At 45.3% G+C, this 69,537-nt stretch overlaps 6 protein-coding genes and 2 long non-coding RNA genes across 15 annotated transcripts; 3 read left to right on the top strand and 5 right to left on the bottom strand.

Annotated features, from left to right (window-relative positions):
• The first annotated feature begins 963 nt into the window (after positions 1-963).
• Positions 964-2,824, top strand: LOC112887355 (ethylene-responsive transcription factor ERF118-like). The gene has a single exon (XM_025953500.1). The coding sequence runs from the start codon at positions 1,324-1,326 to the stop codon at positions 2,512-2,514; it is 1,191 nt and encodes a 396-aa protein (XP_025809285.1). The 5' UTR covers positions 964-1,323; the 3' UTR covers positions 2,515-2,824.
• A 162-nt stretch (positions 2,825-2,986) lies between these two features.
• LOC112887354 (GDP-Man:Man(3)GlcNAc(2)-PP-Dol alpha-1,2-mannosyltransferase) lies at positions 2,987-6,843 on the bottom strand. Its single transcript, XM_025953499.1, has 7 exons — positions 6,506-6,843; positions 5,309-5,595; positions 4,715-4,901; positions 4,487-4,555; positions 4,201-4,394; positions 4,003-4,112; positions 2,987-3,479 (listed from the first exon to the last, which is right to left on the bottom strand). The coding sequence occupies exons 1-7, from the start codon at positions 6,794-6,796 to the stop codon at positions 3,235-3,237; spliced, it is 1,383 nt and encodes a 460-aa protein (XP_025809284.1). The 5' UTR covers positions 6,797-6,843; the 3' UTR covers positions 2,987-3,234.
• Positions 6,844-7,840: 997 nt separating this feature from the next.
• LOC112883993 (aspartic proteinase nepenthesin-1-like) lies at positions 7,841-9,648 on the bottom strand. The gene has a single exon (XM_025949273.1). It carries the CDS (start codon positions 9,421-9,423, stop codon positions 8,071-8,073), a length of 1,353 nt encoding a protein of 450 aa, XP_025805058.1. The 5' UTR covers positions 9,424-9,648; the 3' UTR covers positions 7,841-8,070.
• Positions 9,649-11,079: 1,431 nt separating this feature from the next.
• Positions 11,080-15,595, bottom strand: LOC112883795 (BTB/POZ domain-containing protein NPY4-like). Of its 3 annotated transcripts, none has more exons than XM_025949021.1 (5): positions 15,428-15,595; positions 14,411-14,750; positions 13,380-13,449; positions 11,923-13,116; positions 11,080-11,830 (listed from the first exon to the last, which is right to left on the bottom strand). In XM_025949021.1, exons 2-5 carry the CDS (start codon positions 14,470-14,472, stop codon positions 11,261-11,263), a joined length of 1,896 nt encoding a protein of 631 aa, XP_025804806.1. In that variant the 5' UTR covers positions 14,473-14,750; positions 15,428-15,595; the 3' UTR covers positions 11,080-11,260. The 3 variants fall into 3 exon arrangements, with proteins under 3 accessions (XP_025804806.1, XP_025804808.1, XP_025804807.1); XM_025949023.1 differs by having other exon boundaries at positions 15,354-15,432; XM_025949022.1 differs by lacking the exon at positions 15,428-15,595 and having other exon boundaries at positions 14,411-14,924.
• A 5,505-nt stretch (positions 15,596-21,100) lies between these two features.
• LOC112886486 (zinc finger protein 1-like) lies at positions 21,101-22,318 on the bottom strand. Its single transcript, XM_025952396.1, has one exon. The coding sequence runs from the start codon at positions 22,159-22,161 to the stop codon at positions 21,382-21,384; it is 780 nt and encodes a 259-aa protein (XP_025808181.1). The 5' UTR covers positions 22,162-22,318; the 3' UTR covers positions 21,101-21,381.
• A 5,746-nt stretch (positions 22,319-28,064) lies between these two features.
• LOC112885835 (nucleobase-ascorbate transporter 3-like) lies at positions 28,065-34,021 on the top strand. 5 transcript variants are annotated; one of them, XM_025951502.1, is made up of 16 exons: positions 28,065-28,549; positions 28,674-29,066; positions 29,220-29,425; positions 30,378-30,475; positions 30,584-30,760; positions 30,940-31,040; positions 31,134-31,209; positions 31,302-31,361; positions 31,480-31,676; positions 31,772-31,868; positions 31,967-32,053; positions 32,388-32,446; positions 32,815-32,906; positions 32,985-33,062; positions 33,164-33,324; positions 33,523-34,021. In XM_025951502.1, exons 3-16 carry the CDS (start codon positions 29,263-29,265, stop codon positions 33,748-33,750), a joined length of 1,674 nt encoding a protein of 557 aa, XP_025807287.1. In that variant the 5' UTR covers positions 28,065-28,549; positions 28,674-29,066; positions 29,220-29,262; the 3' UTR covers positions 33,751-34,021. The 5 variants fall into 5 exon arrangements, with proteins under 5 accessions (XP_025807287.1, XP_025807290.1, XP_025807288.1 ...); XM_025951505.1 differs by having other exon boundaries at positions 29,223-29,425; XM_025951503.1 differs by having other exon boundaries at positions 28,711-29,066.
• A 4,977-nt stretch (positions 34,022-38,998) lies between these two features.
• LOC112883901 lies at positions 38,999-40,107 on the top strand. Its single transcript, XR_003226992.1, has 3 exons — positions 38,999-39,672; positions 39,770-39,967; positions 40,054-40,107. It is a non-coding gene; the product is annotated as an uncharacterized LOC112883901 (long non-coding RNA).
• Positions 40,108-51,742: 11,635 nt separating this feature from the next.
• Positions 51,743-53,582, bottom strand: LOC112887181. 2 transcript variants are annotated; one of them, XR_003227511.1, is made up of 5 exons: positions 53,109-53,582; positions 52,799-53,019; positions 52,419-52,481; positions 52,222-52,339; positions 51,743-52,005 (listed from the first exon to the last, which is right to left on the bottom strand). It is a non-coding gene; the product is annotated as an uncharacterized LOC112887181 (long non-coding RNA). The 2 variants fall into 2 exon arrangements; XR_003227510.1 differs by having other exon boundaries at positions 52,792-53,019; positions 53,109-53,581.
• Positions 53,583-69,537: the final 15,955 nt, after the last annotated feature.

Here is a 69,537-nt window from a genome sequence, read left to right on the forward strand (position 1 = left end):
CACAAGTTATAATAAGCGTAAACCATATTTCCATCAACCTAAAAGCTTTCATCATTAGCACGTAAGACATGAGCTAATCACCAAAAGGTGATACATGGACATCAAGGGCTAAGTCAAATGCAGAAGAGTATGCAAGCTGCAGGAGTCCCTTTCAACGCCTTTTCCGTTCTTTGTCCCACATCTTGGTACTATAACAGAAAATAATGACATCGAATTCGTACGTTGAAAACCATCACCTCAGCTTTAATTTGCTTATGACCATAAGATGATTCCCACAAGGAACAGGTTGGGTGGTTACTTGTGAACTTCCCTCTGAAATGGTTACTACAATACTAACCGCTGGGGCATGCATCGGTTTTGTGAACCCTAACATGATTGCACTAGCTAATATAATGGCCCTTGTCTTAGAAACTTGATGTGTGAATAACTGAATATATAGCTCGCATGTGACATACGTTTATATGGAAACATCTGGTTGTTTATTAATTAACTGTTGTTTTTGAACATCTGATTGCAATAGGAAACAGAGTCTGAGAAAGAAAAAACTATTTTTTCTTGCTTTGCTATTATCTCCCATGATGTTTTAAATATAAGATGTATGGGGCCACTCTTGTTCTGATCTGATTACATGGTAGCTATTTCTAGCGAAAGACCACAAAACAGTGATCCAAAAAGTCATGACCTTTGTTTCATGTTTTGGCGATACAATCCTATTGGCACCTGAGGATCAGATCCTCCTTATCATCAACATTTTCTTTTGAAAACCTTCTTATCTTCTAGATGAAGATCTCAATTACATATCCTACCTCCGCGAGAACCGCAAATGTTACATAGTAAGTATAAATGCCCGGTTTTTTACACTACTAGAGTCTCGTTCATGTCATATCCACCTGTCAATGACTAAGCCAACACAACCAAAAACCCTCCTCCTTACCTAAGCAAAGATCACTCCCCTAGTAAAAGATAGAATAATTAAACAACAACAATAACAAATCATCAATGGAGTAGCAAATTACCCAATCCCTCTCACTAGATCTCCTCGTCTCCCTCCATAATCCATGTGTTAAGCACCAAGACTACACAATGCTAATCCATCATCAGCAACAAGGACAACAACAATCAAACAACATAGATTACACACATACACACAACAAATAGTTAATGCACAAATTAATGAGCTGCCATGAACAATCAACGCAAGCAACAAAAAGGCCTCATCTTCACTTGTCTCCACTCCCTCCTCTTCTCCCTTATAAATTGTAGTGCTCTTGCTCGTCATCGATCGATCTCCGCACTCCAAGCTGAGCTCGATCGACTGCTTCCATGGCGAGGAAACGCAAGGCCTCCGACTCCGTCGACATCGAAGTGGGCAACGACGTGCTCAACTCGCCACCGCTGTTACCGTCGACGGACGCGTGCGCATGGGTGTCGGTGGCGGTGGCGGCGGCGGCACAGCAGCGGGGGAGGAAGCGGTTCGTCGGCGTGCGGCAGCGGCCGTCGGGGCGGTGGGTGGCGGAGATCAAGGACACCATCCAGAAGATCCGGGTGTGGCTCGGCACCTTCGACACCGCCGAGGAGGCCGCCCGCGCCTACGACGAGGCGGCGTGCCTCCTCCGCGGCTCCAACACGCGCACCAACTTCTGGCCGCGCCCTTCGCCGGCTGCGGTCGCCGCCGCCGCCGCGCATCCAGTGCAACCGCCGCCGCCGCTGCCGGCAGTGGCGTCGTCTCCGGCGCCGGCTCTGCCGCCCAAGGTCACCAACCTCCTACTGCTGCGGCTCAGGGCCCGCAACCAGCAGCTCTTCAACGCCACCGCGGCGCAGCAGGAGGCCGCGCTGCTGCAGGGCCCGCTGTGCGAGGGGAAGTACGGCGGCGGCGACGGCGAGGAGTGCGCCTTCCAGGTCGACGACTTCTTGAGCTACGACTGTGGCAGCAGCGACGGCAACAGCTCGCAGGAGATGGAGGACGAGGAGGAGGAGGAGGAGGAGGAGGAGGAGGAGGAAGAACTGGACTTCCAGTTCATGGACCAGCACGCCGCATCGCCGACCGCGGGGTGCGAGGGCGGGCTCTGCTCGCCGTTCGACGTGGTGGCGGCGGAGCTCGGCGGTGCGGTGGAGGCCGACGACGGCGAGCCGGAGTCGGCCGTGCAGGAGCTGATGAGGAGGCGGATGGACTACGAGAGGAAAATCTCGGCGTCGCTTTACGCGCTCAGCGGCGTCTCGGAGTGCCTCAGGATGCGCCACGGTGACGACGCCGCCGCCGGCGTGCGAGATCAGCTCACCGGACTGAGGGAGGCGTGCCGGAAGAAGCAGCGAGATGAAGTCCAACAGCAGCATCAGGAGCAAGCGCCATCGCCGGAATCAGCAGAGGATGGCAATGGCAAGGCAGCACAAGAGGAGTGTTCTGCCGGCAGTGGTGCCCCGGAGGCCGCAAGCTCGTCGTCTGAGGCCAGCGACGGCGATGGCGACAGCGATGTGTTGCTGTGGAGCTCCCTGGACTTGGCTCCCATCTGCTGAACTGCATGGTTTTATCAGATCAGAGATTGTGTGGTATTTTTGTTACATGCATGGCTGATCACTAAGATCAGAAAGCCCTGGTGATAACTTGCTTACCCATTTGTTTTATTCAACAAATAAGTTCATCAGTTCAGTTGTGTGAGAGGAAAAAAAACTAAATGGGAGCAAAGAAAGAGCTATACTGGAGATGTAAAATTCTTAGTATTCATGGAACATCTTAGTGAAGATCATTGACAAATGGAACCACTGAAATTCTTCAAGTGGTCGAGGACCCACCAGCCAGTGGTGCAATTTCACAAGAATTTGCTCAGTTCAATGTTCATGTACAAGAATTTTCCCACCATTTAGTATCACAAATATGGACTTATCATTTGAAGGAACAAACTCAACAAGCAACAGAAGTGGTGCTAGAAAGATTCAGAAGAGTGGCCATGGCCACTTGGCAACTGATATGCTGCTAATCATACAAGTATAGCACCAAACAAAGTTAAACGATATCATTTCTGTGATCTGTTTTCTGTGCAGTAGTGGTACACAAAGCAATGTACAGTAGAAGTATAGTACCAAACAAAGCTAACGAAGCACATACACCAGCTGTCTGGAAAAAGCTCAAAACAAAATTCTGCCGGTGCAGTATGCAAGCAACATCCAGCTTTCCTCTTCATTCTATCATGTGAAACTTGTTAGCGCTTTCAGATTGTTAGAGTTAACAGCAGCTCGTCAAGCTTCCCTCGGTAACAAAATTGGCTGGACAGCCTCAGTGAAATCTTCATGGAACCTCTGCCCTGAAAATCTTTGGGCACGCTTCCGTGATGCAGCTGCCATTTCTTGCCTCTCTTGTTGTGACATGCTCAAGACCTTGATAATTGCATCAGCAAATTCTTCTTTCTTGGAGGCTAAAAATCCTGTTTGATGGCCGTCCTCATCTAGCACAATGTCCATCATTGGTCCTGCAGATTTATGTGCTGCAGAAAGTACAGGGGGTGTCATGTTTCCAAGATGTGCCTATCAATGATATGACTCATCCACCAATCCTCTAACTTGGTGACATCAGAAAACCTGTCTAACCACTCATGCTGGTGTTTGGTTCATGACTTTAAAAATATATATATTACCCTCAGTACTTAGGGTGTGTTCGTTTGGCATTAGACCCCTCTAAAATCTTTAGAGTGCTCCCCCCCTCTAAAATCTTTAGAGGAATCGCAGTCTTATTAGAGGCTGAATTAGAGGGCTGTTCGGTGCCGGACCTCTAAAGTTTAGATGTTTCGGATTTTAGAGGGGTGAAACGAACACACCCTTAGCCTGAAAAAGCAATAACGAGTGTACTCGAATGTGGATATGATGTTCAGAGAAAAACGGCAATTTTTTCAAATAGTTAAAACTTACAAATCCCTTTGAATTAGGAACGCATCCTACCGACACTATTCTTGGGAGAATGAAGTGGAGGACATCAATGAAGATCAATAGTATACTCAGCCAGTTACTTACCAATTGGAATAGCTCCAGCTGCCATATACTCGACAACCACTATTCCAAAATGCTCATCTGTCATTGAATGAAGCCCAGCAATGGCACCTCCAAGAAGCTGTACCAACTCCCTGTAAATACATGGACACGCATATTAATTTTCCATTTAGCAAAGAACATGCATAGTGCTAAAATTTTTGTACAAGGTTGAACACATACATGTAAGAGATATCCTTGTGGAATTCGACAAGCTCATCTATGTGTAGCTCAAAGGCTCTGTCCTTAAGCTTTTGTAGTCTTTCCAGATCCTCTTTATTCCGGCAACTACCGACAAATTGAAGCTTTGGCTTAGGAAAGTGAGGATCAAGCCTTGTAAGAGCAAGTGCAAATGCCTCCAGCTGAAGACCATGGGCCTGGTGGAGCAGCAAAGTGCATGTTACTCTGAACTGGGTGGATGGTAGATACGGCTGTATAAGAAACATGACATAATATTAAATTGACACACCTTTTCTGGGCGGAACTGTGCAACTGATATAAGAACAGGAGGTGTTGTTGACCTTTCCAGGGGAAGCATCTGTTTTATTCACCAAATATTTCTATGAACAGAACTGTCTCCATTTAATTACATAATAGGTTGGCATGGAAATAATACTATACATAAAAAAATAATTGATTGGTTGATTGGGATTGATACGAAAATATAGCAACATAGATGGCTGGATTCTAGACATGCCTGCAGAGCAGAAGTATCACATGGAGGGTACACCCTCTTAGTACGCTCTGGGATCTTCCAAATATTAACAATATGAGATTTCGTCCACGAGGAATTAACCATGACAAGATGTGCACATGAACCCACCAGACCATATAACCAACTGAACATGGTATAGTAGAGGATTTTGCATCGTGACAGCCAAATGCTACGGTCAAAAGAGTATACAGTTAGCTTTCATGGTTTATATCATTGAAGATCTGATATGCAGCTATGGCAGGCAACTGCAAGACACATTTAGATTGCCAAAACTAAACTAAGTTGGTCCATTTTAGTTAACTAGTACACAACAAGTAGCCAAAAATTTCTTAATCATTTTTGCACCATTGCATTAATCCATATAACTAGCATAACTCAAGTAGGAAGAAACATGTATATCAGTAAAGAGAACAGGACAGATGACAAGATTCAGGAGAATAGGCACGGATAGCTACAAATATTTGACCATTAAAACATGTACTGTAAGATTTTGATTTCCCAGATACAACAATGTGCCATGGTCTGCTGAGTAACATATATTGGTACACCAATAAGAAGAACTGAAATTATGCATACCTTCCAGCTATACGAGAATTGTTGTTGTACATAGAACTGCGCTGCTTAACACGCCCAACCATATCAGAACTGATTGTAGGGTAATGAGTGTAGGAGATGACTTTGCAGCCAAATAGTCGAGCCAATGGGTATGTAAAAGCATAGCCACTTGTATCAAAGTAGAATTGGGGGGTAAAGTTGGTTAGAGCCTCCCATGCTAGATAAACTGAGCCAAGACTTTGTCCAATCATTGTAAAATGGGGATATGTGCTTGCTTCGATCCACTTTCTTTTATTCAAATGAACAACCTGAAAATGCAATTGAAGCAATTTAGTGATAGTGCCAGTATGTCACATCTGCCAAAAAATATTCACTAATTTTGAAAACGAAATAGGAAGGCACCACAGCATACACTCATATGTAGAACAAAAGGCATCATATGTTTCCCTCATTCCAGGAGTTAATAAAGCCATATACTACATTCTATTTATGCTAAAATGGCATTTGAAGATGTTTAAATCTCTGCATGCTGTAAGGCAATGCATCCAATGTGAAACTCAAGTTATAATTCAAAATTCAAGATACAGTAGCCTTCTTTTAACTAGATTTGGCATCATTGTTGTTTCGTCTCACTATGATTCTAGTTTTATCAACAGTGTGTTCAGACTAGGGACGTAACCACATTTTTTTTCATGAGCAGTCTCCACCAAAACCAATGCCTACCAAGATCTAATTTTATGTTTGACATACCAAAGCTAGCAGCAGCAGCAAGACAGGGAGCTGCGTAATCAACTCCAGTGACCCAAAACTTGAGTTCACGCCACATAGTTTCGCAAGCAAGGTTACCAACTCAAACTACAGAAGTCTATTTAAGGTTGTGCAGCAGCAATAGTAAGATTCATGCAGAGCCCTCATGCAAGAAAAATTCATACAAGACAATCCCAGTATCATTCAGAGTCAGTAACTAAGCAGGTCCTACTCAACCAACTTCTAAAGCGGCGCCATGCACAACTGAAACAGACGTAATCTCCAGATCATATTTAACAAGAAATGACCAATCAGACGCACCAACATCAGTCATTGAAACTAAAACGAAGTAATTCTAATTTAAACTAAGCCAAAGTAAATCTTCAGGACAAAAAGCAGCTCGGACCGCCAAGATCCATTTTTTTCACTGCGAAGAACAAACCCCGATCGACCGGGCCGCAGTGTTGTTACCTGTGGCGGGCCGAGGAGGCGGACGCCGAACCGGTCTAGCGCGCGTTCGGCGAGGCCCTCGGGCGAGGCGTCCGCGTCGCCGGTGAAGACGGCGCAGGGGAGGCCCGGGCGGAGCTCCTGCACGGCGCGCACCGCGCACCAGAGCACGCGCTCCCCGCCGCCGCCGTCGTTGGTGTACGGGTGGAAGAACCCCGCGGCCGGCGTGGGCCGGCGGAGGATGCGGAGGAGGCGCCTGAGCGCGGCGGCGAGGAGGGCGGAGAGGACGGCGACGAGGCCGGCCAGGATCGCCATGGACGCGGCACGATGCGAGTTTCCGTGGGCTCAACCGCTCAAGCACGGTGGCTGGCTCTGGGTTTTGGGTTGGCTTCTGTTGGGCTAACAGCCCATGGGCTGGATTGGAATTCAGTCTGTCGTTAAAAGAATCGTCGTTTTGGCGATGATTATTTATCTCTTATTTTATTAGCTTGTGAATGAATATTTGGTGGCATTTCCGAAATGAGGTCGGTTTTTTATGCGGGTTAATGATGAAATTGATTGCTTTGTTTCTATGGCACAAATAAATACCTGTCCACAAATTGATTTTTCTAGGACTCTCTTTGGTTCCGATTTTAAGTCATTTATGACCTTGACGTAGTTTCCATCACGATACTTTTGATTGATTTTTCATGCAATTATGTCATACTAAAAAATATCCTTAGAGTATTTGTTAGTGTATAATTCATTTTGTGTTCAAAATTTGCACAGGTATTAAAATGCTACTCCAACCGCAAAAAAAAATATAAGATGCTTTGTCCTAATTGTAGATTCTATCAAGAATTTATAACATCAAATTAGTTTTATTAAGTTCTTTATAAATATATCTTCATAGTGTATTTATTTTGTACTATATATGCTGATATATTTTATATCTAAACTAGTGAAGTTTTAACTTCACACAAAACTAAAATATTTTAGAGAGGTAGAATGGTTGAACTCATCTAAAAGGTCTTCTACGTGAAATTAGAGACTCTATACATATGACCACAAAACCATTTGAGTACGTATAAGAATTAATTAAACGGTTAAAATCACAATGGATTAAAGAACCTATAAATACTTTAATGATCCAGATATATCTGCTTTTACTCAATCTCTTGTTTTGCTTTCTTTTTTACACACCTCCTAGATTCTACTACTTAAAATTAGGTAATATTTTCAAGATGACACTAGAAAAAACGCAAGTAATATTGAGCACTACCGGATGGAATAGGACCTATTGGAGAAACAATTCCACCCGACCTGTACCCTTCGCGAAGGGGTTTTCATGGTCTATTTCGCAACAAAGAGGCTTCATCGAAAAAAAGCCATCAAGGTTGAAAGGTTAAAGGAACCCACTGTAATCTTCACACCGCAGTTCTGTAAAGACCATTATGCCCCTGGAATATTCTTAGCATACATACTGTTCATCATCTCCCTATATGTAAAACCAACTTTTGAGGAGTAAAGATAGTGATCGCTTGATCTTATTTCACAGACGACGCGTTTATATATCTAGAAATATCATCGTCACTTGATGATGATCAGAGTCAGAGCGTGCTGCAGTCGGCGGTCTGGAAGGAGAACCGCCCCCCGGCGACGTCGAAGAGGAGGTGCATGTTCTGTTGCTGGAAGTTGCCGATGATGCTCTGCTCGTACCCTTCGAGGATCGCCATGCACGCCGTCGACTTGTCCACCGGCGCCCAGTAGTTCCCCGGCGGGAGGGCCATGTCCGCGCCACCGCCGAAGTGGAGCACCAGCGTCGGCACCACCCTGTCGACGTCGCCCCGCGTCACGCACAGCGCCAGGCCGCTGTCCGCCGGCGGCGCCACGAGGCTGCCGTTCAGCTGGCCCGCCAGCTCGTCGCGCAGCGGCTCGTACGCGGCCTCGGCGAGCGATGTGAACGGGCTGCCGGAGTCGATGATGACGCCGCCCGCCCAGTACCCCTTGTCGACCTGCCGGAGGTCGAACGCCGAGCTCGGGATGGGCAGCTTGGTGTCCCCGACGGTGATGCCCTCCAGAGGGAGGTAGTAGAACGTGCTGAAGGGGAAGTCCTTGGGGCTCTCCACGAACGGCATGGACGTCACGGGCCCGCCGCCGCCCAGGCTCGCCGCGGCGCCGACGAGCAGGTGGCTCGACGCGCCGTCGTTGTGGAAGTAGGGCGTGAGGCAGTAGGAGAACCTGGTGGCGCCCGTCTGGGAGACGAGCGAGAGGCGGCCGCGGCCGAGGCCGATGAGCCCCGACGCGCCGTGGAGTGCCCCCGGCGTGACGCGCGTGAAGCTCACGCACCCGAAGGCGAGCGCCGCGCTGCCGGACTGGAACGCGAAGGCGTCGGTGCCGAGGAACCCGATGACGCTGCCGGCGCCGTAGCTGGCCACGAACGTGCAGCCGCCGTCCAGGGCACAGAGGTGCCGGTAGTTCGCCGCGCACGCCCTGTCCCGGCACGGCACGGGCGCGAAGCTGCCGGAGGCCGACGCGTTGAAGTAGGGCAGGTCCTGCCGCGCGCAGACCTTCCGGAGGCACGCCGTGGACTGCGTCCAGATGAGGTCGCTGCCGGTGTCGATGAGCGCCTCCGCGCGCTGCGGCGGGTCGCCGACCAGGTACTCCGCGATGTACTGCCGGGTCGCCCAGTGCACCAGCGCGCTCACGCCGCCACCGCCGCTGGTGGCGCGCATGGAGGCCAGGCGCTGCCGGCTGGCGGCGACGGCTCGCCGCACGCGCTCCTCCGCGGTGTAGCTCCCCTTGGCGTCGACGTGGGTGAGCTTCATGCGGATCCCTGTCTCGGCGCCAGTGCCGCCGCTGCCGCTGCAGGTTATTAGGACATTGCTGAGGCAGAAGAGCACGAGTGATACCAATGCCGTTGGCGCCATTTTCGATTTGAGCTTTGTTCTCGGAGACCTCATTGTTGCAGTTTTTGTTGCAGCTTATCTGTGCTCTGGCCTTTGTATGCATGCATGCATGCCGTGCAGCTTATCTCCAGCTTGTGGGTGAGCAACGGGTGGCCATGTCGAAACGGCTGACTACGGGTTGACTCGCAAGTCACTATTAAAACATAAACTGCCAGAGTTTGAAGACTACTGGATGCTGCTGCCAAGGCGCAAGTGCACAAGCAACACGTCAAGATCTGTCCCTTTCTTGATTGATTCTATTTTCTTGTCCAACTTGGAGCAAGATAGCTTACTTACAGTCTGTTTCTCTTCTTCCTCATCTCTTCTCTAACTCAGCATAAATCACCTATATTTTGTTCTTATCGTTGGACTAGACTGTGACGTGGAACAATTGATATTTTTGTCGCCTTTATTTAAAATTTAGAGTAAAACAAACAGACTGACAATTACTTATATTTGACTGAGTTCTTTTACAAGCTTGGTTTAAAACAAACCGAAACATCTTGTGTTTTGGAACGGACGGAGTATGGATTTGCACTTAAATCTAATGTGTCTGCAAGGCTAGTTAGACGTCACGGTCATGATCGAAAGTTACAGTGACGTCGAAAGTCTACTTGACGAGTCAACCAGCCGTCCAACAAAGGTTTTTGCCCTCACCGCTAAGAAAGGATGGTTCCAACAAAAGTGACAAGTCAGTAGTGAAGGGATTGTCAGCTTTCCTTAAAGGATGGCTCCGAGGATATGGAACACTGCCTTTTTTTTTAATTTGGAGTTTGCACTAGTTTTATGGACAAACTTCAGTAACTGAACCCAGGCATATGCCGGGCAAAAAACAGAGTTCAGGAGAGAAAAAAAATCAAAGGCTAAGATCTTGTTTAAAATTAAGTTAAGTGCACTGCCGGTTCCTAAACATCTTCAAAGAGTTTCAAAGAGTGTCGCTTAGGTTCCTAAACTACTAAGTTGCACATACGAGTCCCTAAACATACTGAATTGTTTATTTGAGGTCCAACACCCCTGCTTAGTGTTGATCCGGTAATCTAATTGGCATTTAGCCGGCATCCATGTCATCCAATTTTTCAATGTCATCATTCTTAACTACTCTTCCAGTACTATCTCTCTCACGGCGAGAGGTCAAGTCATCCATGGAGGGCAGAGAGCAGCAACTGGATGGCACAACTAAAGGTACATATGTGTGACACCATATGGAGAAGAATATGATGATATTTCAACATTGAGTGGCATAATTGACGGGGCCTGGAGACCTTAACATTTACAAAGTAAATCATAGAACAGAGATCCTCTGCAGTACTGCTCTCTGCAGTTGAGCCGCTGACGTATGGACCCGGGCTTGCACGCCCGTGACTCAAGTGCATTACTGCAGAGGATCTGGTTCCAAATCATATATTCATATGCACATTGCCATCAATGGATACATCGCTTACAACTAAGAGAATAGCATCATTAGTCTCTGAAATACATCCATAAAAATGTGAATGCCCATGCTGAATCAAGGACTCCAATCCGAATGCACAGATTTTACCGCAACAAATCTAATCGACTAGTAAGTGTGCAGGCTCCAGGTATTTGGACCCAGCCAGAGTTTCAGACGTATAATGTGAAAGAGACTATCCCAACAAGATGTTTTTTTAAAAAAAAAAGAAATTGAAATCATATTCCAACCTTTCGTACTGCTACGAAATCTTACACAAGGTATATCTCTAAGTCCCAATATTACACCTTTTCTGCGATTATAATGGACAATATATTACACTAAAGTATTTCAGTCAGCAAATCCAATCCAAATGTTTTATGTATCAAAACCATCACTCCAGAAAAAAAAAATATACAGCCACTACGACACGGAGTGCCTCGTGATCCGTGACGGCGTTGACTTGGTCTCCTCCTGGTTGAGGGATCCGGCGGGGCTCTCCGACGTGTCGTCCGACCCGCTGTTCTCCCCGTTGCTGGCCTTGCCGGACCACAGCTTCCCCAGCACCCTCTTTGCCGGCGCCGGCACAACCGCGCCGCCCTTCGCTTTCTTCTTGCCGCCGGCGCCGTCACCTCTCTTGCTGGCCGCCAGGCTCACTGACCGGAGAGAGCTGGCGTCACCGCCAGACGTGGACGCCGGCGCGCCCACGACGCCGGCCCACTGCTCGTCCTCGGTCGCCGTTGTGGTCGCGGATCTTGAGCTGCCGCACGAGGTGCCGTCCTCCCTGGGCAGGAGGAACGAGTGCGCGGCGGACGGAACAGCGGCAGAGGCCGACGACTGCCGGACCTGCTCGAAGAAGAGGACCTGCACCACCACGCGCAGGGGGAGGCGCTCGTTCTGCACGGCGTGCGCGCTCGCATCGGCGGACAGCTTCCGGCAGTCCATCAGCGCGCATATCTGCTTCTTCTCGCTCTTCGACAGCGTTGGATGCTCCTGCGTTTGCAGACCATGCAGCATCTGAACATTTTCCCTAATGAAAATGCAGAAAGATACGATGCAGAATTGCAGAGCAGCATTATGCATACCTTGAGGTAAACATCAATGGCACGGTAGAGCGCGTCGTGCACCGGTCGAGATGCAGGAGGCAATGATTCAGCGAGCGCAATGAACTTCTCCAGAGGAAGGCCGGGGTCCTTGGCGATCTCAGAGAGATATGCATCGATCAGCTTTGTGACAGCGCCCAGCTTTGAAGAGATGGAGATAGAATTGATCAGGTTGTCAGCTACATCCATGGTGTCATCATCTTCCTGCAACTTTGGCTCACTCCCATCTTTGTGATGCAGCATGAACTCCTCCAGTATTGATGTGACCATGTCAACATTGTACATTGCATCATCACTTGAGTCTGCAGGTAGCAAAAGGTCTGAGACCGAAGCTCTGTCCAGCTGCGTGCCAATTCTCTTGATCAAGTCTTCGCGGTAATTCTCACCGGACCCCAGCAGGCATGAAGCTCTCAGCAGCTTCAGGAGGAGACCACAAGAGACTGAACCTTTCTCAGCTGGCAACAGGGAGATGGTGGTTTCAAGAGCTGCACAATGCTTTGTGCAGTCAAGCCCATTGTTGACGGCATTGTCAAGGGAACTGAACAGCCGCCGGCACGCGTAAGCTCTCAGAGCTTCACCGATCACATCGCTGCTTGTCCTCCCCTTGGCCTTGATGGCCAAGATGACTTTCTTGTACAAGCACACCTCAAGGTCACAGAGGTCCTCCACCCACCAGTCTCTAGGCACTGTCTGCTGCTTCCTAACACCGTTCCAGTGCGAATCGAGACCGCTCTCTGATGGAAGCTTCTTCCTGTTGTAGGTGTATGACCAATCAACCTCTGATGGATCCATGGAAGCCTTGGAGGCGATGGAATCGACACAATGGTTGATCACCTTCAGGTTCTCAGTCCATTGCTGAAGTGACTTTGTCGACTGCAGCACAATGATCGAGTCCTTCCAGGTCCGGAATATGCTTGCGGACAAGAACACATCAATCTTGTAGATGAGGTTTCCCTTGTCAATCGTCTCGAACATCTCAAGATACTCAGCTGCACAACGCGCTGCGAGGACATTGTAGGCGTTCAGCGTGACAATCATTCCGTAGCAGAACTTGGCGCAAATTTCAAATGCCGCAGGTCCACCGGGGATATCAGAGATATCTACTTCATCATTGCTTTCCTCATTTGTTGAGGCTACCAATGTTTGTAAGCGGGAACTCTTCGACAAAAGAGGGAACTGTGTATTTAAAACGAGGCATCTTATCAATCACAAGTTCACAGTTATGAAGTTAAGTTGTTTTGATTTAATTAATGGCAAACAGAATATTGGATATAGATCAACCATCACTGATATTAATAAAGCATGTGTCAAGAGTAACTACAAATAAATATTTTCTTTCAACAGAATGCAAAGATAAGACATCAGAGACTGAAGGTTTGAATCTTAGTTTTGTTGTTTTAAGAGGCTTCAAGTAGAAGATTGAGCTTGTAGCCTTGTACCTTGTGAAGATAGAACTTGACATCCCCAACAGTGATAACAATATCCGTTGCCAGCTCAGTTGTAACAAACCTGAAAAGCATTAGGATTACACCAAATTAGTAAACTGAGGAAAGTCAGAATATAAGTTAAAAGAGCATTCATGATGAATGCACAAGGTAAAGATAGAATGGTAGATGAAATGAAATTCCAGCCACTAAATGGCTACGTGTAAGAAAAGAAGCGGTCATTTTAGCCTGAACAAAGTACCAAGAGCACAGCAATAAAGTGAGGAAAGCAATTCCTGAAAGCAGCCCCAGGCACGACAGGTATACCATACCTAATCAAACCGCTAAGTGGACCAAGGAAAATGATTTGACAACAAATCGGTAACGCAAAAGGTTAGTGAAATTATAGAACATCGTTTTCCAAATGGACCACACGGCTATCAATCAACACCCTGTGATCTGATAGATGTAACACTAAAAAGCAGCCTACGAGGAAAGGTGAACCAGGAGATTGGCACATGCTCGCGAGTATATATAGAAAGCTGAAGAACAGATGCCATTGCTAAACAATCAGAGATGATGCCTCCTGTAAAGGAGATCAGTGTAGATGGAGCCTTTTAAGTGCCATCATGAGACCCACTGCTTGACAGCACAAGTACTCACTTTCAGAGAGATACTCTTTCCGGTGCCAATCATAGCCGGGTGGAAAAATAATGCAAAAGTTCAGTGCAAATGTTTTAGAGCCAACTCAGTTACTGTAATAGATGTATCATCTCTAGGATAGAGAAGTAAAATTGTTCAAACAGCTTTATTAACTGACATTTGCAGTACTCCCAGACTGCAAACATGAGCTTCATATACTTGCATGAACAGCTTTAGTAATGGACAATCATACTGAGATAACTCGCAAACAATCATTTCTCTCACAAAAACAAGAATTCAGGTGAATCAAGCTAACAATTGGAGGAATTAAAAATCCAGAACTAAAGCCATTTGCGTCTTTATATTATGGAAACTGAAGCAAGAGCAGATAAGGACCACTTCACCTGATGCTGTTCCCATCTGTCTGAAAGACATCCGGCTTCGATCCAAGCTTCATGTACTTCATCTTGACACACCAAGAGTAACCTGAATCACCTCTCTATGTTTGAGATTCCACCCTTCCCCTTCTCCTCCACTTTCTCCTCACCAGCCACCACCAAATCAGAACCAAGAATCACCAATGGCCCATCAGCTTCAGAGATCCATCTAGGCGTTGGTGTCCCCTTGCTCTGTAGCCAAGAAACCCAAGTAACCTCTCTCTAGATCGGCGAAGTATTCAGCAAATCTCGCCAGGCTCCGGGTCCAAGAAAGCACGCGATGCCCGCCCGAGGAATCCAAGGGCTCCTGCAAGTTGGATTGGATCGGGAAGACGTAGTCAGAGAAACCGGCACCGGCAAAGCACAAGGGCGGCGGCATCCTGGGGTGAGGGGACAGCGGGAATGGAATAATCGCCGAGGCAATGGGGGATGGGCTGCAGGGCGCACGACGGCGTGGGAGCAGGCGCTAGTGAGGCTGGAATTGGAATCTTATTCAGGTTGCAGTGGAGAAAATAAAAACCGCCTGGCTGGGAAGTAAAGGACTGGAAAAACAGTTTTTTTTTAGGAAGAAAAATTGCAAACAGTTAAGTTGCTTCTTTTGAACCGATAAGCAAGTGAGAAGAAAAATTTGTATTCTGAGCCTTTGTGCAGAGGGAAACGAACAGGGCTACTCAAATTTGAGAAAAGGAACAGAAGTATGAATTTTTGTAGAAACAAAATGCATGAGAAACGAGATCAGGCTGACAACAACGTTTGGATTCAAGAAAACAGGTAATGGCTGTAAAACCCTGTGAATCCAAGAAAACTTTGGCTTTAAAAATACACACTGCTACTCAAGACAAGTTAGGAAAGAGTGACTGAACAGAGAAAGCACTCCAAGAGAAGAGCAGCTGCAGCTCTATGCTATTACCAGGCTGATCGCTTCAAGAAGACCGCACAGGCTTCATGGGGAGAAATGAGAGGAGCGCAGGCAGGAATGCTTACCAGCTCCTCGGCCTCTAAGTTGAGGAAGGATCGATGTGGAAGGAGGAGGAAGCAATAGAGCAGAGAACTGACTGACTGACTGGGTATGATTTGCTTTGCTGCTACTCCAATGCAAAGGAGTGATCATGGAGTTAGTTTAGTTTAAAAGCTGCAGGGGTGGGGTGGGGATCCCTAGGGGCCAGTCCATGTACTCTATTGCCCTCTCTTTCTCCCATATTATTCTTTTTTCTATGCTTTTCTCTATTTCTCTCTCTTCATTTTGCTATAACTTGTTCGTTGTTTTTGGATTTGTTTGGAGGCATAATAAATTACCATAAACTAAAGCAACCAATTTTTGTGCCCAGGCTATTCTCTGAAGAAAGAGAGAGGGATATTGAGTTGAGCCGGGTCCAGAAACGTTGAAAAAATTGCACACGGATTGCATCAATGATTTTGGGAGACAAGCCCATGCTGCGACAGAAGAATGCAAATTTGGTGTCGGGTATGTTCATGATATCTCACATTCGAGTGACAGGGAAGGTTAGGATTAGGAACTGTCACTCGTCATGTATAGTACTGTACTGAACCAGTAATTGAATCAAATTACATGAGATGATGAGCAGAGTACTGAACCACCAGCCCATGCAATGTCGCAGATGAGCAGAGCAATTGGGTCGAGAGCTTTCGCTTGATGCCTGGCGTTGCTATCTATCAGTGCAGAATAATTGAAACAAGGAAACATCCAGTTTCAGAAAAGAAATAAAAACTGGAGTGACGTTGAAGGATAGAATCAATCAGTCAATCACCTGATGTAGTGTAGTGCTAAAGAAACCTCTGCTGCAAGATCATGTTGGATCACCTCATTACTCCCCTCTGCTTTTGACCAAGCTACTATATACCTGTTTGTTTACATCTTCAGTAGCTGGTTCAAGTCATCACCAAGACCGTTTGACAATCAACCTTTCTCTAAAGTTTTTTTTCCCTCTTATCCGCTCAATGTCGGCATCTAGGTTTGACTAGGAAATTAAATTTCTTTTTTTCCCCTGTAACTGATAAGCTCTTGCAAAATCATACCGTTTCCCTAGCTTCTTCTTTGGAGAAGCAGTAGCAGAAGTTGTGCAAAGCAAGGTCACCGTCTTCTTGTGATAAAATAGGAAGCTCTTCTACCCGTCTTTTAAAAAAAAGAACAAGTGAAATGGCGCTTAGTTAGTAAGATGTCACCATATCCATCGCCTCCTAACGTTTTCCAATCAAGGTTTTGAAACCTTTTCTTAAGCATATTATTATTGCACTTTGTGATCTAATACTCAGGCTATCTCACTTCACCTTTCTTGCATTGGTCCCCTCCCCTGAATCTATTCTGCTTTGCTTGGTCCCCATCCAAACAATGCAGTAGTAGCAAATAAACCATGCATGGCTACACTAGAAAAATACTGTATGGTTTTGTTTTTAGAAAAAGGGAAAAGATATAATAGACAGTTGAGGTGGCAGCAGTGGAATTAAACAAACATCAAGTACAAGGCTTCCCTCTTTACATGCACTACTGTAGTACTGTATGTCCTGCATTGCAGCAACTTTCAATCTGTCACACCATGAACCTCGAGTTCTTTAGAGCTTGACACATGGTGCTGACTCCCCCCACCTTGTGATGAGGAACCTCTCCATTGTTTTTGTGGGCACCGGGCAACGCCGTGTACTACGACTAGGCCATATGATGATGCATCCCTCTGCATTTCTTTACACTTGTTCTGTGTCGCAAGATTTGGAGATCACTAGTTCAGTTCGTCAGCATCGACTGCCCCAGGTGCATGCAGGTGTAGGTGGTCTAGGATTCTTGCACCTGCGCTTTGATAGGCTCACAAGTCCCCAATGGCCAATATTTTGTCTGCATAGATGACAGATCTGTAGATCCATCAGCAAGCATATTTTGCAGGATTGGCCGGCCGGCTGGCATCGCCAGTCGCCACGGACCGTATATACAGGTGGTGGCTGTAGCCGTCCGACCGACCAAAGCCATGGATTCGCAATCTCGCATCCTCTGACAGAATCGATGCAAGTTCAGCAAACCCTATCGAGATTTCCTGTATCCTGCAGAAATCTGATCCGAACTCACAGGAGGTTGGGCACTGATCTGAATTCTGAACTCACTGATGGTACAGTGCTGCTGCTCAGAGGAGGTGAGGCGAGGTGTGGTGTGGTGTGGTGTGTGTGTGTCCCATGTTGAGCACGACAGGCATCCCCCACCCACTTTGCCGTGTGTCCAACCCAACCACGGCTCGGCACTCAGCAGCTCAATCAGTCAGGCCCTGTCCTCAAAAAGAAAGACTGATCTGACTCGTGATCGATCCGGATAGCCTAACCATGCATTCCACAGTCATGTCAAGCGACAACGTCGAGTCAAGTGAGACTTGGATCCCTCTACCGGTCGTCTCGTGTGATCTGGGAGGGACGACGACGAGACTCTGGGCTGGGCAACTCCTAGCAAACCCTAGCGTTTGTCGCCGTAGACGGAATGGAATTGCGTGATCGATCTCTGCAACTTCACCCATTGTCACACGGAACAATCATTGGGCTACGTACGTTGAGATCGATCGATCTCCACGGCCGATCCAGAGTACTTGCTGGTACATGTCAGTCTCTGTCACGGGAATGATTGAGGTGTGTGTGAAGATGCTGGATATCGTCCACGTCCACATGGGCTCGATCTCATCGAGAGAGATTCAGAGTTTCAGACACCAGGGATGCATGATAGATCGTCGTCGTCCATCACGGCCATCAGATCTTCCTTATCTCCATCCCAAGATTACATGTGTGATCGAATGGTGCTTCGTTAGATCTCGTTTCGAGTGTGGACAAGTGAACAACCACGAGCCCAGGACTGTGCATGCATGTTCGTGGATGGATCATTGGATGGTTGGACAGGTTCAGTGGGAACAGTGCCAGGACTGGATTCTGCTGCAGCTAGCTTGGAACTTATGCATGGATCATTGGTGGTAGTCCAGAACTCTATGTGTGGCGCCTGCAGCTGCATTCGTCCTGATGCTACCCCCGCAGACATGGAGGTCCAACACATGACACATGCATATCCAGCACCTTTTGGCTGCTGATTGTAGGTTCTGGAGGACACTGACCACATCTCAACTCAACTCGGCCAACAATTCCTTTTCTTTATCTAGTCTAAAATGTAATCTTGAGCATGCCACATCACACTTTGGATTAAACAAAACCTGTTATATCAAAAGGACACCAGCGCCACGTACCTGAGCTCATGATTAAACAGAAGGACTGTTTAATTGATTTTTTTCTACAACATAAAAGATAAAAACAATAATTATTTTAATTTATAGGAGTATTAGGAGCATGCATTCCATTATAATAAGATGGGCGCAAAGCGAACCTATCTAGAGCCATTTCTACTGAGACCGGTCCCAATGTAGGTTAATTTCATTTTTATGAAATGAGATGCCAAGATGTGTTTTAACCAATTAATTACTGCTCAATTATGTTCTTGACGTCAAGTATCGTAGGCGTTAATTCCGCGCCACGTAGGAGATCTTGCTGAGAATTGCATGCACACATATCTTGGGCCAATTTTGACACCATTATTCTTTAATGCTTGTAAGAGTTGTGTCGTTCTCTCTTTATACAGTAGATTGAGATTAGCGTGTAACAGCACACATAACACTTGTAACAAGAGTCGTCCATTGATTTTTTTTTTACCTCACACGCTAGAACACTACTCCTGTGAATTTTGATGGAATGAACCGCCATTATTAAACTAAGCACACAGCATAACACTCCTGTAGTGGAATTGCTGTGGGCCGAGTGGGGGGTCTGGGCCGTAGACGGCGATAGGTTGCAACGTTGAGCCCAGCATGACAGCATGGGCCGGTTTCGCTCACCCCTCAGATTAATTACCTGTAAACCCGTGGAATTATCACAGGCAGGATTACAAGGCAATGTCCAGCTATGAACCCAGGGCCGATTTCCCTTGTACTGCAGTCCGGGAATGTTGAAAAGAATTTGTATGTATCAGCTTGACGTAAATTTGGCACGGACCAATTGCTAATTTAATTGCATTAATTATAGCTAATTGATAGTTAGAATTCATTAGCCTTGATTAGTTCAGAAATTAGTTCATGTTTAGCCTACTACCAAACATTGGACTAAACTTCAGTCCTAGTCCATCCAAACGGGGCCTTATTGACTACTAATAATAATTATATCGTCCCCAATTTCAAATACAAGTAGTTAGTCACACACGCCGACCGATATAGAATCCCTTTATCAATACTAATCTTGCAGTGATATATAATTACTGACTAGTAATAAAACATGCTAACTGTCACTAACCGATCACTTATGATCATTGTTGGCATATGCTAAGGTGGATGTCGTGAGAATTTCCGTGAACGTACAAAGCCCGCGGTATGTGCCATGACTTGTCAGCCAAGCGTTCGCCAGCATGTCCCTGCTAGGTAGGACCGCGTAGGAGTAGGCTGCTACCTGCAACCTGTGCGCGTGCTGCCGTGCTGGAACTGTTTCCGCCGCACCGGCCTGCTCAGACGACGACCGTCAGAGCTTTGACTTTCACGAACCCTACTACAGAAGTAGAATAGCTACAGCGACATCTTAAGATGAAATTTTGAAACTCAAGGTAAAGATTAGCAACGTACAACAGCACCAACTCGAAGAGAATGTTCTACACTGCTACAGTAAGTAGTAGCAGTACTGTATAATTTTCTTTCTTTACTGCGATGGATAATATATGTTGACGTAGTCCTCGATCTCCATCAACAATTCCACCAGAGTTGCGTACAGGCAGATGAGATCACGCCTAACCGGCCGGTCAGTACGGCGGTTAGTTGATCAGGAGGACTGATAGATCGCTGCTTGCACACTCTCACCAATCAGGCAACCAATGCAAGCACTGGCCAAGAAGACGCATCTGCTGATGGATCGGATGCCGTCTCATACGACTGCCGTGTGCATACCAGCTGCACTTTCAGTTTGGCCTTTTCGTCCGGCAACCAGCTAGCCACAAGCAGCGACTTCTCGAATCCGGAACATAGCAAATAATAGTCAAACAAAGATCACCATGGGCTAGTAGCTAGCGTTCCTCTCTCGTCGCCTTTGAATTTCCTTGCAAGCTACTACCATCTCTCTGCTGCCATCGGGAAGACTGGAACGATGGTTGATCCATGCATCACTCTTTGGAACAGTACTACTCGTGCCACGGTATCGATCATGATCAGTATTGTAGAAAGGAAATGTACGCGCTGCCACACGGTAGCTACACGCACACGTGCTTGCTGCTGCTTTGACGGACGGAGCCTAAGCTTAGTTTGCGACTCGGGTTTGCCCAGGTGGGCACACAAGCTAGCCAAGTGCATTTTACAAATCTCGTGATTGGTTGGTTGCCAGGCTCACACGGCAAGCAACTGCCTTATCTCACTGCGTGGATCACATGCTTTGTACTAGTAGCTGGTATACTTGCTTCCCTGTAATCTCTAGTAGAGTACTGAATCAGAAAAAAGAAATAAAGAAACTTGTTTTTATTTCATTCGTAGTTTAAATCGCCTTCGGCTAAGACGTTTAGTGGCAGGCTAACCTGCCATTACGGTGTTTAGCGGGCTAAATACCATAACGTCTGCCATTCGCAGCAGCTATAGCCGTGTATTTTTAAAACCTTGATTTCATTGCACACATACTTTTATTTTATTACATTTATATATATATACATATATACTATGCACTGTACAGTATGCACCAATTCAACCAATGAAAGAATTGATCCTTGGCTATCTAAGCAGCCCCTGTTACCTAAGTGAACAATGAAGCTAAGACTATATGTGTAATGAATATGTACACAAATGAAACCAATTCACCAATGACCACCAACAACCAAGCTAGGTACAAAGTTTAACTGAGCTAGCTAACTAATCACCAAATGATCGAGTCGATCGATCGACTAATTACGCGGGGATCATGAACCGGGGCTTCTTGAAGGCGAGCGGGCTGAGCACCTCCTCCTCCTCCGGCACCGCCCCGCACCGCTCCGGGACATCCGGCAGCGCCGGCAGGTTCAGGTCGAAGCCGCCGACCGCCGTTGACGACGTGACGCGGCTGCTGCGCGCTGGCGCGGCGGCGCTGCCGATGGTGCCGTCGTAGTGGCAGCGCTTGTGGCCGCCCAGCGCCTGCCCCGTCGGGAACGCCTTCCCGCACACGTTGCACTCGTGCGCCGCGGCCGCGGGCTTGCCGCCTTCGCCGGCGGATCCCGCGGGCGACGACGACGGTGCCGGCGCCGCGTGCTGCTGCTGCTGCTGCTCCGCGCCGGCCGCCGTCGAAGCAGTAGCGACCGGAGCCGGCGGCTTGGTGCGGTGGCTGGCCTTGTGGCCGCCGAGCGCCTGGTAGGACGCGAACGCCTTGCCGCAGACGGAGCACGCGTGCGGCTCCTGCTGATGCGGCGGCGCGGGGGCAGCGACGTCGCGGCGGCCGCGCGCCAGCATGACGAGGCAGAGCGCCAGGTACTCCTCCTCCGTGGGCTCCCTGGGCAGCTGCTCGCGGCGGCGCCTGGAGCGCTTCCGCTTCGCCCACCCTTCGGCGCGCTGCTGCTGATCCGTCACCGCCTTCGCCTCCTGGCCCTCTACCTCCTCCTCGTCGCCGCCGCTGCTCGTCGCCGGCGCCGCCGCAGCTGCGAACACCACCTCCGGCGACGGCGTCGCCGCCGCGTCAAGAACCGCCTCCACTGCCATCGATCGATCTGTCGGTCGACCCCAAGCTGATGATGCTACCACGCAGCTGGTTTCTCCTCGAACACTTGAGCAAGTAACAAGGTAGCTTAGCCACCAAGGCACAAAGGGAAGAAGGAAAGCAGTTGCTTGTGGAAGTGATAGTGAGTGGAAGAGTAGGGCAAGGGAGTGGCGGCTTTATACGAGCCAGCACGCAGGGGATGTGTCACGGATGAGGAAGTGTCCCGGGGTCAAACACTCCAGCAGACGGTGACGCGTCCAACTCGGTTTCTCAGGCCTCGGATCACGACGCGTGCGAGGAAGGATTACCGGCGGAGATGAGAGAATTCAGAAACGACTAGAGTTGAGTAGCTGGTAGCTACGACAGAAGAGAGGAGGAGTGATGGGGTTGGTTAACTCTAGCTGGCAGGCGGACCGGAAACTTGGCCTCGACGGCTTGCCGCTCTGGGCATCAGGAGGAGGATGCATTGCAGTGCAGCGCGGGGTAAGGAAGGGAAGGTTGCTGGAAGCTACTGGTGGGGAGGACGAGGACCGGACCTGGTCTGGAGTCCACGAGATGGGAAAGATTGAAAGAAAATTCGGCGTGGAACGGCGCGGGAGAGACAGGCGGCGGCGGGCGCCAACTGCCCAACCGCCGGCCAGACGGATATGCATGTACTGATCTACGTGTACTACTCTAGTAGACATATGCAAATATCGTGTCGACGCGCGAGGTGCAACGTCAGCGCCCCCGTGGCGAAGCATTGGCACACGGACACAGGGGCCGGGCTGATGGAAACCGGTGGACGAGCATGGTGGCGCACCGGCAACGCTTGGACACTCTGGACGCGGTGGCTGCTAGGTGCCTTTTTGCCAGTTGTGGTTGCCGGACCGGTGCCACGGCCGGGCCCGCGGCATCGGCATCTGGTGCTGCTGGAAGAAGACACGGCGACGGCGGCAGAGCAGACGGCCGGTGTGGCGCCGCCCACCGCTCAGGTGCATGTGGACGCCGTTGCCGCCACGTGGGCGTAGCCGGTAGGGCGGGACGCGCGGCCGCCCAAACGCAGGCGCTCGCGTCACCGCGGCGCCCGCCTTGTCTCCGCTCCACCCCGTCCACCTTGCGAGAGGCGAGGCGGCTGCTTCTAGAAAATCGAAAGCGTGTTCTCCAGTTTTCATATGCTACTTAGCGCCTGTTTGGATCCACCCTCAAATGGCAAAACGATCAATGGTAAAATTTTTGCTCCTGTCACATCAGATGTTTGGACGCTAATTAGAAGTATTAAATATAGTTTAATTAAAAAACTAATTACATAGTATGAGGATTAAATGACGAGACGAATCTATTAAGCCTAATTAATCCATAATTAGCATAATTATGGTAGCATTTGCCCTTTGGGATGTTTGGATCCAAAAGTGTAAAAAAAAATGTAAAAGAGCAAAAATTTTGCACTTTCTCTTTCTCTTTCTCTTTCCCATTCATCCGAACAGACCCTTACTTTTCGTTCCATTTTGAAAAACGACTTGCATTTGAAAAACTCCGTCCTTGTTGTTAACTAGCTAGTGGTGCTGGCAACCAGCATGCAGCGTGCTCGTTATCACCAAACTGAAGCAGGCTCCCGTAATCCACTGCATCATCTATGTGTGTGTTGTGTAGAAGAAGCTTACCTTGGAGGCCTGGCAGGCACCACACAGTACGCATGCATGAACTCCGGCGTCGACTACGTACAGTTCTGCCAGCAGCTTCCCCTCCAGCCGACGTGGCCACCACCTGCCGGCATCAAGCTCTACGTGGTCAACTCTCAGTTACGATTTCACGGCCCGTTGACGGCTGGTTTTGGACCGTGGCGCTCATTCAGATATGTTGCGGCGAGCGAGTGTGAAAACAGAAACAGGTGGGTGGGAATGCACGGAGACGGAGAGGATGCGCGGACGAAGCCATGATCCGCGTGTGCTCTGCTCATCTGTTGTTGGAGCTAGCTGCGTTTTTTTTTGAAAGACCAGATTCCCGGCGTTAATTAATAAGGAGCAGCAGCAGTTACAGGCACCAGAAGCACCAAAGTTTTACCTGAGCCGATAAAAAAATCAAAGAATAAAAACGTACAGAGATTACTCGCTAGATGGTCTATCAACTAGAACGGCCAGGTGTTTAGCACCAGCCGAGATCCCAAAGTCTTGAAAAATCCTTGATTTTTTCAACAATCCTGTTTCATTGAAAACTCTTCGGTTTCTTTCACACCAAAGTGACCAGCACACGAGAATCGCTAGGGAGCGAGCGCCTTTTGGCTTCCTGTGTTGTGGAGTTCCCAGGTAGCTCAAAAAACCAACTGGTCAGATCACCAGGCGGCTTCCAGTTCGCCGGATTCATGGTAGGGCACTGGCTCCAGGTGCTGATGGAGGTCCAAATGGTGCAGGGAGCTAGCCGCGTTGACGTTCCGTTCGTACTGAGGCAGCTGGGATCGGCGTCCGGCTACTTTTCAGTGTGGATTAGCATTTAAGAAGAAGCTTCGTTGGTGATGCTGCGTCCAGCTAAGATTAGCGTCCCTGATTGATTAATTTGTACTACTAATCTGACATCTAATCACAGGCAGCCACAGGGACGGCGACCGCAGGCGGCAAGGCGGCACAAGAGAGTAGAGTGAGTGGTGCTGGGCTCGAACCTACCGAGCAGGCGGGCCGGCCCAGGTTGGAGGTTACAGTGGGCCGGCCTGGTTCCCGGGTGGGCCGTCGTCTGTGAATTCGCATACGCTCAGCAGCAGCAACAAGCGGGAGATGGGCACAAAAGTCCGAGTGTTGATGGACTGGTTGCAACTTGCAAGCCCAAGCACCAAAATGTAATCAATCCTTCCCCTCAAGACAGCAAATGTCGTGTGCCTGCCTAATCCCAATATCCCATCGCATCAGTAACAAAGGCGATCAACAATAACCCTACTTTCTCCCCTCATTCTCATCGAAAACTTTTACGACGCACAATACAACCATATACTACTATCTAAAAAGAACTCGTATGTAAACATCGGGGACGACGAGCGTCAACTTTGTGGCGGATAAGATCATCCAAGCGCGATTAGTCAGTCATCACCGGGAGATCCTTCGTAATCCCGCCACTAATCATGCATCCTAGTACACCCTCATCGACCAAACAACGCGGGACACCGCGGCGTCGAGAGACGAGAGCATGCTCTTGACCTTTTGAGGTTCCACTGTTCCAGCCTTCTTTCTGACTTTACTCGCGGTCACGGAGTCAACCGGCGCTGCTGCATACGTGCACTGGCTGTGTGTGTCCTGCAGATCGCAGGGGAAACGCGGTTTTAGTTCTCCGGTTCCGGTCAGTGTTGCAATTTGCAAAGAGACAGAAAAAAAAAGAGTCAAAGCACCTGCTGTCACGGCAGCAGTAATACGACATGTGGTCTTTGCGACTGCGACGGCTACGGTTTGGTGAGTTCTTGTACGGTAAAGCGGACGACGGGGAGGATTCGGTTTGATTGTCGTGCTACGATACTACTCCCTCCTTTACAAGTATTGATTGTTTTAAATTTTTCTAAATATATAATAAAAATTATAATATTTATATATACATCGTATGTCTAAGTATATAATAAAATTTATATGAATCTAAAAAAAATTCAAAACAACCTATATTTTGGAACGGATGGAGTAACATGTATATCCAGATTTGTAAATTGCGTTTTATAGCTCTGTCTCTGGTATATCAAGCGGCCAGGGTTCTTCATGTTTTATGAAGATCTTAGGTAAACCAGGGATCAATACTTTTTATTTACCAAAACAGCCTCTGTTGATTTTTTTTTAAGTTTGGATAAACGTGTAAGAATACAAGGCTTTAGGTCCAAAGAGACATCCCACAAGAACATTGCAAGTAGATACTGGGATGACGAGGATGACGTTGGTGACGACCATGACTGCAGCATACCGACTAGGTGTGAACTTGCTGACTATGGTTGGGGAGGTGAAAGAAAAGAACCCAACACTATAATGACATGAGAGGTCAACCTCTCCTTGTTGCGGCAGAAATAGGTGTGCAAAAGATAGAATCCTTCGGAACAAAGAAAATCATAGAAATTTTGAATGATTATAAATCTATAGAAAATTTTCTATATTGTGGGATGCGTTAGGAATTTTAGAGGGTAACCAACATGAGGTTGGACCTATTAGAAACTCTACTTTGTATCTATTCATCTCCTGGACAGTATTTTTCACATGATGAATTTAAAGACTATTTTAGAAACTTTTTCTGCATTTTGAATTTATATGCGATTGTAAGTTTCAGGCACTTCCAAACTTGGGTGGTTCCTATTTCTATGTTTTAAAAATATTTTGTTTGTTTTCTTGTGTCACCAGCAGAGTGTCCATAACGGAACAGCGTGTAGTGTCCATAACGGAACAGCGTGTAAATTGCATCGCAAGGGTGCAATCCTACTTTAGCTCTCGATGATGTGATGCCTGATGTACGACACGTTACTAATTAACCAAACCCAATAATTCACTTTGAGAAATACAGTTATTTAATTGCTATCTCAATAAAATAAACTAGTCATCACCTCAAAAATAAGAAAAATAAACTACTAAATCGCCTGCCCGATACCCAACATGCACAGTTCACCTCGCCGCACCACCTGGTCGGTGCCGACTCTGCTTCCTCTAAACCAAGCAAATATTATACTGCCACTATGTTCTATTTTTTTTGCAAGGGCAACAATTTCTTAAGTAACACGAAACTACCATTTCTCAGATAAGAAAAGGGCACTAAAAAAGGGGAAAAACCAGCAGTTGCTACCAAGGAACATGCTCTTTGTCTGGTGTGGTAGCAGCTACACCTTCTGGCTGATCCTTTCTTCCTCTACCTTTCCATGCCAACTTTAGACCTAGGAACAAATGGTCACATCTCACAACCCATCTGATCTGGCACAACACTACTGAACAAGGGTAGGTTAGGTCCCTACCATCGAAAGTGTAACAGATACCACCACCATTCAGAAAGGAATTCGTAGTGTGGTGTCGTGCCAGGATCATGGGATCTTGATCGTTTGATTAGTGCTACTAATTTGGTGTCAAGCGGGGCATTTTAACGGTTGAGTGGCCAGCGAGGCGTCAACCGGTTTAGTGTAGGTCAAACACGCTAAAGAAATGCATGGCCAGTGGTTCAGACTACCTGAAGGGCTCATGCTTATTAACCTGTCAGGGAAACAGTAACGGCACCAGCTGCTCCTGATCTTCTGCAGCAGCAGCCCCTGTGTCTGACCTGTGGCGTTCAATTCAAAATTATCTTCTCACTGTCGAAACCCGATCGACAAACACATGCAACTTAACATTCAGGTCTTGAGGAGGCCAGACATGCATACTGGTCACTGGTGGGGCAGTATTTTTTAATTAAGAAAAAAATCCGGTCTAAAACATTCACAAGTGAATATCTAGGACTAGGAAAGAATACATCTAGCCACAACTGTTAGGGTAGTATAGCTAGTACAATTATTCCAAATTCAGGTTGCAGCTCTAGACAAACTGAGTTCAATGCCAAAAAGATGATCCTTTTCTTCTAAAAAAATAGAAAGATTTAAAGATTGCTGGTCTATGGTACAACGCATATGCTGATCATGTGAAATTCTTTGTACGACTGCAATTTCCATTCAGTGACCGTACGTTCTGCTTGCATGGCTCATCAGGAGTGGACTGTATCATCACTGGACTCGGACTGAGGGGAGTGGTAGCGGAGGAGGAAGCAGCGTGTAACTGAACTGAAGCCTGAGGGGTGTCCTCATACTCACCTCTCTCCCGGCCAGTCACCGGCAGCCCCCCCTGCCCACACGGCGATTAATGCCACAGCCCACAAGACAATCTCCCCATCCTCGGAATCTGTTGCATTCAATACGTCTTCCCAAAGCCAAGAATTGTTAATGCAGTCCAGTCCCCCTCACTCCTGCCCAGATCCACCACCCATCCACCCATCACCATGCTTGCCTCCAACGGTGGAACACCTCCTGCTCTTCGCCATCGACTAGCCAGCAGCGTCTCACTTTGCTTTGGATGCTTGTGATTAGTGGAGAGTGATTTGGAAGGAAGAAACACGGCTGGTTTGAAGGCGGCCATAACCACAAAAGCAGAGGAGGAGGTTTTCGAATTCGCGAATCTTTTCCTGGGCTCCCGCAAGGCTACAAATCCCCTGCTTGTCCTGTTGCGCCCGCCGCCGCTGGATATCGAGGGGGGTGGGCGGGGGCATTAGGAAGGAGATAAGAATAGGCAGAAAGGCGGAGAAGAAGCGCAAGGGAAGAAAGGGGAATAGAAAGGCGAGGCCTTTTACTGATTGCTCCTCTCACAGCTTTCTCCTCGGCTCAAAATCTCTCTGGATTCCCTGGAAAGTTCCTGCTTTTCGAGACCAGCGGCCTGAGCTTCTGAATTCGTGAGTTTTTGATTCCCCGGATTTTTGGTTTTGGTTTTTTGCTACTTGCTCTTATTTTAGTTCGTGTGCTGATGTGAGGTGTTGGTTTTTGAATCCGTGCATCCTTTTCACTGCATTTGTTTAGAGGCGCTTCCTTGACACAAGCTCTCGTGAATCTTTAGAGTGAAGCTTGCATCCCATCAGCCGTTGTTCCTCGCCGTTCCTCTGCTTGTCTCTGTCGTGACAATTGTGGGATATAAAAGAGGAATCGGTAAAGGTCCGATATTTCATACTTGATTCCCCATGATTTGCCTCTGAATCTTCACAAGGGCCACATAAATCTGAATCTCGCCCATGGAGACCTTTGCTGCATGACACTCCATCCGAGTCTAGCGTGAGACACTAGAAGCAGCAAAGGTGAAGTCTTGCGCCCTCTTTCCTCAGCAATCCTCAGGAAAAAGTTGCCATTTTTTACCTCAGCAAAGAAGAAAAGGTTGCCAACTTTGAGTGCTGCTCTGCCCGTCGGTTTTCTTTGCTGGTTTGTGGTTTCTCTCCGCACCAATCACTCTAAATTGCAGCTTTTTAATTGCTGTAACTGCGTCACGCAAATCCGGAGTAATTAATAGGAAGCTTCCAGGAAAAGGTGAAAGCTTTTAAGTTTGTAATTCGGTTCCTCTTTCTTGTGTTGCAGCAGTCTGGTCGGAGTTGGGCGTTCGCGTGACGTTGCTGATCCAATGGGGGAGACGAACCAGCCGCCGCCGCCTCCGGTGGCCGCGCCGCCGCCCATGATGCCGATGCAACCCATGATGGCGCCGGCCGTCGGCGCCGGGGCCATCCACCCGCCCCACGAGCAGTTCCACCATCTCGCCTACTGCGTCCACTCCAATCCTTCTTGGGGTAAGGCGCCCTTACATGCTTGTTTTGGTGTACTAGAGTGAGGGAGTTCAATGCTTTGGTGTAGGCAGAGTGTGTTCTGTTCTTGTACTTGTTCCCATCCTATTCACCTAGCATAACTAGAAAATGATTTCGAAGATATGAGGAGAAAGATTTGATTACTGGCTGCTTGGGCTTTAGCTCTAGATGATTCCATCACGTCGAAGGGATTTTGAATCGGGAGTTTCCGTTGCTTGTGTTGTGCTTGTATTATAGTTGGCACGCTGTTTTCCGACATGCTAAATGTTTCCTTGCCTCCCTTTTGCATGCAACTTTCTTAATCCAGCCTGTTGATGTATTATTTATAGGTTTTGAGAATTCCCGTGGAGTAATTTGATACATTTATGGCAAAAGCAGCTGTTTTTTAAGAGTTTGTCATTTACCGGTGTATATTTGCTTATCTGTAAGTAGCTTTACTCGGAATAATGTAGCCACTGATTGGTATAAAATAGCATGTTCAGTTGATTGGCGCATTGATGTTGCAAAAGCCCCTGTCTTGTTTAAGAGTTTGTCGTTTACTGGTGCATATTTTGCTTATCTGTAAGTTGCTATTCTCAGAATAATGCAGCCTCTGATTGGTATAGAGTAGTATGTTCAGCCGGACATGAAACGTAACTGACTTGAACCGTTCTATCCATTGCTATAGGAAGAAACGGCTACTAGTTGATAATGTATTGAAAAGGAATCACCGAAGCAGCATAGATAATAAATTCGTAGTTTTTAGAATTTATGGTGAACAAAGTTTGTACCTAGCCATTTTTCAAGCTGCAGTCACTGTGTTATTGAATTTTTTTTGGATATCTAGATATTTAGGTAGATACTGAACTGCTCGAAACTGACTGCTCGTGTGGATCCTACATGATTAGGATATGGGAAGTTTATGCTTACTAAGTTGCTATTTTTGCCTTATCTTCAGTTCAGGTGGCTGCACTAGCATTCCTTCACTATCTTGTGATGTTGGGCTCTACCGTTATGCTTGCCTCAATTATTGTTCCTGCAATGGGCGGTACCGCTGTAAGTGTTCATTGCTTTGGTATAGTAGTTACCTGTTTTCACACACAAGTAAAATTTCCTTTTGAAGGTTTAGTATTTTTGCACCACATCGGTGCTTGTTTCTGACAGGGGGATAAGGCTCGAGTTATTCAATCATTCCTATTTATGAGTGGCATCAATACACTGTTGCAAACACTTATTGGAACGAGACTTCCAACAATTATGAATGCCTCCTTTGCATTTGTTGTCCCGGTGCTGTCAATAGCCAGAGAGATGGATGCAAATGACTTCACAAATAATCACCAGGTAGAGTGGTGCCCTTTTGCTTAAACTTATACTTTTGGGTTTGAAGTGGATGCTTATCAAGGTTCCTTATCGGGGTTTCGGGAATTTTGTATGGAGCATGATCAATTCTTTAGGATCAATTGATTGGAATTTTTTGACTTTGTAATACGAATATTTGTAACCTACTAGTGCGTTTGCAGAGATTTGTCCACACAATGAGAACTACGCAAGGAGCTCTGATTGTTGCTTCCATCCTCAACATGATTCTTGGGTTCAGCACAATATGGGGGGCATATGCCAAGTATGAATCTTATAGTACTTGCTCTTAGAGAGGATCTTAGTCCTCTCATGCTATATTTGCCAAGTATTAACACTGAAATGATTTCATTTGCAGGAAATTCAGTCCTGTAATAATGACCCCTGTTGTTTGTGTCGTTGGTCTTGGACTTTTTGAAATTGGTTTTCCTCAGGTATCTTTCCTCTATTTTACAGCAAAACAATGCAGCTCATGAAAAAAACAAAGAGAAAGGAACCTTTATTTAATGTTTGATTGTCAATTTAGGTTGGTAAATGTGTGGAGATTGGGTTGCCGATGCTAATTCTTGCGGTGATTGTGCAGCAGGTAATGGCTTAATCTCTGTAAAATGTATTTTGAGTGAAACACCTAGTCATATCATAGCCCTATGTATCACTGTTATAAAGCTAGCTAGGTGACCAATGATTTGATATGCTGTATGCAGTACGTGCCACATTACTTCAGTCATATTCATGAGCGGATCACCTTCTTGTTTGAGAGGTATTCGTTGCTTCTTTGTATTGGCATTGTGTGGGCCTTTGCAGCTATCCTTACTGCTGCGGGTGCATACAACCATGTTTCACTTAAGACGCAGCAGCACTGTCGCACTGATAAGTCTTTCCTGATGTCATCTGCACCATGGTAGGGTCTAAAAAGATGGTTCTTAATCAAAATTTTCAGAGCTGCATTTTTTGAAGAAGAATTTTAATTTACTTCTGGCATGCATATTCTTGTAGGATTAAAATTCCATACCCTTTCCAATGGGGTACGCCAATCTTCACTGCTGGCCATTCATTTGGGATGATGGGTGCTGTACTTGTTGGAGCCTTTGAGGTTAACACTAAGATCTGACGCTTTTCTTATATCTCTAAATCATTTTGTCGTATCTTCTTTTTTGGTATTCTTATTTAAAGATGTCATGTTTTTTGTAGTCAACTGGAGCACACTTTGCAACTGCACGTCTAGCGGGTGCTACACCACCTCCAGGTCATGTCCTTAGTCGAAGTGTTGGTTTGCAGGTCAGATCTATTCCAGAGTTTCTCTTATAAGGACTATCGTCGCTACACTATTGTTACATCGTTTGTTGCTGTCCCAAACAAAAGCTCTGCTTTCCATCTGAACATGTATTCAGGAAACTAGTTTCTGCTAATTTTATTTGACAAGTTGTAAATGAGACATTTAATTCGGTTCTTTGTAAATACTCTTAATGATTTTCCTTTTTTTACTAACCAAAATGCTTGGATTGGTGGATATGCTGTATAGCTTCTAGTGTAGTTCCTTACACAAATGTGATATGATCATCTCTTGTGCTTACAAAATTTTCTAGCCTCCTAATAAAATGTTTTCATGCAGGGTATTGGGATGTTCCTGGAGGGGATCTTTGGTGCTCCAGCAGGTTCATCTGTATCAGTGTAAGTAATCTTAGCTTCCCCTACCTGTGCTTTTTTCTAATTCTATAAATCAGATTCTAGCACATGCGATGTCCACCTTGGTTTCCAAAAATGCACGTAAAAGTTTTATGTACTTTTTGTGTACTTGATAAAATGCACGTAAAGGTTCATCTGTATCAGTGTAAGTAATCTTTGTGTACTTTTTGTGAACTCAGAACATGCTACCGCAGAAGACTCGAATAAGATTCAAAGGAGTCTTTTTGTGTACTTGATGCATTGCTATGAACACTTTGCTGGTTCCATTTCTACCGCATCAAAGGATTGTTTTTAAAAGACATGCTTAAACATTACTACTTGTGCTGAAAAAGATCGTTTTTTTTACAATGCAGTCAAAACATTGGCCTCCTTGGGCTGACCAAAGTTGGAAGTAGGAGAGTGATCCAGATATCAACCGGATTTATGATATTTTTCTCCATATTTGGTAATCTTTTGTTCATGCATTTGGTTGCCTAGAATTTTTTTTTTCTTTTGCTAAAATTGTGAACTACTATTCTTGCAGGGAAGTTTGGGGCTTTCTTTGCATCAATTCCACTGCCAATCTTCGCAGCAATTTACTGCATCTTGTTTGGCATCGTAGGTGAGTAAAACTTCCTTCTGTTGTACAGATGAAGTCTGGAGCCAAAACTTGTTACGGATTCATCACTCATAGACTAATTAGTGACTTTTTGTTGGCATCAGCTGCTGTGGGAGTCTCATTCATGCAGTTTGCCAACAAGAACTCGATGAGGAACATCTACATCATTGGACTCTCGTTGTTCCTTGGCATCTCAGTCCCACAATACTTTAATGAATATACTTCTTCTGCTGGCGGTGGACCTGCCCGAACAAATGCTGGATGGGTATTTGAAGCATCTCCTTTTACACCTATTACATTTACAAGTTTTTGTATACTTGCATCACCCATCTACCATCTGCATGTGTTGTTGCATTTTCCGGATGCCGCATTATTGTACTATAACAAGATACTTCATTTATGCCATGTTGCATCTTGAAGTCTCTATTCCTGAACTTTGACATCTAAACATATCTTTTTGCAGTTCAATGACATTATAAACACTGTGTTTGCTTCTGGCCCAACGGTGGCTCTGATTGTTGCCTCTGTTCTGGATAACACATTGGAGGCCAGGGGCTACGATTCCGACCGAGGGCTCTCATGGTTCATGCCATTCCTGCGCCGTCACAAAGGTTACTCGGACCCGAGAAACGAGGAGTTCTACAGTTTCCCAATCAGGGTTCACGACTTCATCCCGAGCCGGTTCCTCTGACTTTCTCATGAGCGCTGTTACTGCGCATGTAAATCTCTTTGTTCTTGGTAGTCTTACTCCTGTGACCTGTAGTGATTGGTTCTCTACAATCTAGTGGGATATGTGTACAAGAATGTTTAGGAAATTTGCTTTGTTTACCCCTTGTACGCTAAGAAATGGGTACATGACAATGTAGGGCTGTACGCCCAGGCGTTTGATTTTGGGAAGGATTACAGAAGAATAGCACCTTACTTGTTGATGACTTCCAGTTAAATGCATTGGTTTAGTTTTACTCAAATGTGTGGCTGTTGGAACTTGATATCTGCCATTTGAGCGAAAAGAGGTTGTATGGTTACGCTGAAATTATCACCTAACCTGACCTCAGCCCTCCCATGCTAGCTGAAATTGCCCTCAAAAGGTTTGACATCTATAAACTCTGAATACACAGCTAACTGAGGAGTTGGAGTTCATCATGGGCCACCAGTGGTGGGTGTACATCCAATGAAATTACAGGCACTGAGTAGCCTGATGGAATCAAATGCCAGCACGTATTCTACATTTCTTGTTGGATGTTGCCCCCTCTTTTGGCCCATAAAAGAGCAGTTGAAGGGGCATGACAGAGTGTGGTAACACGAGAGATGAACAGCAAAAAGAGACATGAGCCGTTCGCCGAGGCAATTGCAGCGGCTCGTTGTTGGCTTGGGACGCATCTGGAGGGCTCGTTTCATCCTTCCAAAACATTGTGATTGCCTAATCCTAGTGGAGAATTTAGAACCATATATCTGAGTAATTTGGGATATTTTTTTATTATGACAGAGTACATAATTATATGCATTTTTAGTGTTTACTCTTTATTTTAATTATAATGGTTGTGGGTAATTTATATGCAAATTTTGAGGGTTATTTAGAGATTATTTTTTATAATGGCATATGTGGCTTAGTTAGATGAAGATTAGAGGATTACTTTAGATTTAGTTCAAAGCTTCTCTCTGACCACACCGAGATCTTGGTATGCGAAACAAATGATTGTTTTTTGGAAAAAGGAAATTCATTCCGACCTCTGCGACCACACACAACAAAAAACAAAACAAATTATGTGCCTTTTCTTTTATTGGTGTTCTCAATCATGGCCTCCAACCAAATAGACTATCATCACCCAACTTTACTAGATAGGCAGACTATTTCATCAAACTTCAGGTCAACTCTCAGGCAACACTTTTACTAGGCAGGTTGCCAGTCCCGAAGAATGTCCACATCGTCTTCGTAGTCCTCTTCAATTTAGCTGCTAATAGTTGTCTTCAAGTGCAATAGCTGGTTTTCAAGGATCCAGGAGAAAGAAAGGTGTAATGTCACCTAATTCCGTTACACGTCTTGCATGAATCTTCTTGCTAGCAACAGTTTTGACATCTCCAATATTGCTCCAATTTTCCTTTTTTTTTCTATATCTGGTAGTTGAGGTGCTTTTCTTTGAATCAAAATAAAATCGACATTTCATCGCTGAATTCTCTGACATGACAAAATCATAAAGATGAACTATATCGGCAGGCATATCAAATGACACACATTGTGACCAGAGAGGCAGGGGTAGTCAAATTGATTAGAGCGTCATGCATATCAGAATTTGACCACCCCTCTCAACTTTTTAAGTCAATTTAGGACCTTTTTCTTCCGCGAGCTGCTTTATTTCTAGCGTGACTGTTTGCCAAGTACCGTCCACCAAACTGTTGATGAATGTGATGACCTTTGCTAACTGTGTGGAACCGGAACGCTGACAAAAGTGGATAGATCATGGGTGTTGTGAAAGGAGGTGTAACTTCCCTGAAGTCTCACAGTATTCTTCGCTCCTAAACGAGCTAGTTAGAAGTATGTTATTTACGCTCCTATGCTACTACAATTTCATTTTTCTTGAATAGCATCTCGGCTCCTTTGTTGTAAGGTAAAGGGTGCTAATTTTATCATCCAATAATTCTTGGTATGGCTTACTGTAAATGAATACTGTTGAAGCACTCTAGTAATCCTGAGATCGATACTGTTTCGTAACCTGGTATATGAAGGTACCATTTTTTGCATGACAGGATGGCCATTCGCTGCTTAATGTCTCGAGAGATGTTCACATGTTTCACCAAACTTGTCACTTATACATCTAATCCTTCATCGTTCTACTCAATTGAACGTGATCAGCTCAGTGTTACATGCGGATGTATGTAGTAGCAGGTGCACAACGAATTGCGAGGAATATAATGTGAACACCCTACTCGAGGGATACAGTGATATGTTTGGTCCATAAAAACGAGCAAGCGCGTGAGAAGCAGTATATGTTGGTGTGAGATGACCGAGTGCATGGTTCATGAAGTCCACTCCAACGGTTTCCCCACAGCAGGCATGAGACGCATCGGGAGTTCTACCATTAGCTGCAATGGCAGGTCATATATTTCCACAAGGGTGATACAGTCCTGAATCCTTTGGCCGTGGAATAGTAGAGAATCCAACCCAAATTCAAGTCTATCCAGTGCCAAATGGAAAATTGCAATTACGGGGTGGTCATAAAACAAATAGAGACGAACCCCGGAAGAAAATTGCAACCAAGGGGGGATGGTCCATTTGGATGAAGTCATGCTACTACTAATTAGAGGACCCTTCTTGGTAGCTGATGAAGTGTGTGACACTGGAGTGGTTCTGGTTCTCACAAGAGGACTTTTACGGCGCACAATACGACCGGATACTGCTGTTTGAACCGGTACCACTGAAATATTGATCATTAGTATGAGGTAGTATATCTAGGTAGTATAGATAGTATAAGGGTAATATGGGAAAAATTATTTCACTACAAGATTTCAACCCTGATGCAACAGCCTAAAAGTGTTGCAATATGCCAAACATGGTTGCAATAGACAAAATTGCAAAAAATTATAAAAATTATCCTTAATTTATATTAAGCTACTAATAAAAATCTTACCCCTTCTGATGAACGGTTGGATCTTTTCTGTACTACATACTACCAAGTGGTAGTATTGTGCGCCGTAAAGAAGGTCTCTCAGAAACTGTTAAAGATCGCTGCAGCTACGTACTGAACCATGGATATGAAATCAAATAGTAGCATTTAGCTGAAGACTGAAAGTTTTGTCCATGATGTAGAGAGGGACGAACTGCTCCAGTAGGCCACTGCAGTGGCCCGCTATGGTAGTAGGTTTGGGAGGCATCTGAATCACAGGTTTTACCACTTATGGGGTCCTGCTAGACTCCTAGGGTGTTTTGTGCCAGCATCAGCAAATCGGCTCGATTATATATTGCTAAGCCAGAATCTTCAGCTGCGTTCCTATCTCTGCAGCAAGGGCTTTAGAAGATTGATTGTATGAAAATGGATCATTTGCTCGAAAACCTCAAGTCCAATGTGGCTTACGGTGCTCAATGTTTTTGTTGGCAAGTCCTCAAGGTTATTGTAATCGTAAGGTTATCGTAATTGTAGTATGAATTAATATCTCTTTTTTCCTAAAATCAGAAAGAATACTCTTTCTCCCCTACCCATAGCCATTTTTATAATCCTGTTCCTTTGCTGTACGGCAAAGAAGAAGGCGGAAGCATTACCCGTCCCCATCCTGAGTATCTTCTGACCCAGAAACCTAAACACACTCACTAAGGGCTCCTCCTTACTTATCTACTTATCTTTTTCCGGTTTTGTTAGAAGACTATACTTCTTGAAAAACCAAATCATAGAGACTACACTATATATGAGTTTATGTCCCGCATTTCAATGGGACCCCCTGGCAGTATGGCGCTGAATTCTCTGGCTTTAATTTCTGGCGTGCGTGCTCTGTTTCATATAGCACCAGGATGAGTAAGACTTTTCATAACAGCGCATGAAGCTAATATTCGTATATCCTAGTTTCGTTGATTGCGGTTTGGAGCATTGGGGAATTGTCGCTGCATATGTTTAGAGTCCGAAACAAGCCACCCTGCACCATCAATATTTGTCTTTTATCCTTCTCTCTCTTCATTTGGTCTTCAACATGGAGTCCATCCAACCCTTCTCGTAATTTTACTAAATATAAGCCTACAATTCATCCACACTTTCTGTTTATATTATATGTATATATATGCACCTAATAAATGGAGTAAACAGCAAGCTACCACCTTAATTATTTGTAACAATGATTGAAGACCAGTAGAATCTTCGCACCATAATGGGGGACTAGAGGAAGTACGAAATTATTTACATCCAAATAAAACAGGGTGATTTGAATCTTTTACTATCTCCTTTTGTGGGCCTAATGGTTCACTTCTTTGCTCAGGATGATGCTTTAGCATATTCATCCTCTGCATCTCCAGCATGGACATGGTTTTATTTCAGTAGTGTCCGAGTTCTAATGATCTTTTCACGCAAACAGCTCGATAGACAGCCGCCGGCTCTTTCCATTCGCCTAGCCTTTTCGCTTTTCATTTCTCACTCCATCTAACTTTTCCTTCCTAAAAGTTATGTGCAGTGTGGGTTGCACTTGTCACCTACTCCCTCCGTTTGAGTTTGATGGTGAAAATTGTCACTGAACAAAGTGTACGGAGTATATGCTTACGGTGTTAGTGCCATGATAATAAGAGAGGAATTTGTGACTGTGTTCACTCATAAATGATGGAGCGATTTATGTAAAGAGTGAAAACGTCATTGAAACTACATACATACTTCGAAAGCTCCCCGGTAAAGGCAGCGCCAAAGCTATTACATGGAGCTACTGCAGATTATCCACGTCGTCTTCATAGCCCTCTTTAATCTATCTGACTATCTGATGACTGATGGTTGCCGTCAAGTGCAATAGCATGACAACGATCCATGGATGCCGCCATTACATGAATGGGCGATTGAGCAATCCGGCCTATAGAAGAAAAAAAATTATGACATACTACAGAAATGAGATGGAGAGATGCCCAGTCATGCAAGTGGTTGCTATAGGTGCACGACAAACTAATTAATATTGCCGAGGATGCTGAATAACAGCACGGAATGTAATGTTCACACCCTCATGTTACAAGGATATCTTTAGCCCATAAAAGTAGCAGGCGAACAAGAAGCCATGCGACAGACTGAGAGATGAGTGGTTCATGGAGTCCACTCTGGCGTCTTTGCTACAGTTGGCTTGGGAGACATTGGGAGCTCTAGCATTGCAGTGTCACTTCCTCAGTCTATGATTACGAGTAGCAGACTGGCACCCTTTGGCATAGAAGAGCAGAGAAATTTCAAGCCCCAGAAATCAGCCATAAAAGTGGGTTCTTTCTTAGAGACGCCTCGCTTCTGATGGAGAGAGAGGCACCGCCCAACAACAACAACAAGACACGGTAGAACATGGACTAGAGAACAGCAGTTGATGATTGGTTTGGAACTTCCAGTCCTAGGAACAAGCATGCATGCTTCATTTTTCAGGCGGTCGCTGTGGTTGGAGTTGGACGGAGCCAGGGACCAGAGGAAAGTTGCCACCCTACCCCACTCTGAAACGCGAGGGAAGCATGGCGGCGGCGTAGGCGGACGACCGGACGGCCTCGCACCAAAGGCCGCGGCAACACGTCCGTGGCGTGCGCACGCCAGGTGTTCGACGTGGTGCTCCAGAGGCAACATCAACTTCGTTCGTCTCAGCTCCCGGTGACAGACCGCCACCTCCCGTCCCTGTCCGGCCGCCGCCGTCTTCCCGCTGGAACCGCGAGGTCTGGATCCACACATCCCGTGCTCACAATGCATGTCCTGATTGAGGGGAGAAAACGCTGAATGCGTGGAACATGCATGGACAATGCAGTATTCAGTCCGTCAATTATCGGCCCCTGACGATTTTGTCCGATTCCATCTTGAATCAACGCAGATGTGATTTGGCATTGCTCTGTGGTTCACATGGATCCAGTAGCACTACGGCATGAAAGAGTTCGGAGTGTATGCGTGTGTATCAAAGAAGGCAAGAAGCAGTGGTTGGTCCTTTCTGTGGAAATTATGTTTTCTTTTCAGAAAAGGGTAGGTGCAATTTAAATGAACTGATCAGTACTACATTCTTGACTTCTTGTGCAGATGAAGGAGCACAACACCAGTGCTGCAAGCTGAGAGATAGAGAGAGATAAATACTTGCTTTCCATTTTCCCCATGAGAGATAGAAACATTTTATCTTGACCGAAACAGAGATGATCGGTTCTCGAGTCCATTCCAATGTCTTTGCTATGTCAGGCTTGGGAGGCGTCGGGGGCTCTCCAATTACTTTCAGAACCCAGTGTAATTTCTTGAATCCTTCTGCTTCTCAAGATTTTTAATGTAATTCTCCATGCGTTTTGAAAGACACTACTTTCTTCATGTCACAGGGTCATCGATGTCAAAACTGGTCTGTCGGGAGATGCCATTCTTCAGGAGACTTTCGTGTTCCTGGTAAGACGGTTCATATGCCCTTGTCTTATCATTTTTATATTACCTCGAGTGTCTGTGGAGAAAAGATAGATACACAAGGACGTAAAACACATCCACTTTCTGTGCAGCCGCAGCTTTCGGACCTGTTGTCACTGACTACGGCTGAAGATAGCTATGGCCTGTGAATCCGTGTCCAGTACTCTTGTGGACGGATGCGCGTGGTTGCTGTGGATCACAGCTGAGCCTACGTGAGGAAGCACTGAGTTGTATGGAAATGAAGAAAAAGTGTAAAGTTTTCGAAAACATTACAACCCACCTCTCTGCTTAACTGGTGCAGCAGCTCAAATAGCATCTGTATGTCTCCCTTTCCTTTATCTGTTCTTGTAATATCCCTGATGAGCAACTGCTTCTTGTCTGCCAGCTTTCCTCTGTGTGCGCTTTTCAGTCACCAGATCATCAATGAGATGTTTAGGTGGAGAAACTTACCGTTGAGATCTGGAAATAGGGAAAAAAAAGCTTAAAATTTTACTGATAAAATCATTCAATATTCAAATTATTATCATAAAGAATCATAGCACCTCTGCGAAACGAGAGAGTTCTTTTTGCCATTGCTTCATCGACTTACAGGCTGACAAATCTATCTCTGCTAACTCTTATCTGTTGATGGGGACATAGAAATGGCATCAACGTGTCATGTGCGAGTCTTGTACCTGGAGAAGGCTGGGTATGCCGCCTGTGCCAGCAAGGCATAAAACCGTCTCTATCGGGCTCTCTTGTTGCACCATTGAATATTAGATGGCATGAAGGCATAATTATTCTTGGCCATCTGCCTCCTGGTCTATAAATAAACTCCATGAGAAGAAACTAATCCATTTATTGATCGTGCAGTACACGGTAGGTGCACATTTTGCACGTACGGGCAGGACAAATTTAATGACCTCCAATACAATTTAATTAATCTTTCTTTTGCCTATAAATAATAAATGATGGCATCTGAGTTGGGAGAGACAAAGAAATAGGTTCATGATGAGTGCTACTTTACATTTTATTTGGATTTAGAAACTATAGTCTTGTGTTATGGTGGGCCTGGGAGACACTGGGAGTCTCTTCTTCGTGCTAGGTACTTTGGTACAGCTCGTGGATGGATTAAACACATCTTGCCACATACTTTGTTGGGTTATCCTGCAGTTTTGCTGAGCGCCAACTCTACTTTGAAGTACCTGAAGGACGTGGAGTTCATGTGACCACTCAGAGACAGGCAGTCAACAAGGATTAAGAGGCTGCCAACATAGGATCTTCTCGTGTCTGAAGAGCCTGTAATTAAACTGCATGAACATATCACTGAGATTCTAGTCATATATTCCATTTAAAAGAAAATCAGACAACAAGCATCCATGTCATATATGAAACTCATAATTTTGGAAACATGGACTCAAATATCCAGTTGGATATATATAGATTGAATCTCCCTAGTCCCTATGGTTTTCCTTTGCCAGCTAAAAAGAACAGTAAGTGTAATGATTAGTAGGTTGATTCAAATTTCCAATCGAGAGAACTTCAGTTTGAAGCATTGATTCCAAATGAGACCAGTTTGAAGTTCAAGCTGAAGTGAACCATTGATTACAAATGCACTGTCTGAGATTGAATAGAAAATACGCTGATTGTGAAAAAAGTTTCTAGATGTCTAGTGATGAGGGAATCGGCTTTTAAAATCTTTTTATCATCCCTAGAATTTTTTTTATCATCCATCTTGCATCAGCATAGTTGTGATTGGGATTGTTTTTTGTTTGTTTGCATTGATCCAATAGCTCAACTGTACAAATTAAAGAGAGTGTGCATATGGTTGTTATTGAAAAGGCAGTAATTGATCCATGTTTTTAAATAGTCTAAGCAGTCCATTTTTATTGGATATTCTCTCATTTGGTCTATAAAAGCACATATGATGATATGAAATAGCACAGTACTAGTACTGCAAAGGTTTCTTTCCTCCCTGTCTCCCAAGAGAGAAATATTTCAACGGCTGGGAGGAGAGATTGTCAGTTTGTGGATGCTGTTCCAATATCTCTGCTATGTTAGGCCTGGGAAGCATCAGGAGATCTCCCAGTACAAGAGTTGCTCCTTGTGCTTCTCTGACATTGACGGCTTGAGCACAACGGCTGAGCCCAGACATTTCTACAAAATAAGAGATTGTACTTGAAAAAGATCTGCCAAACGAAGTTGATCCAATCTCACATGTCAGGTAGTATGTTGTCTTCACACCTATATATGGACTGAATCAACAAATAATTGAACACATCCAGTGGTGGGTTCTAAATCTACGAAGAACTGCTTTGTAGATGCTCAGTACATAATTACATGAAACAAATTGTAGTACTACTTCCTTTAATTTGCTCCATAAAAGAGAAGAAGGGTCACAGAAAACTCATTCTCCATCTGTGCTGCCCCCGATCTCAAAAGGGTCTTCTATTCCCAACTTAAAAGTAATGCAACCTTCAATCAGAAAAGATAAAGGATCAGTACAAACATTTACAATTTTGCACAAATGGCCATAGTTCTAAACAAGGCACCTTCTGTCGTCCATAATCAAATTTACCTATATACTTGCATAGTTGCATGCACAAGTAGGGTACTCTGTCATATTTAGATCAAGTGCATGGTGGCGAGAACAATTTTGGATGCTTATCTCATAGTGAAGGAACCCAAAATGACATCACAATGACCGTCAACCTTCGGACACACGGCAGAGGTTAACATCAAATCATTGCTTCCAAGAGGCAAGATTCTAGGAGCTAACATGCTGAACATTCAACAATGTAATGTTTTGGATGGATTGCTTGTATATATCATGCATTGCATAATAATGTGTGATAGAATCAGATACTTCGATGCTTATCTTAGTGAGGGTCAGAACACTTGAAATTTCACCAGTTTACATTGTTTTTTTTTTAAATTTGGCATTTGAAATGAACACGTCAAAACATATCAAGAGTTGGTACAACTTAGCAGGTCATGTGGCTGATGTTTCCATTTATCTTTGGTATAGCAAGCCCTGAAGAACGTTCTTTTCTGATTTTTTATATTCTGATTTCTTTTTGTCTTCTTTTCTGATTTTTTATTTTATTACATAAAAACTAGGAAGAAATTATAGCATCTGTAACACCCTAATTTTTAATTTAAGAGCCTAAAATAATTTTGCTAGATTATTTGTAGGATCGAAAAGGTTCTCTTTAATTTATTTTGATTCTAGAACATTTATCATGAATTACATGAATTACCTAGCCATAAAAAAATAAGATCATATAGATTTTGTGCATTTCATGCCGCATTGCATTGTTTTATTATTTACCTTTCAGTTGAATTTAAATTCCACAATTTAAATTTAAATGAATTTGCTTGTTTCTCTTTTGCTTCAATCCCTTTTCCCTTTGTTCCCTTCCTCTCTTGTCTCTTTTGACCCGGCCCAGATCTCTCTCTTTCTCTTCCTCCCTTTCTCTCTTTTCCCTCTCTTTTCCTCCCGCGCGGCCCAACCCGGCTAGACCGGTTTCTCCCTCTCCCTTTTCCTTCGGCGTAGCCCAACCGGCCCAGCTCCCCTTCCGGGCCCAACCCGTCGCCCCCACCTCCCTCACCTCTCCCTACTCTCTCACCGCCAGGGGGGTCCGCCCGTCGGACCCCTCTTCCACCTTGCGCCAGGCTCGGACTCGAGCCCGAGTCCGGCCGTGGCACGCCTCCCCGTGTGCCTGGGCCCACACGCTGAGGCCCCTCAGCCGCCCCATAAATAGCGTCACCCTCGTGCCCTTGACTCCTCATCAACCCGCAGCCACCGCCTTTGCCCTCGCAAACCCTAGCCCGAGCTCATGTCGCCGCCCTTCGTCGAGCTCACGGACGCGCCGTGGACCCGCCGCCTCTTCTCGATGACAAGCCCCCGCCAGAGCTTCTCTACACGTGAGCAACTCGCTGGCCCTCCTCTCTCTCTCTCTATCTCTCTCTCTCTCTCTTGCTTCCTCGCGCGTCCGATTGCTCGCCGGCGCAGAGCCGAACCGCCTTGCCGTGGCGCGCCACCTTCCCAGCCCCGCACGCCCGCATCGACCCCGCCAACGCGTTCCCCACCGCCCCCTCTCTCTCCCAGCCTGTTCTCGAGCCGAACCAAGCCCTGGAGCAACGAAATCGGTGAAGTTTGGCAAGCCGCCAACGCCCGCCGCTGGGCCCCTACGCCGCCGCCCGCCGTTGGATCTGGATCCGATGGATCAGATCCAATCTAACCGAAGTCAACAGAAACCGTACTGGTCAAACCTTAGAAATTTTGCAAAAGAGACCTTCAGTTTTATTAGAATCAACCTGCGCTCCTATCTGGTTCAAAAGTATTTACAAAAATATCCTTTTTCTTCTATTTTAGCCCCTGAATTTTTCTGAAATAGAACCCACCATCCAAATCTCTCTGTTTTCAAATCTAAACCCAAGATTTTAGGTTTATTTATGGTTTAGCCCTCTATTTCTTCGTTCAGAGCCCTTTTTCTTTCAAAATCCTTTTAAATAAGCTTCTGGAAATATGTTTTAGCTATAACTTCTCCGTTTTAAGTCTGTTTTCATCGGTTCTTGCACTCATGCGATCCTTGCAACATGTACAGTAGCTTTATCACCTTGTTTTGTTCTGTTTCTATGAATTGGTATACTGTTTCTTATTTATTGTACTTATTTGCTTGTATGTACTTGTGTGATGCGATAGAAGATGCGCAGTTTAAGGATCCGCAAGACCAAAGCTTTGAAGACACCACTGAGTAGTAGCAATTCTTTGAGGAAGGCAAGTGGTCTTTGATCATATTCCAGTCTGAATAATTTTCAATATACACATATTTACTTTATATGCATGCATGTGTCTATAACATGATGGATCCCAAACTACGGACATGCCTAGTTTCTATTGTACTTCCTTGATTAAATCTTGGTTATTTACTTTATGTTGTAGCTATGCTAGTTGCTCATCTACTTAGACTTTAGTAGGTTAACTTGGAAACAATGCTACACTTGTTTTACTTCATGTTCTGGAATACTTTATGCTGATAATTATAAGATTATTACTTTAATTGGAACATGAAGAATCACTTAGAAAAACAGTGCAACCACAATACTACATGGCTCTGGTCTTGACTAATTAATTAGAAACTTTAGCTTATGATAATCTTACCGAAAGGGCAAGAGGGGTTGCATTATCGGGGTATAGCTCTGTCCTCTTGAAATTATGATATGATCCTGGTTAAGGTGTCTTTCTCATTAGAGAGAGTTATGACCGTTTTAACTTAAAACCCTAGCGAATTGAATCTTTGTAAAGGTTTTGCAGTGAATCCCTGCCACTCACCTCGGAAGTGTTTAAGGGGCTTGCAAACCCGATCATCAAGGAAAACATGACTTGTGGATAAAGTGTACAACCTCTAGAGAGTGAAAACTAATATATCAGCTGTGCTCATGGTTAAGAGCGGTTTGTACCCTCACATGATAATTGAATTTGAAGATGATCTAAATTGATTTTCTTTATTTATGTTGTTGGTACTTATCTCTTTTACTTACTTAAGGGTTTATGGTATATAGTTACACTTAGTTAATGCTTGCTAAATAAAATTTGACCAACTAAAAGTGCTTATCACGGTCAAATCATGTCAGCTATTCCTTGAAATTGGACTTGCATGTCATATAATTTACTCCAATTGGTGAGTACCAACCATAAGTGTACTCACGCTTGCTTTATTAAAACCAATGCTGCTCAGAACAAGATAATTATCTGGAGTTCCCTGAAGACTTCGAGGAGTTCTAAGCGTATGTCTCTTAGTCATCTGCCTGTGAAGTTGAAGTTCCGCTGCTAGTTTAACACGTTTGTTGGTTACTTAATGTCGGTACATACGGATAGGGGTACCTCCTGCTAGGGTGTCCAGACCCTTAGCGTCTCGCTGTCGCCTCACAGGGGAATATACTCTCTTGATAGGGTGACCACCCAGATGAGTGTAAGGTTATCCGTAACCTCTCCCTCGCCTTCTGGGTGACGTGGCACGCGGCCCAGGCCTGACAGCTGGGATCATGGTCTCCGGACCTCCTCCGTGCACTTACAGAACCAGGGCCCCCACGTACCCAAAGGGGGGGTGCACTCGGATGACTCCCGCAGACCCGGACCCCCCAGGGAGGTCCGAAGCTGCCACGTGTGGAGACCAGATCTCCACAGGCCTGGCCGTCCCAACCGGCCTCGGGGGTCCGGACCCCCTCCCCCCAGGAAGGGGTTCGGTGCCGCCACGTGCCACATCTGTGGCGGGTGCGGGACTGGCCCTGCCACGCGCCCAAGGCAGAAGGCCCTTCACGGGACTCCAACCCACCTACCCGCATTTAATGAGGTAGTGGGCTGGGCGCGCCCAAATCAAAAGTATGGCCTGCCACTGACACACGGGGCAGGTATACTGACACCACCGTAAGCTCGCCTGATCTGAAGGCAGCGCGCCACTGTGCTCCGCGCGCTGGGTGACGGCGTGTAGTCTCATTACGGCGCCGCGCGCGTGAGTCATGATGGCCTGCAACAGGTGAGCCGAGGCGTGCACTGCAACAGTACGCGCGGAGGCAACGGCGCGTCGGGTCAGCGCTGCTTCTTCGCCTGACAGAAGGTTCTGACCCAACAGTGGCAGCACGGCTTCACTGTTGGGTAACACTGACAGTAGTCAGTGTATAGGTATGGCTGCACATGGCCATATCCTGGTTGTAGATACGCACATCAACTTCCCGATCGAGAGGACTACAGAGAGAAGCTGGAGATGAAGATCTCCACATCTCTCATAGAACAAGCTCCTGTTGGCCGGGCCCACATGTCGGGGCCTCGCTCAGTGTAAGCACCTCCCTTGGACTATGAAAGGGAGCGTGCACCCGTTAGAAAAGGAGGTCCAACCTCACGTCTCAAGCTCAAGGTCAATCTTAGGCTTACACAGTCAATACAACACTCAAGTGGACGTAGGGTATTACGCTCCGGCGGCCCGAACCACCCTAAAATCCTTATGTCTTTCCAGCGTTTATCCACCATTCGATCAAGCGCTCCTAGGTCTCCTCCAAACCCTTCCTTAACTAGGATTAGGCGGGTGCATTCCGCCACCCGGCTGGAGATTTCCTCCGACACTTAAGATTAAGACTTTCGGTCATGTAATAAAGTATTTTAAAACTCTATTTCATTGTGACGTTATTTCGGATATACACTTGTATCATTTATCATATGTGTGTGAACTTGATCCTAACGCGCACATATGAGATACATTTGGTTTCTTCTTAAAACCGGGTGTGACAGCATCGCTCCTGCCATCCATTCCAGAAAAAAAATAACTGTATGCTTCTTCCTTGATTCGATCAACCAGTTACAAATGTGGAGCAAATCTTATTTAATAATTGTAGATCGTAGCAATCTTTAACCAATCCTGATGAAGACAACTCTCTGTTGATTAAGGCTCTACTATAGTTAATCAGATGCAGTCAAACATTCTCCCATCAGAGATCAAGAGAAAGAAGACAGCAACCCAGCAGGCCAGTTAAGTACTAAGGTACGTGTCAGCTATAGCATGATGCAGCAACATTGGCACTGTTTGTAGCACCATGCTACCATAATATGGGCCTGATGCCAATGTGGATAATGAGCTAGTGACCACCTGAGCATCTTCACGGTATTGTTCATATACCTGTAGCTATGCCTTGCCTTGTACACCTCGCCCAGGGAGCTCACGTGGAGCTTGTGAAGTCAGCCACGCATGATCCTGCAAGGCACGATCGATGGTCACCATAGGTCCTTAGCACGTCCACCATGTTTCAGTTGGCATCGTTTAATCTGAGACTTTCACAAGGCAACTTGAGCGGGGCAGGAGCTTACCAAGAGCCAATGACGGGACACAAGAGTTCCCGATGCCTCGCAGGCCTGCGTACCATAGCAAAGCCATGGAATTGTTGGTCGTCCATCCATATCTCCTGCCTTGAAGAACCTGCTGCTCTTTTATAGAACAAAGGAGAGGTGTCACAGTGATGGATGAGAGGAAGTAAACAAATTTGATGGCGTGTAGTTATTCGATGGATACAGACCAGCGAAATAAGACACCTACCACGGCACTACATGGATGTGCAGTGTAACCAGCATCTGTACAGATTCATAGGACAATTGGATAACGGTCACTCCACTGCACTGAATGCCTCTTGGTGCCTGATCAAATTAGACGAGGACTCTAAACATCTATCCCGAGACAAGACTAGGAAACAAGATGGCCATAGGACTAAGCGATTGAAAATCTCACGGCCCCTCTGATCTTTGCAAAGCAGGAAGAGATATGTAACACCGGCTGAAACTATTTTTCAGTGACATGTTTCAAGCTGAATACCAAAAATGCATAAGGGTCAAGAAAATATCTGTCGCCAGTGCTGTAGTATGTGAAGTCCCGCCCAAGTAGAAACAAAAAGTTTTATGCTGATTTTCTTCTAATAAGCTGACTCGTCCAGTTTCTGATGACCCAAGCTTGTTGTGCTGACGTGCATATGTAAGGTTCTTTGTTCTTTGGTGATCCTTACTCGATCTAGATCTAGTATAACCCGTAGTGGATGGTGCTGTCACTGCCTGCTGCACAATAGGAATTTGGTTTTCAGTGCATAGTTGTTCCCTTCAGCCCAATAATTGCGCAAATGACAATGTTGAATGCAATGCTCAGCTGTATCTAATTAGAAGAATTACCAAAAAATAAAACGGTACATCATTTGGTAATTCTATTACTGTGATATTTGTGGGTTTACTGGCCTACTGATCTGGGAACTAACTTGAGAACTCTATTACTCCCTTCGTTTGTTTTTTTAAGGCGCACTCATATTCAAATATTCAAACATTGAGATCTTTGATTTACTATATGCATATGTCTAGCAATATTTAGATACAATAGTGAAGAAATAATATTATTGGTTCGTATCTGAATGTACTTTCAAATGATCACTATACTCTATAAGAAATGTGCGGTTAGTACAAAGTTAGATCGCGCCGTATACTTGAAAAGGGTGTGCGTACGGTACATGCATGAAGTGGTAGGTTCATGTTTAACACAGACTTCAACATTCATAATGTGATGAAATCAAAACACTACATCTCACTCTCTGTCTATAAAAAGAGCAGAGACAAAGAAACACAAGACTAGTGTTGCAAGCTGATAGAGACTAATGTTTCTTCTAGACCGAAAAAGACATAAACTTAAGCATGGGAAGCATCAGGAGCTCGCGTGTTACGAGGTACCAGCATCAAGAATGGCCAAGGTGATAATAGAGCTGGCCAGCGCAGAAAGGAGGTGTCTTGATGCGTTTCTGGGTGGTGATACAGACTTGTAGAATGGTGTTCCTCATGCTTTGGCTGGTTCTGGGCTACACGTACTACCTTTGTAATCTTAAGAAGATTGTTGTCAAAACTGGCTGTCTTGATACAGTTCTACAGTGCAGAAATTTTATCATGATTTCATTATATTTTTTGTTTTGCACTATGCCAAGCTACTTTGCTGCTTAGGTGCTTACTATGGGCCCATCATTTGAAATATTGCCGGTTTACCTTTTTCTTTTACACTTTAAATGAACAAATAAAAACCGGTCAGCCATTGGCACGGCTTGATAGGTCACACGTGGTTGATGTTTACATTTATCTTTTGTCCAGTGGGCCCTGGTGCGTCCATTTTTCTTTTCTTTTTTTCATTATTAATTTTCTTCAATACTGTATAAAGAACGAAATTATAGCATCTCAGACGCTATCAGTTCCCGAAAAAAGAATCCTATTGTTCTTTTACTTTAAATCTGACCAACCTGTAACAAGCAGAAGCTAAATAATAAAGCAGTCTCTTTAACCCATAATACCCGATGAAGAAGTATTCAGCACACATGCACTCTGTTTAGTTCGGCTTTACCATAGTCAATCAGTTACAGTCAAACATCCTCCTGTCACCGAGTTTGCTTGTTCTCCAGCTTGTTGTGCTAGTAGAAGAATCCAGGACGCGACCACCAGTAGCTACGTGTCACGAACGATCCATCCAGCGCTGACAGAAGAGTTCCCGATGCCTCACAGGCCTAGAATCGTTAGTCCATCCATATCTCCTGGCCGGTTGGCACTATCAGCAAGAAGAAATGGTTACAATAGCATATCTACCATGTTCAAGTTGACGCAGTTTTATCTAACTTTCAAAGGGCAGCACGCACGAGCAGGGCAGGAGCTACCTACCATGCGCTTGTGTCGTAACACAAGAGTTCCCAATGCCTCACAGGCCTATGTACCATAGCAAAGCCATAGAACTTTGGCAGTTCTGACTGTTGGTCCATGTCCCATATCTGCTATATACCTTGTGGAACTAGCTTCAGTCCTTTGACCTGCTCTTTTATGGAAGATGTCACAATGATGGACGACGATGTACTACTAGACTACTGCATGTCGTTTATTCAGTGGTACAGTCCAGCTAAATTGCGCACCTACCACTGTACTGCATGTATGTACTTATTCAGAGCATGGTCACGCCTCTAGCTGACTTTGGGATGTCTAATCAAACTGACAACGTCTCTCAAGTCTCAACATGTATCCTGAGACTATCTAGAAGGATAAAAATAACACAGTGGTAAAACATTTAGCAATTACCGCCAGTATGTTCCTGGGTACTTGGTCTGCTATTTTATTGAATGCGATTCAAAACAAAAGAAGTGTTTAAAGTTTCTCACCGCAGTAGCACAAATTAAAATATTTGCAGAACTATCACCAAATTCAATATCATCAGATATCAATTGATCCCTACGATGTTCATTAATGACTTGTGTCATTTGATTGACCTCCTGACCTGGGGCACTAACTTGACCACACCCTGTCACCAGTTCACCACACATGCAGTGGTAGGTTCGTGTTTAACTGAAACTCTGGCACTTAATAATGCGTACATTCTAAATCTGATCTACATTTTGCTCTTTGCAGGTCTATAAAAGAGCAGGGACAATTCAACATATAAGACCACTTTGCAAGCTGGGGGGAGGCTATGAACGTTTCTTCTTGATCGAAACATAGATGAAATGCGCATGGAGTTTGCTCCAGTGACTTGCTATAGTGTCGTTGGCTTGGGAGGCGCTGGGAGCTCGCCTTAGGGCAACAGCAACGTATATTACTCGATTGGTCACCTAATTTAGGCCAAGTATCATCATCTTGGACAGAACCACTTGCAATGTGGTACCATTTTAAGGAAATGAAAAAAAAATAAAGGAAGTAACTAGCAAGACCCATGTTGTTTGTTTTCCTCGCTGGCCTTTTTACCATTTATTTTTTTCTTAAGGAAATAGAGAGAAAGAAATAATGTTTCACTACTTGCGGATCCATTTTCACCGTCGGTTTAGGCGCCGGTGGTGAAATACCGGCGATGAAAATACCCATTTTCACTGCCAGTTTTCAAACTAGCGGTGAAAATAGGTTTATCACCACCGGTTCCATATACGGGCCAGCGGTGATAAACTCATTTTCACCGTCGGTCCGTGTTACGGGCCGGCGGTGATAACCCTATACCGAGGCACCACTTTTTCCAGCTCGATTTTCAAAAGTATATCACAGCTCAATGATTTAATACGATGAAGTACACATAAAATGAATACAAATTAATCTCACATAGTAAATACATCAAATGTTATAACAAGTGTCACATGTTCATACATCGATTACAACCCACAAAGTCCATGCATCAAACATAGTCCATGCCATAAGTCATACTCAAGTTTAAAATGAAACTTTCAAGCTATATAAGGCTTCAAGCTGCTTCTGTTGGAACGACGGTAGCAGCCTCTGCTGGTGCAGCTGTTGCTGCGGAAGCAGCTGGAGTCGCACATGCTAGTATTTTGCTAGAATTTCACCAGGAACAGTTCAATTGCTGCAAGAATTTTTTCAGGGATTTTGTATCAATTTCATAGGAATATTTCAGTGTATCCATTCCAAGCAAAACAGCATATGCAGCCACTGAGTTGTTCAGTGTAACAAAGAGTACATAATCCAGAAAATAAGATAGGTGCCAAATTTCTTGATCTCAGAAAAAATTGATTTTTCTTAAGTAGTTTAAAAAGAAACAATCAACAAGATGGCTAGCTACCTTTATTTCACCAAAAAGATCCTTCGGAGCAACCTTCTTATTAAAGAACTCATCAATATGTAGCAATGTTAGGCTGAACAATAGCGGCTGAACCCAAAAACTGTAGCAATATCTCAATCTGCAGGATGGATCATACATGGTGTGTAAGAACACAAAAGTGTTACTCCTGAAGAAAAGAAACATCCAAGTGTTACTACCTCTGTATGCAAGTACTCCCAAACCGGTAGCTGCAGCAAGACCAATAGTCAGAGGTAAACCATCTGAACCATCCAATAAATTCAATTAGCCAATTCAGCATTCAACCGTCATAGAAAGATATAGGATAGATATCCAAGTTCTCATATCATTTAAAGCATAAGCACATTAGAAGCATAACTCCTAGTCAATGACAATGTCAGCAATATAGCGATAGACTGCTACTCAGAGCAAACACCTAGTGAGGAGTAAATGTCAAAATGCAACAATATAACTAAGAACTGCTAGAGCTCTTTAATATAGCAGAATTATCACAGTTTGGCAAGCTCAAAAGTCATCGATCCAATGGACCACTAAGCCGGAACGAGAGCAAACCTCATACATTGTCCGATAAAGGACACAACAATACAACCATTGTATAGTTGTACCTACTGCGTCTCCTCTCTTTCTCGACTCTTCTTTGTTTTCTTCTCCTCGAACAGTTTAACAGGAGCAATGCATAACAAAGTGCACCTTGAGCACGAGCCGGACCTCGTGCACACCTTGCCCTGACCCGAGCTACAGCTTCTTCACGGTGATCTGCTGGCCGTCCTGCAGAAACCCCTGTAGAGAGATCCGAGACGCAGTTTCAGACCTTGAACAGTTTAGCTGCAGACCTTCTAGACATTTCAACGAACACCATGCATGCATACCTCAGCTCCCTTTGGCATCGGGGGGAAATTGTTCCCTAGGTCCTCGGCGCGGCAAGGCTACGCGACGGGCCGTGGGCACGACGTTGGGGTGGTGGCCGTCGTCCTAGCGCGGGCCCGCGGCGTCTGGCCGCGGCCGCAGTCCGTGGTGGGCGGCGGTCACGGCGTTGGGGTGGTGGCTGAGATGGATGCGGAGGAGGAGGAGGTCAAGGGGGTGGTGCTGTCCGAGGAGCCGGCGCCACGACTGCCGAGGCCGCCACCGGAGCCGTCCGAGGCGTGCAGGGCCTACCACAGCGCGCGGCCTCGGGGCGACGGGCATCGGTGTAGGCTTGGCGCGGGCGTCTGTGCGGGCAGAGGCCACGCGGGCGGGCGTCGGTGCAGGCAGAGGCGACGCGGGCGTGCGGCGTCGGGCCGTCGGAGGCGCGGCATAGCGGATGTGAGAGCCGGGGCGGCCGTGGCGGCGCGGGCCGAGGCCGTGGGGCGTCGGGCGGCCCTGGACAGGAGTTTGGGTCAGGCTGGCGCTAAAGAAAATTCGGGCGGCCTTTTATCGGAACAGCTTTCACTGCCGGCCCGTAATTGGAGCCGGCGGTGACGACTATTTTCACCGCCGGGTCCAATTTAGTACTAGCGGTAATAATTAGTGTGGAAAAATTAAATGCTTGATTTGAACACGGATATACTTTCTCCATTTCAAATTATTAATTATTTTATTTTTTTAGACACATAGTTTTTTATTCCTCACATTTTTTGTAGTTTTAAATAGTTTGGGAATGGGGATGGACACAACATTCTTCTAAAATTTTATTGCCAACTCAACATAATAAATAGGATAATAAGGAAGAATATGTTTAAGGAAATATAGTCATTTCCCAATTTATTTTTACCGCCGGTCCGTGGTTGGCGCGGGCGGTAAAAATGGTTTTTATTTTCACCGTGGTTCTTTAAGAACCGGTAGTGAAAATGGCGGTGGTGAAAATGGTTTTTTAATAGTTTCTTCCCTGATTTGATATGTGGGTAATTTAAGTGAAGATTAGGATATTACTGTGTATTATTTTTGTATGTAATTTAAATATAGATTTAGGGAGTTACTTTATATATTTTCATAATAGAGTTTGGTAACTTTTTAAAAACCAAAATAGATTCATGGCCACTGGTAGAGTTAATTTTTTGAGGAATTAGGGTCTGTTTGGGAGCACTCCAATTCTAGAAAAATAACTCCACTCTACCTACTTCAGATTTTTTTTAACTCCACTTCACGAACTGTAGGAAAATAAGGAGTTGTTGTACTTGTTTGGTTGATTGGCTGGTCCCAGCTCCAGAAAAGGGAAGCTTGAGGAGGAATAGTCTTTTTTTTTCTTTTTTTCGCGCTACAGTACTCGCGCTACAGTATTTTCCTGGCGTGCTACAGCCTCCCATATAATTGTGAGCTTTGTGTGTGATGCTGTGCAAATGTCTCCTTATATAACTCAAACTTTGCGTTCGAAAGTTACTCAATTTTGCGTTCCAACAAAGAGAGCAAACCACAAAAGTAGCATTGTTCATCTCCGTGCTCTGGGGACGGAACACGGTAAACTATTTGGGTCGACGTCGTTACAGGCAAGTAGCATTGCAGTAGCAACAAAATCCACAAAGAAAGCATCCTTATTCCCAGATGAAAACACGCACGACATCATCCTACGTTCTACTAGCACCGGCGTAGACATGCCGGCCGGCACCCTCTCGTGCCTCTCGTCAGGCCTTGCGGAGCTGGTGCAGGGCCTTCAGGGCTGAGCAGGTGGTGTTATTTGCCATGGATTTGAAGAAACTGTAAGAGAAAAGAAGAAAAATTGAAAGGGATTTACAAGGAATTACTCCACAATACCTAGATGGGAAGGAAGATCATCCTCGGTAGGATCCATTTTGCTTGAGAGCGGAGGCTGCGGTGACGTCTCCCTGGAGGGACATGGCACTAGGCTTCATAGGATAGGGGTGGCGGGGGGCTCTTGAGGAAGAGGGGGGCAGGGGGGGGCAGAGAGAAGGAATGCAGCTTTTTTTTCCACGAAAAGGTATGTTGTGTAACCAGTCGTAATGGTGGATAATTTTACCCTAACTCCATAAGGATGTCTATAACTAGTGTTTTTGAAGCACCCTTTGAGGAGCTTCATGAAAAATATGGAGTTGGCCTCCAACTCCAAGTTTTTTCTGGAGTTTCCAGATCTGGAGTTTTTGGAGCTAGACATATTCAGCAGGGAATTCGTGAAGCGGAGCTAGAAAAGTTGAAGTGGAGCTCTCCCAAACATGCCCTTACTAAAATTTAACTTTTTAGCACTTCTTGTGAGAATTAACGTGGAAACTCCAAAAGAAGTATCAAATTAACCATATGATATGGGCAACGCATCAATTTTGTTTGTTTATTAGAATTCATGCAAGTCTAAAATGGGAAAAGAAAAGGGTATGGACTGGACGTGTCTGGAACAGCACTTGCATATTCATTGTCGAACATTCTGCTACACAACAGGGCTTTTTGGCACAAGTACGTATAGGTACAAGTAAATGTGTGGCCAGTCAAAGACCTCTGCACCGGACCAATATTGTAGCAGTGATCTACATGGATAAGTGCCCATTTACTTGCCTAAACTTCTGCACTGTGACCTAGAATTAAACAGACACCCCTACAATTCAGACGCAGGATTAATCGCGTGGGACCATGAAGCACCTTTTTTTCCCCTCATTTTTGAATGTGATCTTAGCCTATATAACTAAGAGGTTCTGGCAGCTCTGAGTTCAGACTGAGAGAGAGACCGATAACCACTCTTGGTGCCATGGCATATGAAACTCTAGTGTGGCATGGTATCACACTATGGCAGGGGCCTGGGAGGCATAAGGAATTCCATTCCATCTAGTTGTTACAGCTGAGCTCCTGAGGGATCGGGGGCACAAGGCCAGAAGTACTCACCCATGTTCTCTAACAAAACACCAAATCCCTGTAGACAACAAATTCAATTATATCATCTTGTCGCTCAATCACGTTGTACAGGTAAAGTGAGTTAGTTCAAGAGAAAAAGAAGTGCTGTGCCAACGCATCTCAGGTCTAGAGTAGTTAGTCGTTTCAAAAGAAAAAAAAAGTAGAAAAAAGGTTCTATAGTAGTTTAGAACACACAAGACATCAAAAATTGCGATGACAAAGATGCAAGAAGATTCCTCAAAAGAAAAAAAACAAACATGGAAGAAGGGACAAGGCTCTTATCAGGGAAGAATGATTCGAGTGAATAGATCTCAACCTTAAGAAGCTCCAAGAGAGATCAGATGACTCTGAAGAAGATCTGCATGAAGGCGTGACGATCTCCAAAGACTTCCTTCTCATCTGAACTCCGAAGTGAGCTGAAAGAATTAGCGAACACATACACGTATTTCTGTTCTGAATTTGAGTGGATTGTTTGACGACGTCCATTAAGTGTGGTGCGACATATATAAATTTGTTGGATCATGGGCACTTCAACCGTCAAACACATGTCTCTGGGGCACTTAATCTGCCTTTTGACAGAAAACAGACACTCGAAATCAGAATCAGAGGCTTAGCTAGCTACATTTTTTTGCTGATGGATGGTCAACAGATTATTGGCTAACTAGATATCACCCTTAAATGCTTGATTATATTAGATCTCCCTTAATTCATCGAAAGGAATTAATGTAAATTTACCCCTAATCGGAAGACTCTAAACTGTGCCGCTTATTATAGAACAATTAATAGTTGTTGTGCATTTAATTTAAATCATTAATAGCTGATTAATTTACATGCCCTACATTCCATGCAATGGTTGTTGCAAGTTGAACTGCATTTTGAATGCTTAACATGGTAACACACAGTTGCATGCAATCTGACTGTACATGTAAACTTCAACTTCTTTTCCGTGGCATGATTTGATATTTTTGGCATATATATAAATAAAGACACGACAGCAGCTCTGAGATGGGAGTGATAAAGAATTCTTGGAGTCATGGTGAATGCCTCCTCCAATGAGTGCGAAACTTCCGTGACTTGCTACATGGTAGGGCTAGGAGGTATCAGGAGTTCCGTTCATGCGGCTCTATCTTGTTCTGGTCCAATAGATGTTGTAGGTACGACACAAATAGATTTGCAGTGATTCATGATCAAACATGTACGCCGTCCTCTGTCCCCCCAAACCCCCCTGTCAGGGATAGATTATCTGGATACTGCAAGGAAGCTACCCGTAAGGAAAAAGAAGTCTGATTCCTACTAGGATTCCACTGTAATCCTATCAGAACTTATACCTTATAATCCTACTAGAACTCGTACCTTGTAATTCTAGAACTCGTACCTTGTAATTCTACTAGGAACCCTGTCCCCTGGGATATATAAAGGAGGGCAGGGATACCTAGATAGGCAGAGAACTAACAGAGAGCAGCCAACCGGCAACTCAACACCCAAGCGCAGGGCAACATACAACACCCCAAAACAGGATGTAGGGTATTACGCTACTCTAGCGACCCGAATCTATCTAAATTTATATCTTGTGTCCTTGCGTTCACCTTCAAGTTCCAGATCCGGCGATCCCTCACCAAATAATCACTTACCTTAAAGTATCCCTAGGTAGGCCAACGGTAAAAACACCGACAGATGGCGCCTACCGTGGGGCCGATCGTCGCGATCATTGGGCGAATTTGAAGGACCTCTTCATCAACATCAATCTACTCAAGGTGGTGGATTGCTACTTCGTACATAAGCATCAGCGGATCGATTCATCGAGTTCGAGATCGGATCCTCCAGCGAACAGCTACATCGACCTCGATTACTCAGCTCGACTTCACCTCGCGCTGCAACGTCGATGCACCGCGGCCACTGACCTCGACGACCCGGTTCAACTTCGGCTTGTGCCGCAATGTCCGCGCACATCAGCGACGAGTTCGACTACTTCGACTTCGCGAGGAGGCTCGGCGGCCCGCCAGCGACTACTTCGACTTCGCGAGAAGGCTCGACGTCCCGCCGGCGATCACTTCGACTTCGTGAGGACGATCGGCGGCCCGCCGACGACTACTTCGACTACTCGTCTCGACTAGAATTTAATCGAGAGCGAGCCTCACAGCAACGACTACATCAACTACTCGTCTCGACTTGAAAACTAGTCGGAATCGACTCCGACTAGTCGAGCTTCATCAACAAACCGTCGCAGCTCCATCAACGAGCTCCACGGCTTCATCGACATTCGTCCACGAATCAAGCTAAGTGACTTATACCTTTTCCGACTTGTTCTTCACAAGATCGGCTATCTTTTTGGGTACACCTCTCGATGGGCATGAAACCCTCGGGGGCTACACCATGATCGACTACCTATCTATGTACGTCTCTTGATGGGTATTGAAACCCTCCAGAGCTACACTTCGCCGACTACTTATCTGTGTACATCTCTCGATGGGCATGAAACCCTCTAGAGCTACACTTCGTCGATTACTTATCCGTGTACGACTCTCGATGGGCATTGAAACCCTCCAGAGCTACACTTTGTCGACTACTTTTGCACATTGCGCATCCTCTTTATCGCATGACGACTACTTTCTGCTCGTTGTCTCCTCTTAATGGTCGCTAATCTAATCGAGTAGCAAATGTCTTAATCCGTGAAACCTCGAGTCTCCAGTCATGACCTAAGCGACCCGTCCTGTATGAGCGAAGGCTAGAGACCTAAGCAACTTATACATGCTATGGACGAAAGCTAAACTGGGACCGGATAAATGTAAAGGGTGGACTACTCGGAAGATTTAAATGGTCTAAAAAAGAGTTCGACACAGCAATTTTTACACCGAATAAATTTTGGTGTCTTCACATTATTACTGAGTATTACTCGGTATCTTCGCATTATGCTATATAATGTATGCATTGTCTTTTTTTAGATCAAGCTTCGGCAACAATCCTCCAGACAGCACGGCACACCATCATAGTTTCGCTAGTTCCCAGGCTCGGGGGCTGGGCGATGCACACTACTTGATATGGCTCCTTCGGCTCTCCTGGCTGGTAAGCTCGGGGGCTCGACGTCGCAAAACTACTCAAGACGACTCATATGAAGGCTGAGAGTGCAGAAGAAATCCTAAGTCACCGTGCAGTTAAATAAACCAGCGGGAGGCTCAATTTCACTGTGCAGAAGGCGAAGAGTTTTTCTCAAGATTTCAGTGTAACACCAATGCCACGATTCTTGGATCCTTTTTCCGAACCTAAGGGTTTTGGATTCAAGGCTCGGGGGCTGCAGGATACGTGTCATCGACTATTTATTTTTTGAATGTACTCGAAGGATAAGAAAAGAAGATTCAAGACTAATTTGACCATCAGCTTGATTCTTCGATTCAACCTAAGGCTCGGGGGCTACTCCATATGGAGTGCGATTTTCCATCGCACCCCATACATACAAAAGAAGACTTAAAGCTATTCGGGGCATGAGCATCTCATAGCCTTGATGCAACCAAGGAAGTACTTGAAGAAGACCTTCAAGATGGAGTTTCAGAAGAAGTCGAAGACTACTTCAGAAGTACTCGAAATGCCTGCAGTGCTCGGCTATGAAGAGCTCGGGGGCTTGTTAGGGATAGATCCACTAGTACCGCAAGGAAGCTACTCGTGAGGAAAAAGAAGTCTGATTCCTAATAGAATTCCACTGTAATCCTATTAGAACTCATACCTTGTAATCCTACTAGGACTCCTACCTTGTAATCCTAATAGGAACCCCGTCCCCTGTGATATATAAAGAAGGGTAGAAATACCTAGATAGGCAGAGAAACAACAGAGAGCAGCCAATAGACAACTCAACACCCAAGCGCAGGGCGCAACATACAACACCCCAAAACAGGACGTAGGGTATTACGCTACTTTAGCGGCCCGAACCTGTCTAAATTTGTGTCTTGTATCCTTGCGTTCACCTTCAAGTTCCAGATCCGCCGATCCCTCACCAAATAATCACCTACCTTAGGGTATCACTAGGTAGGCTGACGGTAAAAACACCAACACGCCCCCCAACCCCGGGGCAAGCATGAGGCTTAGGTCGGTAATACCTATAGCACAGGCGTAATGCGGGCATGGTGATGAGTATATACAGCTCAGGCTAGTAGGATTATAAGGCATGAAAAGTAAACAACTTGAAGCATACGAGAACTCGGCGCTTCCTTTTGCAAATTTGATCTCCAGTAATTACTGTGATACTTTTCCTTGTTTCCAATTCTTCACATTGATCGAAGTGCTTTTATGTATCTAATGAAGAGAAACAAGGTTCAAAATTCTTTCAGTGCTGCAAGTGACATCTATGGCATGGGACTACTTACTTACTATGTAGGACTATATATACTTATTGTCTTTCCATATGCCCTTTTGAAATCGAGAACTCAATGTTGTCGAAGAACTCCATGTGCACCCTATAAACTGTTTTTCGTATTATATGCAGTTGTTTCTATCTATCATGTGGTCCCAAAGTCCCATCGATTAACGGGAAGAAAATGAAGGGGTTGGATTAAATACTAATGATCGTGTTATGAAATTATTTCACCAACAGTGCATCCCTGAGAAGAATTTAGGAACATCAAGCAAATGAATTGAACTTGGTAGGATTCGAATATTATTTGATAGATACTGAAAGGGGCTCAAGGTTTTCGGTTGGCAGTTTAAAAGGTTGGTGAGATTACTTAGTTAGTTTATTTAGAGGGTACTAATTAAGGGCATAACTAGGTGCCTGTCTAGTCGATCTCTTCTTATTATTTGGACTTCGTGACCAGCTGAACAACTCATGATCAGCATTTATGCTCCGATTAAACTTGAATGGATGGTTATAGTGCAAGATTATTGGATGTAAATGTTGAATAAAGGTATGGTATGGAAGCAGTACATCACTTTAACTTCGTCTGTCAAATAGATAATGAGGAATCGGAAAGCTAGTGCAGAGAGAGAGAGAGAGAGAGAGAGAGAGAGAGAGAGAGAGAGAGAGAGAGAGAGAGAGAGAGAGAGAGAGAGAGAGAGAGTAGAGTAGAGCCACAGCAGTTATATATGTACCCGTTAAGTAACTGCATATATGCACATATGGAATCAAGTAGTATACACAAATGCATCATATATTGTGATCTCTTTGGTTTTGTCTAGAAAAGAGTAGCTGAATATGCAGAAGCTCATCATGCTGCAATGTCTGACGATTCAAGGAGGCTTGCTGCAGCGGCTTTTTGCAGTGGTACATGTGGGACTAGGAGGCATTGGGAGCTCTTATGTTACAAGCGTTTCCGTAAGTTGATACTGCTGTGTTCATGTCCTGTTCGGAAATTCATCTAAAATCAACTCATCTAACTGATCATCTCATTGAATCTTACAGGATGCTTCAGTATACATCATACTAAGCATGAATACACTGTCTTCGGCTTCTTGAAAAGTCAGACTGGCTAGGGTTGGTAGGAACTCACATACTAGCTGCGCCAATGAGCCAACCATAATGCAGGAGAGAAGGTATGCTCATCAGAGTTTGAACATGAGCGAAGATCCACTACGATGAGCTATCTTGGTTCGGATGATATTCAAATACCCTGGATTAAAGGGCAGGTTCTCAGAGACAGATTGACTAGATATTCGTAGTCGTAGACAGATGCGAAGATCCAGTACGATGAGCTATCTTGGTTCAGATGCAACTATGATGTTAACCATAGCCTAAGATTAATAATTGAAAGGTTGGTGGACTTAATCAAGTCGATTCCAAAAGAGAACCACGTGAATCCTCATCAGATACGTACATGCATATGCATGTCTGGTGTGCGCATTCAGTTTGCGAAATGCACAACTAGTGAAACACGTGCAGCTCTGAACAAGAAATTAATTGGATGGTTCCACGTCCATGCATGATTCTTCACGTAGGTGCAGAAAATCAGATAACACATACTCATTTGTTATATATATGTAGTCACGGTAACATGGTATATAAAAATTAAAAAAGCAAGCCAAGTAGCAGTTGCTAGTGCTGCAAATAAACCAAGAGATGAACCTGCTCATGGAGGTCACTTCAGTGCTTATGCTATGGTGAATAGAAGTTGGTGTAGGAGGTATCAGGAGCTCTGGCATTACTGTTCTGTTGGTTTCTGGTAAATAGATCGCACCTTTATTTGTCGAAACAAATTAAACGTTGGTGCTGTAGGTTGTTAGCGTGTCGGTTTCTTAGCTCAGATAAGCGCTGGCCGAGTTCTTCGATTCAGTGAAGAAGCCTCATGATGCGAGCGCCGTTTGCATGGACCGCGTCCTCACGAGTCCTGTACGGCATGTCCCAGGGCCGTGGAGTGGCCCAGTTTGATCACAAACGTGGCATGGATGACCTACCACGGACCGCACAAAAGGGCACATTATGTATACATCACAGACAACCATACAAACAACAATAATTGCACACTGAATGACATACTACAAATCTAGAGGGATATCATGTAAAAAATGAATAGCACTGCATGTAAAAATATTACCATATTATGTAGAGTGATATCTGAGTTTGGAAATTTATTGTGCACAAATTAGATCCCAACCATTACAATTTGGTTGTCTCACTCTAACCTTTGAAGAGATCTGAAGAACTAATCTTAATCTTGATCGGGAGATACCGAATGAAGGCACCTACAGGCAAGACCACCGGTCTAGCTACTTTCCGGTAACCGAATTATTTAGCTCCACATTTCCGGCCATCCAATTCGAATTAGAATAATGAATTGTTATTGGTTCATCTAGAGCAAAGAAGTAGGTGAAGGAGCGGAAGGTAGTCTTGCATGCTGACATGAGAGAAGCAAATTCTTCATGGACGCAGTTCCGCAGCTGATGGCATAGGGTCGATAACAAAAATGCTGACCTGATCATCATTGAACCAAACGTCGACAGTGGTTCAGGTTGCATGTTCGCCAGTGTTGCCTAGCTCCCATTAGCTGACCAGTCCCCTCTTGGAAGACTCAGACCTCAAAGTTTCATCCTTCGGACACCATGACCAGGGGCGGAGCCAGAGCCCGTGCTGGGCGTGCTGCAGCACGGGCCCAGCTCAGATTGTCTCATGTAAATATGGTGTAGTTAGATCCCAAAACAATAGAATTTAGTATAATCTTAGCTAGCTTAGCAGATCGTCCACTGATCAGCCCCACTTGGAAGCCTTTTCTGGCTCCGGCCCTGACCATGACCACATGTCGCTGGAATTACAAAACCTTTGTGATTACGAATTATATCGGCTAGTTTCAGCAATAACTAAACCTTAGTGACTCGCGGATAAGTTGCAAATCGCCAAATAAATTGATGAATTTGTTGAAAATAAAGTTGACTCTTACCCTATCCTATTAGGATTTTGGAAGTTGCATATGCCCCAATCCAAAAATCCGAAACTATTTCCCACTTCGTTTTTTTGGGAGGAATAATTCAATTCATATCTGACCTATCTCATCTTATAAGTAGAAGTAGTAAGGAATGAGTGAGAGCGTCATTAGGGATCTACAAGCTTTACTGAATTGCAGGTAGCAAATAATGGGCGGGAGTCCTTGGTCTATATATACAGCAATACATTCTTATGTGACATTTTCATCATTATTGTAGTCCATAATAAAAGAACATACCAGGAAGCACATACTACAGCAGCGCTGCAAGCTGAGATTTATATAACCCTTCCTTTTCTTGTCCGAGAGAGATGAGCGCTTCTTACGGAAATATAGATAATTTACTAATAATGTCACTTGACTCACTTGCTATCATAGGCTGGGGAGGCATTGGGAGCATTAAAATCCCAACAGAGAGGAAAAACGACCCCTTTCTTTAACATACTCCTGCAAGGTGAGCTGAGAGAGGAACAACCTCTGACCAAATACCCTTTCGTGGAGGAGGAGCTACGCAGCTCTTGCAAAGCTGATTGACCAAGCGCCGCCATCATGGACATCAGTGAACCAAACACGAACCATGACCCTGATTGCACGTTTGCCAGTGATGAGTCCTCCCTGTAAGCCGGCTGACTCCCTTGGCCGGATCGGACTCCCTGATACTTTTTGTGAGACTGATCTTGTTCCAATGCCAATCCCATATGTATTATTCAGTTCCATGCCAAAATAGACTGAAACATGTGTTCAGAGTGAGGGAGCACACGCTTACTCGTTAATATTTTTTTCTCCTTTGATTTCTCCTTTTCTTAGGTGACAAGTTGATTCAGAGATTTTTGGATTCCTCTCGAGCCATCACTAGGATTTTTGCAGTCTAATCATCTAATGTACTTTGAACAATAAAAGAATGCTTGAAATCAATCATAAGCTACTTTCTAGACAAAATGCTACAAATGAACTTGGAAAAAATCTATTTCCGTGACATAATGCTAAAAGTCAATAAAGAAAGGTTGATGGAAAATAATCTAGATAGAAGTTATCTCATGGAAAAATAAGTTTTAAGGAACTGGAAGGGAGCGATTGCTCAGCTCGATTGTGCACGCAACTCTATGAGAGAGGAAAACAATATGATACGACGTACAAGAAGGCAAAAGGTCATATTGCACTCGGAAACTGATGGATGGAGGCCAACCAGAGAGGCACTTGCTGTGATACGTGTGCCCAGTTGGCATCAAATGCTTTCCTGAACTTTATAATTGAGGGATACAGTGATATTTGAGATCAGAAATTTGTTGTGCGCGAATTAGATCCCAATCATTACCTTTTCTTTGTCTAATCTTTGGAGTTTGGAGAGAGATAAAGAACTAATGTTAATCTCGATCAGGAGATAAATAACCTTTCTGCCAGCAGTATCTGGTTCCCCTCTTGCTCAAGCTTCCTCTCGTTCTCTTCCTGGATTGCGCGTGGTGTGTGCGGGTGGTGAGAATGGAAGGGGGTATTACTTTTGCATTGTTAGCAACCAACCTGCCGACCTCCCTACCACGAAGGACGCGGTCACCAATGGCTTCACGCTCGCCGCGCACCTCATGCACCGACATCTCGGCCAGCCGCGCTCCGTCCCGCCCTCGCGTCCAACTCGGGAGATTAGTTAGGCCTCAACTCTGTTAGACATGTATATATGAAAGTCCTTGAGATCAATACAGACTGTGATTGATCCAATGCCCTTCTACAAGGTATCAGATACCTCTCGATCCAATCCCTCTGCTTCGGCCGCACTCAGCACCATGAGAGCCCCTGCAAGCCGGTGAACACACCCTCCGACACCAAGCCCAAGGCTTCCTCATCCAGGTATCGTAGCTTGGCCGGCGCGCTACAATGCATGACTCTCACCAGGCCGAACCTCACGTACACCGAGTTTGCTTGCACATGCACGCCCGACGAGACGTCCACGCCACCATGCTCAAGAGGATCCTACACTACGTCAAGGGTACCACTTGGCTCGGCTTGCACCTTCACGCCTCGTCCACACCGAAGCTCACGGCGTACACCGATGCCCCATTTGGGCGGGCTGCCCTGAGTCCCTGACACCAGGCGGTCGACGTCTGGCTTCTGCATCTTCCTCGGTACACCATGGTTTCATAGTCATCAAAAATGGCAAAGCACTGTGTCCAGATCAAACACGGAGGCTGAATACAGCGTTGTGGCCAACACCGTGCCGAGTTCACATGGCTCCGTCAACTTCTTCGCGAGCTGAAGTGTACAATACCGAAGGCGATGATAGCATACTGCGACAACATCTCGTCCGTCAACATGTCCAGGAATCCGGTTCACCATCGCCGAACCAAGAACCTCGAGTCAGACATAGTACATTTCGTCCGCGAAAAGATAGGCTTAGGCGAGCTCCAGGTGCTGCAAATCCCAAACGCAAAATAGTTCGCCAATATTTTCACGTAAGGGTTCCCATCAACATTGTTCAACGACTTCAGGTCCACGCACCCTCTGCGTCGACAACAGCGCCGCCGAGACCACCAACCTGCCGATCTACCTGCCATGACGCTCGCTCGCCACGGAGGATGCGGTCACCAACGGCCTCGCGCTCGCGACGCTCCGCATGCGCTTTCAGTAGGTTACAATCAGGCTACTGCAATGCAAACAGCTTATTAAAATCCAAATTTAAAATAACCAAAATTCGAAGAAAGGGAATAAAGAAAAATCATGTAATATATATCTTCAGACTGAATAGTAGGCACACTTCAATAATAGATGTCCTCTGCCATTTGGCTTGTCATATAAGAGAATGTTAGAAAGCTCCACTGTATCAGATGGCCCTGGCGACTGAAAAAGGTTTGTCGATCTACCTCCGGGTCTGAATTCACTGAACTCAAAACTTCATTACTAGGCATTCAGTGGTCAGTGCACATTTAGTTTAACTGAACTTCAGGCAATGATTCTGTGGCTCAATCAAATAGTGCATTCCTTTATTTTCTAATGAATTGCACCCTTTTGGTTCGTAGAAGAGAGCAGATGAAGATGCACACAACAAATTAGCTCTCTGCCCGCATGCCGGTAGATATTAAACGTTTCTTCTTGATCACGGACCTTGGCTTGGTTGCTACTGTGGTTGAAAGCAGAGCTCTTATGTTATCTGATTTCTTCAGAATCATAGCCCCTAGCATGTACTAAACTCCTGATTAAGGTCTTACTAGGATATAACATGGTGACAGTTTTGCTGCTCAATTAATATCTTGGAGAGGTTCAGTTGATTTGTCACGTTAATTTGGTCTCAACATTCTGAGACTTGCATTGATGAGACTGCTGGACCTCACTTCACGACTTCACCTAACGTTGGATCAGATGACTTGATGTCATCGCTACAGGTTCTTGCCAATTGCACTTGCATTGCTTGTCTGAACTTCTAAGCCGATGAACGAAGAACACAGTGACATACAAGAAGACTTCAGTGGTAGGTGCCATACTTGTTGAACTTGAAATAGATGACTAAGTTTGAGAGAAATTAAATACAAAATAGCGACTTTTGAACTCAACTTTATGAAATTTCATCCAAGGTCCTGTATTTGGTATTTCCTCTTGTGGTCATAGTTCTTCCTCCTTGTAATTTTCTTGCAAAAATGGTGCGTGATCAGTGGACAAACTACCGGTTACCGGCCAGGTGGTCATGAACGAAACGGCGACCTGGCCTCCCTCGTTCGCCTCTGCTCATTTGCTGCTTCTACAGAGTTCAAAGTTTGATCGTCGGATACCATGACAGCAGCTCATGGAGACAAACCCGGTGCTGTTCTGTACCACTGCAAATTGCACAATTTTAGATTGGACATATAGATCTTCTAGCGAAACCGTAGTATCCACAGGTGTGCAAGCACGGATGTCCTGAAAGAAGGACGATCTTTTTTTTTGTGATGCTATTACGAAAATTAGTAGCACTGCAAATTTTGAAGAATGGAGCACAAAATTTGGTGAGTCTGTAAAATATATACTACTCCTGAAGTAGTACCAAATTTCCTCCTATAAAAGAGCAGCTGGTGCAGAAGTATAGCTAGGTAACACAGCAAGAAGTTCCGAGAGGTGAACGAACTAGCAAGCTATTCATGACGACGACCACTACTCCAGCTTCGTGGAAGCAAGCAGGAGGCCTAGGAGGCATCGAGAATCTTTGCATTACAAAGAGCCCTAACCCTCAAGAAGTTCCGAGAGGTGAACGAACTAGCAAGCTATTCATGACGACGACCACTACTCCAGCTTCGTGGAAGCAAGCAGGAGGCCTAGGAGGCATCGAGAATCTTTGCATTACAAAGAGCCCTAACCCTGGTAAAGCACATTAACTCCAGCCTCTCGCTTTTTTTACTGTTGTATGTTTCAGCTAAAATTTGCTCCATCATCAAAAAATTAAGAGGATGTGTTTTTGTAACCAACCATCGTCATTGCATCTCGCGTAGGATGATGATCATCGAGTTACAGATGAGCACGCGCAACATGCCGTCCCTCGTCGCCAAGCGCATCCGCAGGCAGGAGTTGGACACTGCTGACCACCTCACTGGCGCCACCTGCTGCCGCCGGTTCATGGAGCAGATGGCTGACTGCCTCCGCGAGGGCACGGCAACCTACGTGGAGGACATCACGGAACTGCTCGATAGCGCGCCGCCTGCCATCGTGTGGATGTTCTAGGGGCGGAACGTCATTTGGTAGATGCCCTGAGGTCATCTGTTTCAGCCATAAATGCCATTTCTTTCGATCTTCTCTGGGAAGTGAGACAAATCAATGAAAGGAAAAACCAGTGCTTATTTTTTTTTAAAAAAGGACGTCTAGTCTAGGGAAAAAATTCTCTGGACTCCCGATCCAGAGTCACCGTATTGGAGCCCCTCACAATCGATATGTGCAGGCCCACCAACAGAAGCCGCGTGCAGGCTCCCGTTTCTCTTGCGGCTCGGTTGTTCTCCAGCCGGCTCGCACATCCATCCCGAAGGAAACGACGCAGGCTACGCAGGGTAGGTTCCGTGATTTTAGTAAATGCGGCGGCGTGGTGTTGGAACAGAAGGCACCAAGGTGCTGCCACCGATCGGATCGCCTCGCTGACTTTGGCGTTCAGCCTCGCCCACGTGATTTACCAATCGGATCGCCTCGGATCGGAGATCCTCCTTCTGTTCTCTTGTGCTTCGTCCTCTCCACCATTTCTAGACTTGGTCTGGCATCTTGACTCGCGCCGCAACAATGGAGGAAGGAGGCCATGAAAACTCCGTAGCAACCGAGGAGCAGGAGATAACACAGGTAGATGGCACTCCTTTTTACACGTATTGTAATTACAATCGTATTCTAATTACTATTGATATCATACGGCATATATATGATAGATGACAATGAACAACGATTCCATCACAATGGAACAAGTGGCAGATACGCACGCATCATCGTTGTCTGTCGACGCAAACACTCAAGGCAATGAAAATACGGTACTGTAATAAATTAAATTATATTATAATAATGTGTCTTTTATTCTAAGCATATTTTTACAATAGGTTGTTGATAAAGATGGACCACATGTGATCGTTCCTAAAGTCGGAATGTCCTTTGCATCCGAGAATGATGCTTATGAGATGTACAACACCTATGCTGGTACAGTTGGGTTCAGCATTAGAAAGAGTGTTATAAAGCGTCGAGCAGATAAAACTATATACAACAGAGTTATAGTTTGTAGCAGCCAAGGACATGCAGAAACAGGATCATCACATGCCACTACAAGGACGGGTTGCAAAGCTCTTATAAAGTTTACTGTCAGTAGAGAGGGAATTTGGACAGTGCAAAAGGTTGAACTTAATCACAATCATACTTTAGCGACACCAAAAAAGAAGCACATGCAGAGGTCACAACGATAGGTTATAGATGCAGACAGACACCTGATTGCTCAAATACGGGAAGCAGGGATGAAGCCAACTCAAGTTTATGAGTTCATGAAGCAGTTTTATGGTGGTGCTCATAAAGTTCCCTTCTTACAGATGGATTGCAATAATGAGATTGGTCACAAGCGGAAGAAGTACCTACAATCCAATGATGCACAAATATTGTTGGAATACTTGAAGAACAA

The sequence above is a fragment of the Panicum hallii genome, chromosome 3 (assembly GCF_002211085.1).
Source record: "Panicum hallii strain FIL2 chromosome 3, PHallii_v3.1, whole genome shotgun sequence".
In the NCBI taxonomy this organism is placed as follows: domain Eukaryota; kingdom Viridiplantae; phylum Streptophyta; class Magnoliopsida; order Poales; family Poaceae; genus Panicum; species Panicum hallii.

Excerpts from the sequence above, each read along its gene's own strand:
- LOC112887355 (XM_025953500.1), top strand. The coding sequence starts at position 1,324 with ATGGCGAGGAAACGCAAGGCCTCCGACTCCGTCGACATCGAAGTGGGC.
- LOC112887354 (XM_025953499.1), bottom strand. The coding sequence starts at position 6,796 with ATGGCGATCCTGGCCGGCCTCGTCGCCGTCCTCTCCGCCCTCCTCGCC. Across the intron at positions 4,395-4,486 it reads CACAGTTCCGCCCAGAAAAG|GCCCATGGTCTTCAGCTGGA; the intron begins GTGTGTCAATTT and ends CTGCTCCACCAG. Across the intron at positions 4,113-4,200 it reads CACAAGGATATCTCTTACAT|GGAGTTGGTACAGCTTCTTG; the intron begins GTATGTGTTCAA and ends ATGTATTTACAG.
- LOC112883993 (XM_025949273.1), bottom strand. The coding sequence starts at position 9,423 with ATGAGGTCTCCGAGAACAAAGCTCAAATCGAAAATGGCGCCAACGGCA.
- LOC112883795 (XM_025949021.1), bottom strand. The coding sequence starts at position 14,472 with ATGAAGTACATGAAGCTTGGATCGAAGCCGGATGTCTTTCAGACAGAT. Across the intron at positions 13,117-13,379 it reads TCAAGTTCTATCTTCACAAG|TTCCCTCTTTTGTCGAAGAG; the intron begins GTACAAGGCTAC and ends TTAAATACACAG. Across the intron at positions 11,831-11,922 it reads CCATTGATGTTTACCTCAAG|GAGCATCCAACGCTGTCGAA; the intron begins GTATGCATAATG and ends CTGCAAACGCAG.
- LOC112886486 (XM_025952396.1), bottom strand. The coding sequence starts at position 22,161 with ATGGCAGTGGAGGCGGTTCTTGACGCGGCGGCGACGCCGTCGCCGGAG.
- LOC112885835 (XM_025951502.1), top strand. The coding sequence starts at position 29,263 with ATGGGGGAGACGAACCAGCCGCCGCCGCCTCCGGTGGCCGCGCCGCCG. Across the intron at positions 31,210-31,301 it reads TTGAAATTGGTTTTCCTCAG|GTTGGTAAATGTGTGGAGAT; the intron begins GTATCTTTCCTC and ends TTGTCAATTTAG. Across the intron at positions 32,447-32,814 it reads GCAGGTTCATCTGTATCAGT|TCAAAACATTGGCCTCCTTG; the intron begins GTAAGTAATCTT and ends TTTACAATGCAG.